The sequence below is a fragment of the Pinus tabuliformis genome, chromosome J (assembly GCF_031772625.1).
Source record: "Pinus tabuliformis cultivar Carrire ecotype Pingquan chromosome J, CPIR1, whole genome shotgun sequence".
Lineage (NCBI taxonomy): Eukaryota > Viridiplantae > Streptophyta > Pinopsida > Pinales > Pinaceae > Pinus > Pinus tabuliformis.
In genome coordinates, this window is record NC_142295.1 from 961,861,254 (window position 1) to 961,933,342 (window position 72,089).

At 36.3% G+C, this 72,089-nt stretch overlaps 1 protein-coding gene across 4 annotated transcripts; it reads left to right on the top strand.

The window, feature by feature from the left end:
* Positions 1–30,935: 30,935 nt before the first annotated feature.
* Positions 30,936–37,017, top strand: LOC149230018 (uncharacterized). 4 transcript variants are annotated; one of them, XM_089378822.1, is made up of 4 exons: positions 30,936–30,959; positions 34,055–34,571; positions 34,731–35,019; positions 36,616–37,017. In XM_089378822.1, exons 2-4 carry the CDS (start codon positions 34,083–34,085, stop codon positions 36,633–36,635), a joined length of 798 nt encoding a protein of 265 aa, XP_089234948.1. In that variant the 5' UTR covers positions 30,936–30,959; positions 34,055–34,082; the 3' UTR covers positions 36,636–37,017. The 4 variants fall into 4 exon arrangements, with proteins under 4 accessions (XP_089234948.1, XP_089234947.1, XP_089234946.1 ...); XM_089378821.1 differs by lacking the exon at positions 30,936–30,959 and adding an exon at positions 31,039–31,191; XM_089378820.1 differs by lacking the exon at positions 30,936–30,959 and adding an exon at positions 31,198–31,334.
* Positions 37,018–72,089: the final 35,072 nt, after the last annotated feature.

Below are 72,089 nucleotides of genomic sequence, written 5' to 3' on the forward strand. Positions count from 1 at the left end.
TTTTTTGTGATTAATATTGTTCAGTATTTGGTATTTTAATGGAAAATTTTTATATATATAATATTTATACTTAGCTCTAAGGGATAGTTTAGTTGGTCGAATTCATGTTGCTAATTACCTCGCCTATTGAGAGGTCACAGGGTCAAATCTCCTTAACGCCCTTGGGGTTAGACCTCGCTAGTTTGGCTGACAGGTAGATCCCAAGTGTCCTCAGACACATAATTCAATCCTAGCTCTGATACCACATAATGAAAAATGAGATTAACTCAAACATATTACAGAAAAACAAACATAAAAATCAGACACACAATAGTATTCTCTCTCATTCTCATTCATACCTCTTAAAAATAATTGAATATAATGTTACAAATAAATAGATGAGAGATAGTGTTCTGAAGATAGTGCGTGCTATCTTACACACTTTTGGTTGAGATAATTTCTCACCAGACACACACCAATATAGGAGTTACCTAAACTAACTCCTATCTTAGAGGAACAACCCAAGAGTTAGGCACAAATTCCTAACTTGGAATATTTAATTAATTTATTTATTTTTGGATTTATTATTGTTTTATGAGAGAGGCTAACACCCTTTGGGTTGATCTACCTGGATTTTCCCGTGGATGTAGCGGCTACACCCATGAACATTTATACCCAATTCCAAAATATATATATATAATTTTAGCTTTATATATATATATATATATATATATATATATATATAACATTAACAAAAAATCATTTGTATACCATATGTTAAAATTATGTCTATTGTCATCATTACATTTCATCTTTACAATGATGACTTTCATAGTGGAGTAGCCCTGGAGTTTTTGGTGGATTTTTGGCTAGAATCCAACGAAAAAATTTGTGGCCAAATCTTGATTTGTGTTGTTTAAACTGGTTTTTTCACTGCATATATGGATTTAGCACTCTCAAAAACCCTTGGGGCACTTCGATTGTGAAGAGTTCACCTATCAAACTTGTGATTTCAATGTATCCCTTTCGGATTTTAAACAAATTAGATCGGAAAATAAACCGATTTTTTTTTTCTAAAAAGTCGCATTTAAAGGCTACTCGCTTTCATAATAAGCTATAGTATATGCCTCTTGGCACAATGATCACTAATCAATGTGGCTTTAACTATAGCTACACATTGTTCTGATTATATTAAGAATATATACATAGGTTATTTTCTAGTTAGGTATAAAATTGGAATATCACAATTCCAATTTATTAAGTAGAAGGAAATCAATTTTCCCAACAAGTCCATCTTTGATTTCCATATTAGAAAAAAAAATTACATGGTCTTTTGGGATTTCTTTATCTTTGCATTTCTTATTAGAAAACATTTGCATCATCCTTTTATCTTTAAATAAGATTTGTGATAGTTCTCGGGGACAATTTAATTAGCAATGCTCACAAAAATGAAGTGTTATGTGCAAGAAGGTTCGAGGTTCAAATCCCCCCCGATTCACTTGTATCTGTGGAAGGGGCATACATAGACACTTAGAGGTTATAGTGGTAGTGGTTGGAATCGACCCTATGTCACGCGAGTACGAGACCAACCCAATTGTCGATTCCTCTAGATACAAAAGAAATAAAATTGTGATATTTATAGTTTCTTCTGAAATGTTTTTCTGACTTTCTTTTCTTTTTTCATCATTAATTATAAATTAACATAATTATAAATTAATATAATCATAATAATAAAATGGATATATATATATATATCTAGGTTTTTTTTTAACTCATAAAGTTAAATTTTACATTGGTTTTCCTAAAATACAACTTGCCTCACCGATATCGGGTTTATTGGCCAACAAATATAGACCTATATGCGTAGACAACAAAACATATACATGAGAGAAAAAAGGTTTATAGGCCATAAGTGCTAAAAGACATGCAAAACTAGAAAGACTCCCTTGGACATAGCTATTCAATAGAGTTTACTGGAGTTGGGTTATCGAGGCCTGACCCTGGAGATGGGGGAGGGTCAAAGTGAAAATGGACATGGCCCTCCATATGGTCCATCTGAGCAAACTTTCCACATTTTCAAGAATCTAACATTGTCCACAGCATAAGTCGTCCATACAATCATGTAATTTCCATTGATTTCTCTAGAGGTGATTGATAGCAGTAAGGAGAGTTGAATGCTCCTCCACACAAAGTTGATTATACTGATCCAGATTAGAAAGCACCAACATCAATTTTTCCTCTTGACCAACCTAAGGTTGAGAACCAGAATTGCATTTGCAAATTAACCATGTAAACGAACAGCTTGAGTATTGTCTCTTACCACTATAAGTTAAGTGAGGAGCAGGCCCCTTCGCCTTAGAATGGTGACAGCCTCGAGACGATGGTCGGGAAGCGGCCACCTTCACTAATGAGGAATGACTACAACCTCGAAGGGGACGATCCCTCCACATAGCCAAGAAAAATTCGAAACCTAAACAATAGCACCAACCACCATTTCAACCGCACACAGAACCACCATCTAAACTCCAAAGAAAACCAACACCCACAAAACTAACCAGGGAACCACCCACATGCCCACAACAAGAGGAAAGGAACCACGAGACAAGAATAAAAATAGACACACTTGTAACCAAAAACCACAAAGACTCAAAGAGCTAAGGCAATGAAACCCCCAACTAAAAAAAGACCAAAGGCCCTAGAATAGTCTACCATAGATGAATGAAGCGTCATCACACCTCAACCAGAGCCACCCACTACACAAAAGGACCACTAATAGGAAGAAAATACCAGCAATAAAAACACTTGACCATCCCTCACCAAATTTGACCAAAAAGATAAAATGAGACACAACAAAGAGGCGAAACAGAACAATGAGAAACCAATTAGCTTAAATATGACATGAATAATCCACATGCGAAGGAGAAAGGAACCCAAAGGCATAAGAGAGAAAATAGTACCTTGAATTATAATACTGGAGAGTATTTTTTGACATACCAACCAGATGGAAGGTCCATCTGAAGCTAGCAATGCAACAAAAATACTAGGGTCTCCCTCATGTAAAACAAAGGCAGCTCCGAAAACCATTAGGGGATTTTTGAGGTCTAAAATGGGCCTCCTAAGGAAAATGTACAACCAAAATAAACTTTATAAGAACCAATAGGATTCAAGATGATGATGTCAACCATGGGGGATGATTCACCATTTTTGGAGTACAAAGTAAAAATATTAAAAAATAATAAAATAATAAAACTACTTTTTCAACTTGTATTTTAAACTTATCTCCTTAAGGGTTTACTCAAATTTCGAGTGGGAGTACTCATTGGATGAAAAATTTAATTCCTCATCCAAGGAGCACACATGTTGTATACTTTTGATCGACCCTGCTACACAAAAAATGAGAAATACATGAAAAAAATGTGATTGCAATCACATTTTTCATGTATTTCTCATTTTTCGTGTAGCAGGGTTCATCGAAAGTATGCAACATGGGTACTCCTTGGATGAGGAATCAAATTATGCATCCAACGAGTGTTGCCGTTCAAAATTTGAGTAAACCAATAGGGAGATAAGTTGAAAATACGAGTTGAAAAAATATTTTTTCCTTTTTTCCCTCTAAAATTTGATGATGTAATCAAACCTTATTTTATTATTTCCACTATTATTTTATAATTTCCTCAGGAGGCCCATTTTAGACCTCAGAACTCCCCTAATGCATGGTCATTGTAGGATGCCAACGCACTCCCCTTCGTCTATTCACCCCGAGCCAACCCATGAGACTAAACAAACCCCAAGAATACCCTGCATCAAACAAAAAACCCCCTAAACAAATTACAAAATTATACAAGGAAATGACGTTGTAGTAGAGGTTTTTACGGAAGTCACTATAAAAATAGCCCAAAAATCCATTTCTAGTGAAGGTCACTAGCGTAGGTGGGCGGGCAGATGTTTTAGAGGATGTTTTTTTGACAGTGTGTCTACAATATACAAACACACCAGTGCATTACTATCCATATAAGAATCGGTGTCGAATAGAACATGGTGCACTATGGCAGATTTATTTTTATAAAATAATAAAACATGATGCGCTAAATAAAAAATGCATCGGTGCTTAACTAATCAATAGCACCAGAGAAAAGGTTAACTTTTAAAAGCTGTTGGTGTTATATACACCTAAAGCATCAGTGCCCTTCTTGTAGTAAAATGCCTCGATGCATACCTAGAAGGAACAACACTATAGATTTTAATTTTCAAAAAAATGCGGTGCTATATTTGAATGAAGCATTGGTGTTGTTATTGTATTAAAATGCCCAAGTGCATCTTCTAAACCACATCGCTAGGTTTTTTTTTTTTTTTTTTTTTTTTTAATGTGGTGCTATAGTCCGATAAATCACTAGTGTGGTACATATGTTAGAACACCCCAGGGAATCTTAACAAAAGCACTGCTATAGGTTTTTTAATTAAAAAAACAAACAAACAAAACCAGTGCTCTTGGATATCTAACACACTGATGCAATTATAATAACGCAACAGAGGAGGGTTAAATAAAAAAAACCTCCCAGTCATAAATTTCATTTTACCATTTACAATGTTGGAGAGATCTAAAGCATTGGCGCCACTCTTTCCTCATGCAAGCACCCTGACATCGGTGCTTCTCTTGCTCACCATCCTTTCATATCATGCTCAGTGCATGGCTTTCTAATTTTCTCAAATGATGGTGAAATTTGTTTTTATCAATTACATGTCAATAATGCCTCCCTAACGACCAAATGTCCAGGTAATGTTTATGTTTTTCTCTAATTTAATTTTTTAGTAGATTAGAATTGTAAATTAGCTCAAAATATCCATTATTTTTAAAGAAAGAAAAAAAAATCATATGCGGTGCGCTCGATATGTTCGGCTCGCACCGATAGTGGGGCACCCTGTAAATTTACAAGGTGCATTGCATTTTGGTGCATGAACCTAAAGCACCTCTATTATTGTGGTGTGTTTCATAAATAAATACGCACAGAGAAAAATTATAAATTATACATTGGTGCATACATTTTTAGGTTACGCCCAATGCATTTCTATTTACTAAGCGCACCTCCCCGATCGAGGTGTGAGTTGGACCCAATAGGTACGTCTTGGCCCACTGTCTAATGCAAATCCCTAAGAAATCTAAGGCCATCCTCCGCATGCATGCATCACTTGGAGAGGTGGCGATGCGCATGCGAGGGTTAAATGTCGACCCGTAAGGTGGTAGAGGCATTAAGCATGTCGTGAAGGTGAGTTCATCCTTTATTGTGTTTGGTAATTTTGTCGGTGTGCTCCGCTTGTTGTGGATCAGGTCTGGGTTGCTCGTCCTGGGGAATATGTCAACCTGGCTTCTTCCTATTCAAGGTCTCTTTCATGGGTCTGTCTCAACTCTTAATTCTCCCTGCATCTATGGATCTTCGTCTTTGTCTTTGGGTATCTGGGATGAATGGAATATTTTTAGTCAGACGTGATTGGAAATGGATTTCTTTGAATTGCGGCATGGTTGGGTCAATTCAGTGTGTTGAGTCTCTAGTCTTCTATGTTCTTGTGTCAATGGTCTATGAAATCGAGCTCTCGCACATGGGTTTACGCAGGGTTTGGCCTACGGGCTACTTCAGGTTTCGCTGCTCTCCCTGTCTTCGTTATGCTGGATTTGTTATGGTTTTGGTTTTTGGGAAATATTGTTTGGTTATTGAGGACCCTGATTATGTATGATTTTGGAATATGGCCAACCATGTTCGTAATCACTAGCCTTGTCTTAGTAGGCACAGGGTCATGGTCTGGTCTGAACTGTGGGTAGTGTCTTGTGTCAATTATGTCCCTATGGTAATGTTATATTTCATATGGTTCTGGTGCATGGTGGTGGGTGAGACCTGGTCTAGGGGCTACTCAAGGTTCTACTTCTCTTTCTTTCTCTAGCGTACAGGTCTTTTGCTTGAATCAATTATAGAGGGGATTCACCTAGGCCATTCTAGGGTTTTGCATGTGGATGCTTCAGTTTGTTAGTATAGGTCCCATTGTGGGCACTAGGGGAGCAACGGTAAATGCAGGACTGTAACTCTTTGTTGGTCACCTATAGACAACAAGATTTTGATCTGGCTCCTTATTTTGTTGGTTTCTTATGTAATTTGGTTGGCAGATGTTAAGGGCTGGAGCGACCCCCAACAGTGTCTTTCTCTTGAGCCTATATTTTTTTTGGTTCGACCTACAGATATCGAGACAACCAAATATTTGACTTACAAGAGCAGAACAATGATTCGTGCCTCTAGTAAGGGAAGGAATGGTCGGGGAGGTCGTGGCCATGGGAAATAGAGGAAAGCATCCCCTTCTCAAGCCATTCAACCCAGCTCATCCAGGGGGACAATGTGTGGGCGTAAATTGACATCTAGAATTATCTAGGACGTCGCCCAAGCGTATAATTCGGGCAATTCAACCTCGGTGAAACAACTCATAGCAGATTGGTAAGAGGAGATTACACAGACAGAGGAAAGTTTGGAAATTGATTTGGACGAGTGGAAAACACTGATTCCTAACCCTAGCCATACCCACAGAAGATCCACCCAATACAAGCAAATGGTCCACTTATGTAGGATGATGAAGAGCCTTTTGGCTAAGGCCTTGGAGCAATTCCCAACAAGCATGCATATCTCATCCCATGGGCACTCATATTATACCAAAGAGTTTCAAAATATCCAATTTCAATTGCAGTCACAAAATGGATGCCTCAGCCACATTGAGAAGCACATCCCATGTATTCCTCACACAGAGTTGTTGAGCTCTACTATGAAGGACCCTGCTCCTATGGATTCAGTTGATGATGAGTAGATAGATAGTGCACCTCTGGTTGTAGTTTTGTATGAAGCAGTTTCAATTTTTTAGGAATGTTATCAGTTATGTTTATAGGTATCTAGATAGTAGGAAGAGCAAAGACTCTCAGACATATATAGCGTGGCTAGTAAGACTTATTATTTTTTGTTTCTGGATGGCTTACCACGTTGTTTAGTGGCCAACAAACCCAGTTTCCCACTAGGCAGGTTGAGGCCACCTAATCTTCTGACATGTGGATGTAGCCTACTTTTTTGATAGAAAATTAATGGAAAGGACCTACCAAGCTTACAAAAAAAAATTACCAAGCGCATTGCAAAAATAATATTAAAAAATATAGCTCAGTGCCTTTGATAACTTGAACGTTCTGTATTGGTGCGAAAAGGTTATACGTGCACACCAGTGCATAAGTGAGACGCACCGCGATAAAAATTTAAATATGTGAACCAAACGTGGTGCATCAAACATATGTGCACACTAATTCTGGTGCGATTTTGTTTAAAAGTGTACTAGAGCCGGTGCATTACTATTTTTTGGGCACACCAGGGAATTTGTTTTTTAATTGAAAGTTATGTTTCCATATTTATAAATACATTTTTCATTTAATAAAAAATTGTATTTTATGTATCAGGTTGATGTATTTAATATGTCAATCATGTAGTAGAGACGTAATTAGAGGGAGCAGCAACAGGAGCAGGAGCAAATGGTAGACCAATACAATATGGTATAACCATGGGAACATAGAAAGAGGAAGAAGGATTTATACCCTTGTCCTATTAGCGCAACAACCCGAACGCTCTTAAGGAATGTAGGCATCCTCAAGTACTATGAGGAGGATACATCCTTGAAGGCACACTCTTTCTTGTTGGCGCATCTAATCTATTGATGGAGTGTCGGGGAGTAGGGTTTGCGTGTCGGTCCTGAGACGTGGTATAGGCCCTTTGAGGAGGATATATATTTTATCACTGGTCTATCTAGGAGGCAAGGATTTTCCCTGGTTCCCTAATTTCCCCCATGGGGTTGCAACAAAGAGTAAGCTTGACTACTCTCAGAGATATGTTGGGCCTCATGCAGCCCATCTAATATATTTTCAGGTGCGTGGTGGACATCTATGGATTTCTTCTTTTGATTCATAAGAGGTTAGGTGCCTTTCATTATTAGTCACCACCATTGAAAACATTACTAGTGACGGATAATGCATTAGTTTCCATCTTTTGTATTATGTCGATTCTTTGATTCATGCAGCACGATGTATTAGATGGTCTACCATTTTCAGGAGGTATTTTTGTATGGCTTTAAATAGATTTCGTGCAATGATACATGAGAGGGCGAGCTTCCCTTTTGCTTTAGAGCTTTTTTGTTTATTTTTGATAGGTTTCTAGAGACGAGGCCTAAATTTGACCGTCACCCTCCTAGGACAATGACTAAGGTCCATATGCACATGTGGGGCTAGATGATGCCCAAGAGGGGCCTGTCAAAGTATCTGGCAAGGATTTCCACCCAAGCACTGGAGGTAGTGGCCAATGAGTTTGACCATGTGTTTATCTTGTTCTCGTTTCCATACGCAGGGATTGATTGGAGACAATGTCCCAACATCCTCTTCACATCGACAAAACTTCCATATGATAGAGGTAATATTAGTATTTTCTTTAAATTAATCTAGTTTCATTTTATTGTTTTAATTAATTAGAATAAAATTTATTCTAGCGTGTCCTTTAACTTGTTTTATTAAATTGTTTAATGAAATTATCTAATTATTGTTGTGTACTATATATTTTGTAGGCATCGACACATTCCATGGGGACACACCTCCTCCCCCACTAGATGGAGAAGATGAGGAGATGAGTGAGGCCCAAGAGGGTGAGGCACATCCTCAGGGGGCGTGGGTGTTTAGGCCCATAGGGTTAGTATGAGATTTCAGATGGACTACTGTGACAGAATGTACTGAGTTTTAGTTGAGGAGGGATTCTGCCCTGTGAGAGCTTGAGACATCAATGCAGATCCTATGTCTATGGATCTTTATAGGGACTGTCTGTGTGAGATGATGTCTCTTATGCATCATATCATTAAATCTAATAGGCTATTGTCAGTGATGAGGGATGCAAGGCATGTAGCAAAAGATACATCAAATCATGATGATGATGGTGTTGATCATGATCATGATTATGAGGGTGGTAATCATGATGATTCTGGTAGTACTACCCCATGATATCATGGTCACCATGGTGTCGGTGATCCTTCTATTAGTACACCTCCTCCTTAGTCACCTAATGATCAAATGTCAGAGCTAGAGGATGTGCCTTATGCTTCTCCTAACAAAGCAGACCAGCCACCTCCTCCTCCACCTCAAATTTAACAAACATTGAGGCAGTAGTTGACCATCCATAATCTTCTGTTGCATATCATCCACCTCCTCCTCCACCTCAAAGTTTGATAGACGTTGAGGCAGTAATTTACCATCCATCGTCTTATGCTGCAGACCAGGATGACACTACTACATCTGTTGTATCGGATATTTGATTACAGTTATTAAATTTTTTGTATATATATATATATATATATATATAGTGCATTTTTTTGTTCATGTTTATGTACTTAATTTATATGTTAGTGTTGATGTGTATATTGTTAGGTCATGTTAGATATGTTCATTTAATGTGCTTCCGGATAGATGTGTATGTGATAACAATTATTTTACATGAGATGTATAATAATTTGAGGATGTATGTGGTGGTGATGTTACATTACAATGTTTTTGTTTTGTTAGATGTGATCACAATGATGATGCCTTGTTAGTTTATTAGATTTGTGTGCTAGCTAATGATGTTTATATCTGCTAGAGGTGTTTAAAATTAGATGATGGTAGTGAATTTGAATGTGTATCTTAGATGATGTTTATGTTTATTAGATGGTTATCATCGTGATGTTTATTTTTATGAAATAATATTTATTATAGATTATGTATTGGTGAAATTATATCAAACTTTTATATATGAAATTGCATGCAAAACAATTTACTTTAAAAAAAAATGCAAAGATATTTTTATAAATTACAAAGTTTAGTATGGTTGAAACTATGATTGTAAAATTACAATAAATATTTTTCTATTGCTTAAATAGTTCATTCATATTCATTCTAACTTAATTAATAAAATATTTTAATACTCACAAGGAAAAAATAATTAAGGGTAAAATAATTTAATTAGTTCTTAATAAGGCGAAAATGTGTAACTCATTCAATTTTTAATAAATTATTCAAAAATACAATTTAACCAATTCAATATTGGTTTCTAAAATTCAATCTATTGTTAAATTTAAAAAACTTAAGTCGGAATTTTTTATAATCAATTTAGATTTAATATATATATATATATATATATATATATATATATAATTTAATTTATTACTAAAGTTATGAGATTTTCAAGCAATTTAAATTAGAAATTTCTCTCTCTAAAAATGAGGATCAAGAAATGTAAAATAAGGTTTGTGAAGTTACTTGTAGTTGGGGATTTACTCAATTGGAAGTTCTCCTTTAAAAAGACAAGTGAATTTTTTTCTAGTAATAAAGATATAACATTTTGGTGCTATTTTGGTTCTTTATTTGCTATTGTACTAGTTTAAATTTAACTCTTTTTAATAATAAATATGAGTTAAATAATACAAAAATCATACTATATTATATTTAAACTTTTGACAAATGATAAATTTGATTATTTCTCAATGAACAACTCAAGAAATATTATTTTTTCCACATACTTATTATGGTATAGTCACTGAAATTCATGTTTTCACATTTCTCCTAGCTAATATTACATCATGTTCACAATGATAAAGACATGCCTACTTTAAATAAATTATTTATAAATACATAAAAATAGATATTTATTTTACATAATCTAAATAGGAAAGAAAAATGCATCACCAAGTATATTTGAAAGTCAATCAAATGCATCTTAATCACCATCACATTATTTATCATTTAATTCTTAGCCATAAAATATTTATTAATTCAACTTTTATTTATAATACCATTGAAAAGAAAAGTCAAAATTGTTCCATTATCCATGAAGAAAAATCAAAACCTCTCATGCATCCATTTGAGCCCATTTGTTTCTCTTATGGTCCATAAAAAGATGAAATCATCATTTTATACATGCATAAGACCTCCTTTTAGTTTACATAATGTCGCAAGAACTGTAATTTAAATATGGTAAACATGACTTTACCTCTCATGTCAATAATTTAATCTTATATATTAATACATAATTTTTTCATTGTTAAAGTCCTCATAGAGTTATCATTATATGATTTATATCGATTTTGAACTAAACAAGAAGAAAAAACACGTGAATTGATTAATAAACCAATAAATATCTAAATTGAGACTAAATCTTCAATGTTGTTTCTAAATTCAATATTTTCTGGTTTTGGTTATACTTTTCTCATTTTCCTATTTGAGAAAGATTGCGACCTTGAATCCTTATTATCATGGATATTGTACATAATTGGAAATACTTATTTTTGAGTGTAAAAATGTTTCCACTACAAAAAAATGTGTAAAAAAGTTTGTGAATCTTATCAATTATATAAAATGCCAACAAGACGAATAAAAAACCATATAATTAGCGAAATAAAGAAAATAAAAACATACGACAATAGTATAAATGATGAAATAACACAAGTATATATCACTTTATGTTATCATTGCCCTGATTATCTTCCTCACTTGGCATGATAACATGGTTATTCTCAAAAATATGTTTTGATCTAGGGTCGTGTCTTAATACGAACCACCAATCCCTATCCAACACATATGGGTAAAAAACACCACTAGATTGGTTAAACTCGACTTCCACTCCATATTCTTGTGTCATGCATCTATCATTGGCATCCTCCATGTGAAAATGATGTCCATATGCCCACATAGATGGGAATAAATGCACCTATAAAAAGTGAAAAAATCATAGTGTCATGTGCCTAATAACCTGGACAGAAATAATATATATATATATATGTGTGTGTGTGTGTGTGTTACAATTCAAAGGTGCAATATGAAGTTAAAAATATACAAAAAGAGATTATAATTACCGAGTTGTTGCACCCAATCCCTATGTTTAGCGCATCTTCTTCAGTACGCGAGTAATGACCAGATGCATCGTATTTCTCTCTAACTTGATCAACAACACAATTGTTACGGCATGCCATTGGCATATTTTCTTTTAAATGATCAGGACAAGGCACGCTTCTACCATTCAACCATTTGAATTATTTTTTTTCATTGTCTCATTTCCTCCTCTTCATTTCGTACAATGCAACCCACAGTTGTGTTGCTTTGTTAGGCCCCTATACTACTAGTGTAACCCCTTATTGTTATTAGTACAACCCTCTTATTATATTGATGTACCCATGTAGTGCCCATATTGTTACTATTGTGCCCCATAGAAGCCCACTATTGTTATTATTGTGCCCTTACATTATTATTGTTATGTCGGCTCTGATTATGTTATAACCCCTTGGACTCCTATATATAGAAAGGAGGTCTTTTCATTTGTATCATCAAAGAATTGTTCATTTATGTAATGTAAAGGAGGTTGCCCCCTCGAAGAGGCTGAATTCTAAGGCGTTGATCTATCTTTTCTATCTTTTCTTGAGCTGGTTTCATAACATTTTGTATCAGAGCTTTGGATTCTAGGGTTTCGCTGCTCCAAACAGGTCATCGTGGCATTTTCGCTATAACTTTTTTTCTGTGACGTTTCAGAAGTCGCAAAAAAAATCCATTTGAGAAGAAATTGCGCTGAACCTTGGTTCCGAATTTCAGAGCTTTTCGCGCAATATTTGCGGAAATATGATCGGATGAAGTTGGTCTTTTTGCAAACTCCTGAATTACATTCAAAACAGGTGACCTGGGGAAAATCGTCATAACTTTCTCTTTGGGGATCGGATTGAAATTTCGTAAGAAGGTATAGAAAGAGGACGGACTGTAGTTTCTTGTATGAATTTTTCAGATCCAAAGGTTGAAACAGTGACTCGTGGCATGTCATAAAAGTTCGCTCTACTGAACTAGTCTATAATCAAGTCACTGTGGGAGATTTCGCATAACTCTTCCTTGGAGAATCCAATTTGGGTCAAACTTGTGGCATTGGAAAGAGGACACAGAGGGCTACTACAGGTCACAATTTCAGAACTTAAAGATCCGAAAGTACAAAGTTAGAGTCATTTCAAGATCGAGCTCCTAAAATCAAGAAAAAACAAGATGAGGAAGTTTGATGGCAAGGATCCGGTAAATTGGATACTTCAGATGGAGCAATATTTTGATCTACATGGTGTACAATTGTTACAAAAGGTATGTATTGCATCTTCATATTTAGAACCAGATCAATTTTTATGGTATGAAGGGCTTTGTTCTCGTAAACAACTTGTTACGTGGTCAATTTTCATGGAGGAAATGATAGCACATTATGAGGATACAAAGAGCAACACCTTCTTTAGAGCAACACCACAACAATTGGAAAGAGTAAAAGGGCTTTGTGACATATTGGAAAGAAAAATTATGGAAACCAGGAAGCATATCCCTTACAACTATAAAGATGGAAGTGTTGTTTCTCCTAGCCTTCCACAACCTACAAGGGTTACACCACAACAATTGGAAGAAAAAAGAGCAAAAGGGCTTTGTTACAGTTGTGATAGCAAATACACTAAAGGTCATAAGTGTGCTGAGAAGAAATTATTCTACATAGATTGTGAAGAGGAAGAAGAAAAGGAGCAAGAAAGGTCAAAAGAAGAAGATATACGCCAGGACCCCACCCCAGAGAAAGAAGAAATGAATCAGACCATATCTTGTAAAGCATTGGCAAGAATTACCACTCCTCAAACTCTCAAGATAGAAGGACATATCAAGAAGAAAAAGGTGAAAGAAGTGAAAGATCACATCGATAAAGAAGAAATGAATCCAACCATATCTTGTAATTCATTGGTCGAAATTACCACTCCTCAAACTATCAAGATAGAAGGACATATCAAGAAGAAAAATGTTCAAGAAGTGAAAGATCACATCGAGCATCAAGAAATGAATCTGACCATATCTTGTAAAGGATTGGAAGAAATTACCACTCCTCAAACTCCAGAGATAGAAGGACATATCAAGAAGAAAAAGGTTCAAGCAGTGAAAGATCACATTGAGCATCAACAACAAGTTCTCCAAATTTTAAAGGATAATGCCACTTCGGTGCAAAATCAAACGAAACAACAAGTAGATCAACATAGTAGTGAAAAATGTTTTGATGTAGGTGATTGGGTATTTTTACTGCTACATCTCAAGCAAGTTATTTATGAGAAGGAAATGTTGGCAATACTACATGCACTTAAAAAATGGCGACCTTACCGAATGGGAAGACTCTTCAAGGATGAGGATGTGAAAGCATTGTTTTGTGCTATTTCTATTATCCAACCAGATTGGATAAATGAAGCAAGGGATGAATGGAAGAATGACAAAGAAGTATGGCCACTTATTCAAAAGTTCCAAAAGATCCCAATTCAAACAATATTGCTAGAAATTGAAGAGGAAGGAAAAATCATATTGGAACCTGGAGCAGTCACAGAAACAAGAACCCGACAGCTACAAAATCGATCAATTTCAGAGTATCTCATCAAGTGGAAGAACTTACCTGCTGAAGATTCCACATGCGAGGACAAGAATTTTATACAAAAGCATCAAGAACTACTCAAGCGTTGAGGACAACGCTTTTTGAAGGAGAGGGGCATGTTAGGCCCCTATACTACTAGTGTAACCCCTTATTGTTATTAGTACAACCCTCTTATTATATTGATGTACCCATGTAGTGCCCATATTGTTACTATTGTGCCCCATAGAAGCCCATTATTGTTATTATTGTGCCCTTACATTATTATTGTTATGTCGACTCTGATTATGTTATAACCCGTTGGACTCCTATATATAGAAAGGAGGTCTTTTCATTTGTATCATCGAAGAATTGTTCATTTATGTAATGTAAAGGAGGTTGCCCCCTCTAAGAGGCTGAATTCTAAGGCATTGATCTATCTTTTCTATCTTTTCTTGAGTTGGTTTCATAACATGCTTCCATATTGTAAAGAATGAATTTGTTAATGCCTTCAATTTCTCAATTCGTTGATGAAATCAAACCAATATATATATATATATATATATATATAGTATGTATGAGATCAAAATATGTGTTAATATGAAGTTTAGCTACTATGTAGAAATTTACAAATGATAAACCACTAACTCTTTATCATGCACCTCTTTCCATTTGTTTCGAGAAGCTCCCCTTCTCTTTTGTCTTCATCCCTTTCGTCATCCCAAATCACCACACTTGTTGTGTTGTCAATCTGCTTGATGTACTCACTGGCATAATAGACTCATACGATATATAACCCTCTGCCATAGATTCTTAAGGTTTTGCCCTTTTTTGCACAAAACCTTTAAATTTATTCATGTACCTCTCTAAGAAGAACATCCAATGACAAGAAACCACCCCAAGTAATTCAACCTCATCTACTAAGTGAATTAGAAGATAAACCTACAAGTCCATGAAACTCGTCAGCAGTTCCTTCTCAAACATACAAACAATCTCAACTGTCTCTTGATGCCACTGTGGAATGCTAGCCATATGAATATCCTTTGATGTGATGCAATGTACAAATGCAGATAATTTAGATATCGCATGTCGTAGGTCTTGGGGGAAGTCATGGTTCACACACCCACGCACGAGCAGAGGATAATGACAATGCACAGTAAATAGTACATTATACAAAAATTAATTGTAAAATATTCAATTGCATAAAAATAAAAATAATAATAATAAAAGTATGTTTTTGACATAAGTACCCTTAGAAGGTTCAAATAGTCATGTGATTTCAACCTCGATAAATGGTCTTCCATAATGAAGTAATGTCGTAGTGAAGACCCATGTAAAGAAGGCACCCTCACACTCATTCTAACTTCCTTTGCCAAAGAAATATCATTTTTCTTTAAAATCCATGGGACATCACCTTCTTTGAAAGACCAAGAGGGACTAGCCTCTCCTCTATTTCTCTTGTCTTTGCCAATGTTTCTTTTTAGTTTTTGAAGAAATAAGATATCTCCTAACAGCCAATCCGTCACTTTATTTCGATGATATGTGCCTCCATAAAGAAGATGAAACATTTTTAAATAGATGATTGGGATCTAGTAAGTGGTAAATCTTAAGATGCTCCCAATATGGGAGCTCATAAAATATAGATTTCCTTTTCATCCCAATGGGAAATTTCTCAACATAGGTATCGAAGAATTCTGGATCATCGAACATAGGCTCCCCATTTGAATCGAACATTTTTTCAAACTCCTTCTCCTTCTCTCTCTCATATGCTCTAAGCCATTTAGCTGGAGTCATTATTACGGGCCTTTTGGTTCTCTTTATTTTACCATTGAAAGTGGATGTTTCTCTTCTGTAAGGGTGTTCTTCTGGGAGGAATACCTTGGAGCATTCATACACTAGCTTTCATAGGTGGTCGGACCACCTATCCTTCAGAGAAGGTACAAAACATTTACATCCATGATACCCTTTTGTTACAAGACCTGCAAAATTATTATATACATGACAACACGTTCGTGACCATGAAGATCAGAACAATTGCAATGAATTAAATTAAATATATGTGAAACAATATTATTACATATATAAACAAATCAATAAAAATGTAATTTACCATAGCAAACTCCTAAGCCTGGATAATCATGTATGGTGTAAGCACATATGCCATACAACGTAAAACTCATCTCTGTTGTGATGGGCCTTAATACATCATACACATGTATCCCTTCCCATAATTCCTTTAATTCATCTACCAATGGTTATAAGTAGACATCCATATTCTTCACTTGTCTTCTACTAAGGACTATGAGAGCCAACATAAGATGTGCATTCTTCATAGACAACCATGGGGGGGCATTGTTATTGATCACTACTACATGCTAAACATAATAGTTGGTGTTTTGGAGGGAATATGGGTTGACGCCATCCATGGCTATGCTGAGTTGTAGACTTCGTACTTCATCGTTGAATTTTTCAAGCCATGTATCTTCTATATGCTTCATGTCTATTAAATTTTTTGGGATTCTCATAACTCCTGACTTGCTTTTGTGTGAGGCATGTCATCCCTGCAACATAACTAATTCTTTGCAATCAAAGAGCCTTTGAATCTTTGGGATTATAGGCATGTGCCTCAATATCTTATGAGGACGACCATGTGATTTACCCGTTTTTTTAATTATGGTACCTTTCATGCCCATATTTCAGACATATCTCTTTGTCTACAAATTCTCCTCTATATGGAATACAATCATTCAGACATGCATGATATGATATGTACTTAACACCCAACATTTCAATAACTGCTTTGCCTCTTCACAACTACCCAACAAGACATTATCACTTAGAAGAATATTATCTTTGAAGAACCGGCAGTTGGTGGGGAATATAATTGTACAATGTTAATATTTAACCTTCGTAAAATCAACCAGTTTTAATGTTGATTGTGTGACAACATTTCTCAAAATATAAGACTTGATCAATCATGCAGGTGAATTACCTCAATATTGTCGAGAAACATGCATTCAACATGCCAAACTTTTCTTTCAAGTTGTACAACAACATCGTTATCCCCGACTAAGTATACTTTGACTTACCACCAGGTCCAAAGAGAGGGGTGGTGGAATCATATTTCAGAAATTTTAATAAGATATCAATAATATGAACATCATCCCCCAACTCACTATTCTAGAATGCATCTAACATCATTGCCTTCATGGCAGTAGTATCCTGTAAGTAATCATCTATACCAACCTCTATTTGATTGCCTCCATTTCCAACTTGTGATGAAGAACTACTATTGTTGTAGTCATTCCTAATTGGTGAATATGGACGTAGTGGGAATTGAATAGGTGGTTGATTCAACCATTCTTTGTATGCCTCCTCTCTGATTCTTGCACTTAATGTAGTCTTCTCTTGAGTTGACGTTGTAGTGGGGTGAAACAGAAGATGGTAGGTGGGTTGCTCATCATCACTAGAATCCTAATTTCAAAAAATATTGAGCGTTATTAGTAAAATATCAATGATATTAGTAAGCATGTCAATGCAATTGGTTTGTTTAAATTACATTATACCAAACAATTATTACCATCATTGATCTAGGATTGTGGCTGGAAGATGCCATGTTCCAATTGGCAGGGTGAAGAGGTTGTCCATTTTCATCTACCAACTGCTTGCGATATGCTACTCCTGATAAGAGCTTCCAACGTTTTTGAAATGGAGGAATATTTTATGCATTTGAACTCAATTCTGAATCAGGATCCTACAAATTTGGATATATTTTTATTCAAATTGGCATGGATTAAAAAAAAAAAATCAATTAGATAATCGAAATATAAATAAAATCTAAACTTATTGGAGATGGAAAGGGAGAACTCCGTGAAGAACTTTGATGAGCAATATGGAACGAGCTGGAATTTGAAGAATTGGTCATTTGATATTATTGAGACTTTGTCCTTGCATTTGAGAAAAATCAGAAATAAAATTATGCGCATATCTAAAATCAATTTCGAGAAACACATACCCACAATTTGAATTTCAATATAGTTTTCAAACCATTTTTCAAGAATAAAGTAGCTTTAAGCAGAAAATGTATACTATGAACTATTGTAATTCATGTGGATGTGTCCTAAAGGATAATTTGGTATTAATATGCCATTTTATGTGAAAATAAAATTTCAGATAGTTTTTAAACCCTACATCCGTGCTTATCAAAACAAATTGCATTGATGTGTTTAAATCATCACAGCCCTCGGGCATTCAAATAATACCTGCACCCTTTTTCGGCTTCCAAAAAATACAAAATATGTTATCATATTGGTGCTCTTGTACAAAAATGCACCAATGTGTTTAAATAAAAACAACATTGGTACGCACCTATTTCCGGAATTTAGAAAATAAAAGTGAATTCTATCATCTTGATGATATTATAACAATTACAGCAACCACAAACCACACTATTGCATTAAAATATTAATCGCAACATTTCAGGATTTCAAAAAATAAAAAATAAAAATGTATCATGTCGATGCATTGAAAAAATTGGTCCCTCGACAATGTCGGTGTGCTTCTCTTATAAATGCACAATTAAACACCCATTGTGTTTAATGGAATAAACACATCAGTGCATTTATTCAAATAAACGCATCAATTAACAGAGTTTTTTTTCGCTAAAAATTATTTGATTTATGTATAAAATATATTCATTGGCTTATGTATTGAATGGTACAGGTTGTATATTGATAAAAAAATGTCTAAGAAGGTGTCAAGTAACAAAATACTGATTGAAAAAAGGATAACACATAAAAAAAAGGCAAGTTCTTTGTAAATTCTTTTCAAAATTAATATGTTTGAACTATATGTAAGTTTAACTAATATGCATTGGTTAGTGTGTGTCATGCAGAAATATAAAATGAAGAAGGTTGATAAGATTATTTCTAATCTAAGTGTAGAAGATCGTAAAAGCCTGATAGAAAAATTACAAAAGGATAAATCAAGTGAATGAAAAAATATTATTCAATATGAGTTTTGTTTTTTGAATTTTCATTAATAATATACTTAAGAATATTAGATAACATGTTTCAAACAATATATTAATTCATATATATTTAATGTTCTACAAGGAGCAACAACGAAGGAAAAGATCAATGTCATTCTAAGAAAAGAAAAATTATAGAACATGTAAATGACAATGAATTGGTCCTTAGCTCATCTGGAGTGGTGTTGGAGGTTAATGAAAGGAGGAATTTTTTTACAAAAATATGAGGGATCTAGTGGAACGAATGTATAGACGTACTTTCCACTTATAATACAAAAATCAATCCAATGATTCCAAGAACCAAATTATATCTAAACTACATGAAGCATTTCCAGAGCAATAGTCAATGAGACATGTGAGGCTTGTAATAGCAAAAACATACAACAACAAATAATCATTCAAAAGGTAATATTCCTAATTAAAATGATTTTCTAGAATTATATGTATATATTACTACAAACCATTCATTTACTAATATCAATTTTGTTATATTTAGTTTTCATATATCAATATAAAAATAGTTTATTACTTTTTTCAGGAAGATTATGAAAATCCCAAATGATCAACGAGCCGATATGCAAAACATGCCAATACAAATGTCCAAAAAAGAGTACACTGAGAGATGGTCAAACAAATGGACATAATCGCATCACAAGAGAAGCCATCTCAACAATAACATGCTTCAAATGTATGTAATCATGATTGACTTTGTACATATAAAAAAATTAATTTAGCATTAAATAATAATTTTCAAGTATTTTCTTGCAGAAAAGAAAACAAAATGGAACTCATTCAACACATTAAATAGGATGACAAGGAAGAAAAGGGTTGATATCAAATTTTGTGAGTAACTGTTAATATTTCCTTCTAACAACTCAAGGTTTCATTTTTGTATAGTGTAAGTTGTTTTACAACAACCATCCTTGAATGTCTTCAAATAGGTGCTAACATATAAAGAAGAGTCATCGAAAGAATTGATTGACATTGGGTTAAATATGGGTTGTGAGTATATGTTGGCATATCAAAAATTAATTGTGAAATTTGTAAGTATCTATGTTGTTTTACTTTTCTGATTTTATAACTAACAAAAAAAAATCCTTTATATTAAATCTATGATTTATAATGGGGTTTAAAACATACAGGAAACAAAGTATGGAAATACGTCAGCAGAAGACTTGTTGCAACAAGGAATGAGACTTGGTTTTGAAACCATGTGCATAGTTTATGAGTCACTTCTTGTTATGGTACATTGCTATTCGATTTACATTGATGTATATTATTTATTTCAATTTTCATTATTCTCACCAATGTAGATACACTCATTACACTTTATTTTTATGTTTGTAGATGGAAGAAGATAAAACAATCGATGCAACCAACAAAACATTTATCCAAATAACCCATCATGGAAGTAGCTCGAGCATTGACAACAGTTCCAGTAAAGAATGATGATCTATTTGGATATCAATGCAACTTGTTATATTTTTTGAAATATTGTCTATGAAAATTAGACTTTTTTGTTTAATGTAATGGACAGTGTCCCAATTGAAAGACAAGGGGCTATCAATAACAATCCCATTTTGTATGACAAAAAGCCTCTTACTGATATATAATCAAATAAATTTTAATTTATTCTATTGTTTTATCCAATGTCATTATGAAATGTTACACCATTGATTAAATATATGGATGATTAAATATTATAATGAAGAGATGTGAAATATGATAATATAACAAATTAATCCAAACATCATATATAAATGCACTAATCAAATTTTAATTTATATGAATATTGTTACAAGATATATGTCGATTTTTCGATGAATCACAGGTAGATGTTTCCAAAAAAGATAAAATCTCATACAAAAAATTGGTGTGTCCATAACATAAAAATGCATTGGCCCGTTATGCTATATAAAAGTACCATGACAACATCTTTTTTGCATGGTTGGTGCCTTTTTAGAAAACAAAAGCACCGGGGTGTTTATTTCTTCAAGCATTGGGGTGTTTATTTCTTCAAGCACCAATTTTGTTTGCAATTAATGCCCCAGTGCATTGTAATTCTTAACGCACTAGTGCTTTCGTAGAACTAACGCCCCGGTCCTACAAAATATCATTTCCATTCATGGTGCATTAATTATTAAAATTAACAACACAGATCCTTTTATATACCTAACACACCAATTCTTTTATGTAAACAATACACATCGACACTGCAAGTTTAAATAAAAGCACCAGGACTGCAATATTTTTTTGTGTGCCCCGGTGTCATTCCTTAAAAGAATGCCCCAAGGTGTTTTGTGATATATTATAAGCATCAAAGCCGTATACATTTCAGGCACCAGCGTTCTTTGGATTCAACGCCTTAGTGCTTTTAGTTATGTATTCAACTCAGTGCTTTTATATATTTAACACATTGGTGCTACTTGCTCCATGAAGCACACTGCAAAAAAATATCGCTAAAACCTTTGGCCACACATATTTTTTTAGTTGTGATGAAGTTCCGCTATAATCTCCGCTAAAACATCTGCTATCATTAACAGATGTTTTAGTGGATGCTTTTTTGACAATTTTTGCCACTTTTATAACACTTAAAACCTTCATTATAACCTCTACTAAAAGGTATTTTCCTTCTAGTGGAAACTCGTTCACCAACCTTCACCATGCTATTGATTAAAGAAAAGAATCGTCTGCATGGAAGTAAATGCCACCCCACGTGGGCCTCCCATATCACACTAGCATGCATGAAGGAACTCTGCCACTCCATCATAAACAAATCTCAATCGTGAGATCATAGGGGTGACATACCACCCCAATGTGCGCCAGATCTTGAGAATGGCACCTCCATTGGGGAAATAAATATAAAATTTAAATTAATTACATTTATATCTATTTATACAACAATTGATTGTAAATAATCTTTTTATGCACCAATAATGGAATGTGTGTGTTCTTATTACCATTTATTCTCACCTTCATTATTTTTATTTCGTCTTGTGCTCTTGGTATATTGTTAAAACTTTTATTCAGATTATAATATGAACTTCTCACTTCAATTTCTAATTATTTAGATACATTATAAGATACCAGTTTATATGCAATCAACATATCTTTTTTTAATGTGCAAATTCTTTTAATAGTGCATTCTTTCCATCAAGTTTTTCCATTCTAAAAGAAATTTTCATCACAAGAAATTTGATCCATTTTTTATATGGTGGATCTTGATTGTTCTTTATTTTCTTTAAAAGGTTTTAGAAAAGTTATTTGATTTGATTTGATTTGTTTTGTTTACACACACACACATATTTCAAGGAATTTTCTCTATTGATTGTCACCAATGTTATTGCCCATTTGGTAAGTTCTATGCCAACAAGTACTTGATTACAATTCACCTAGGTCAAGCACACTAACTTACACAATGGGTTTATTAAAGATGATATCCACCAATATTTGGTAACATTCCTTAAGTTTTCCCATAAGGTTTTCCTATAAAAACAGACATATATTTTCATGGAAAATCATCCATGCATATAACATGTACATTTGCACTTGTCTCTAGGTGATCCAATTGAATTCTACCTTATAACCTCTTTGACCAAAGTCGAATCATTAGAGCTATATGTATAAGTATTTTTTTACGACAACAAACATCATTATTTATTGGATAGAAATAATATTAGCAAAAATGAAAATTTACTTTATAATTTAAAAATTACATATATATAATCATCCTTATATGAATTATATTTATGACATTGAATTTAATATTAGATTATAGTATATGCTTCTTGACACAATAATCACTAATAAATAAAACTTTACCTATAACACATGGCTAGGGAATGCAGTAGTTGGCCCCCATAATGGCTTTGCTTATGACATCTACAAACAACACAGGGGAAATCCCCACTCCACCATTTGGTGTCTAGTACATGTCTTAGTTCATTCGTGATCATAAATTATTGATGGTCTCCAACAATTGTCAACAAATCCTTGCACCCGTTATCTGGTCATAGCCACCCTACATGATTGGGTCATTGTTGTGGTTCATTATGGAGGTTTTAATTGACTTTTCTATGGAGTTCATTTGCATTAAATCGCAATTCAATCAATACTCTACAAGATTACCTTTGGTCCTATAGTTCTTAGTCCGGGGCTATATTGCAGACATGAGGAATGAGGTAGCGTTTCCGGTCCTATGTTCATGGCAAGGGTATTATATTTATCCATTCTCAAAAGCGTCAGTTTTTTCGACAGAGGAAAGCGGAAGACTTCCTATTTCATGTCTCTATCTATTTAAGCCTTAATCTTGAGGTTCTAGGCTAGGGAAACTATCTTGAACTATTGTTTTCCTCTATTACTTAGGTCTCTTCCATCTCCAACTATTGGAAGGGTGTTTTTTAATATTCAGGGAGCACCTTGGGAAAGTGTTGCTCAACAGGTTTTTCTGTTAGTTGCTTATCTCTGTCGGAGTTGACTATCCTCTTATACTTTGCTTTAGTTCCCTTCTATTAAGGTTCACTACCTTTATTTCTTCTCTTGGCCTTAAGGTTATCTTTATATATTGTCTCCCTTTTGTTGGTTTCTCAGGTGATGGCATTGCTCTGGAAGGCTCAGTTTCTCATTCCTCTCCAACATCTAGGGTGTTGTGTTTCTTTGGGCACTCCTTCTAGCCTCCCCCATTGAGCAGGGCCACTCACAAGGCCACTATGGCACATCAACCTCTCTTCTCTTCTCTTTTCTATCCTACCCTTGAAAGAATTTTTGTTTCTCCTTGGAAAGGTTCCACTTTTTGTGCTAACGACATGCCTTGTTAGCACACCCATGTTCACCATGGGGATGCCTACTATCAAGAACATGGGGAACATGGGTGTACTAGAGCGCAAGTTCAAGTAGAGAGTATAGGGTATAGTTTTGGGAGCTCACTCCCCAACCAATCTAGGTAGAGATTGCTCAGGCGAAATGGGATATTTCTAATCAGAGGCACATTCTCTCAGACATGGAAGTTCTTGCAGATGTAGCAAATTGGGTTCCTGATGTCAAGCATGCATGTGGTTGGTATAACCAATATATGTTCACGATAAACATATATTAGTACATGAAGTTTCTACTTGGCAAAGTACTATTACACATACATGAAATCCACAAGGATATTCTCCTCTCCTTGGATCACATGCAATGTCAAATGTCAGCTCTGAATCATTGGTTGGGGTGCATTGAAAAGCATATAGGCTTTCGTCCAGACTCTGGCTGCTCTCCGGGAAACAACAAGGGACCTATACTTATAGAATCCATTGATTCAAATAATTCCTCTCAGCTAGTATTTTTATGTTTCAATTATCTGCTTAGTCTCTTCAAGGTATTGAAGACCTGATTTATAACATATGTATTTTGAATCTTGCCTCTCTTAGCAACCTTTTAGCTTCTACCTCTCTAAAATGACTCAATTTCTAAACATGATCGAGTTTCCAAGTGATCGACCTCTCTAAACTTCTTGTTTTGAGCTATATTATCAAATTTGAAAACAAAACAAACCATCAACTTTACTTAAAAACAAACATACATACCTATGTCCATTTATTATCCCAATTATATTAAGAAAACATAAATATATTATTTTGTATTCACTAAATTAACTATAGATCAAATCATCCCTGATGCGGGTGAATAGTCATGTTAGTGGTACAAAGGTGGCGTGGAGGGTGGGCGCGTGGCCACTCACAATCGCCAGATGGATTTGCAGGAGGACGGAGACATGGTTTCACACATACTTATTAATTGCAGTAACGCTGCCCTCCCTCGATTACGATTTATCTGCGATGGCACCTGGCCTGGACCTCATTCCTGCTTCTCTTCCGCGTGCCTTCAGGTTCAACGAGGAGCAGCTCCTTGTTGTTCCTTAAGCGTCAACCCCATCCCCTGCTCCCTTCAGCTCTGGTTCAAGGTGCTGACAATTATCAGCGCGCTCAGGCTCCATTACATCCGGTGTGCTTACTCCTCAGTCGCCTCCTTGCCATTCCCTCTCCGTTTGTTTGTCCTGCTCTCCTCAAAATGCCAAGAGAACGCACCAGGATGGGGTGCAGACGGGGCAGCTCCCATGGCCGAGCCTCCCGCCAGCCTTCCTCTACCACTTCGGACCACTTGTCTGAAGCTTCAAAGTTCTGCTGCAATAGATATCTTGCAACAAGAAGTGGCAGGGGCAAGGGAAGAGGGAAAGTCATAACAGAAGTATGTTCACATCATTCTCACTCGCATACAGCCCGATTCCGCATCCCCTCTTCTCTAGGAAACTCATCCTTCATTGTGTCAATTACCGTCGAGATGTGCAAGGATGCTGTGGGTTTGGTGGAGGTTAATCCTGGGGCTCCTCTGGAACCTCAGATGGCAGACCAGAACATCTCCCAGCGCAGAGATTTAGGCGGCTCGCCAATTCTGAATTCAAACGCAAACGTCGGCCCAAGCGCACCAGCAGGAGGTGACCCTTCAGGTTCTGAGGCCCATCCTTCTGAATTCAAAGACACAGACCAATTTGGGTGTCGAATTGTAGAAGAACAGCCAACAACCTTGGATGAAGATTGAACGAGTCCGCGCCTTTGGGTTTTGGTCAGTTGCTGAAGGAAGAAGCTCAATTCCCTCCAGATACATAGTTTTTCATGCTTTTAAGCTCCCAGAATCAAGTCTCTATCAACTCTATATGTCGGTTTCCACTATGAGGGTGGCATTCTCTTGTATGTTGGCGTCTATTTATGTTGGTATCTGTCTAAGAGCTAGCTGTTTACAGGTCAGTCTTGGTCATTGTATGGGTCAGTTTTTTGTCACTATCATGATTCTGAGTCTAATGTTTTCAGATGCTTCAAGTCCTGAAGTGAGTCAATATGCAGGTCCTCTAGTAAGTACTTCAAGTGTCTTTTGTAAGAATGCCAACTCCTTGGCTAGAACTCTCGAGGCATCAGCCTCTCTGTAATAACATTTTTGTATCAATATAGGAGTAGACCAATTAAGAAAAAAAACTATAGATCAAATCAAGATATCACAATCTTTACTTTTGAAATGGGAGAGAGCCAATTTGACTAAAAAATTATTCATCTTCATTTACTTTAAGACATTTAATAAGTTAAACATTATTTACATATTTATATTCTTTTAATATTTACATTATTTTTTACATTTACATGTTTTTAAGGCGTAGTCTAACTTATAGACGAAATAGCCTTTTTCACTGGAATCTGACAATAAAATCTCAAGCAAGATTGTGATATTTTGTTGCTTAAAATATATTTTTGAATGCATAAATAGATTCAACACCATGAAAGACCCTCGGGGCACTCGAATTCTTAAACAATTTAAACTATTTTTTTTAAATCTTTGCCATATTTTAATTAAAATTAACCAGAAAAATGTTCTGGGAAAAAATCATTTCATCTATAAATTAGATTACACCTATTTTTAATATTTAAATAAAATTTATAATTTATAAAATTTCTTCTAAAATGGTATTTTTAATAATTTTTTATACTTATATAAATTAACATAATTATAACATAAACTAAATTAATGTATTCAGATTTTTAAATTACCTTCAAATTCTAATTATTCGATGCATTATAAGATACCAATATATGCAAGTATAGTATATTCATTTTAACCTTTTATTTATAAGTGTTGAATATGATTCATCTCTAAATTAATGTATTCAGATTTTTAAATTACCTTCAAATTCTAATTATTCGATGCATTATAAGATACCAATATATGCAAGTATAGTATATTCATTTTAACCTTTTATTTATAAGTGTTGAATATGATTCATCTCTAAAGGTACAAATGTTTTTAATGGTGCATTCATTTTCTCAATTTTTTACATTCTAAAGTTGCTTTTCAATATTGTTTTTTATTTCATTTAAACGGTTTTGGAAAATTTTAAATTTCATTTCATTTGTTTATATATATATATTTCAAAGGAGTTCTGTTAATTGTTTTTTTAAGTAATAGTTAGATAATTTATATTATAAAATGATTGGAATTTGATTAGGTTTGTTACAAAATTTAGATTATTTTTCAAAAGCATTGTATTTAGTAATCTAAAATTTAGACAATTTATGACTATGACTCTTTTTACTAACTATTTGATACATAGGCTTACTATAGACTCTAAAAATGACTCATAGAATCCATTCAAATTTATAGAGCATAACTAAAACTAGAACTTAACAAACTCCTTCTAGGGAGTAAAGGAGGGGAGATGTCATGAAAGAGAACCCAGAGTACTATTATTGGGGTCACATTGGAAGGTCCCTCTACTAGAGCTTCAACTAATTAGTCAGGGGCATGATCTTCATTCTCATGCTCCTGATCCAATGTACGTTTGATCAATTTTCGCTCTGGCTCCTCGTTAGACTCAGTGTCTGTGAATTTATCCTGATTCCCATTAAAAAGTTTATCTTTCAATGCAGTCCAACGTATCTCCAAAGTAGGGCCCAATTTTGTCTTAAATTCTAGCTCCATTTTTTTCAAACTTCCCTTCGAACAAAATATGCTTTGTTTCCATTAATTACACATTGGTTTGCGTCCCCTGTTCTTCCATGTCGATCCTCCTCGTCGCTACTTGCATCAATCCTTGAATCGTTGTCGACAATCGATCTAGGAGCGTGTTCAACTTCTCATGCATTTGATTATGAAACTCAACATCATTCCCAACCATTGTTATTCATTAGCACGATAGTGCACTTTGTTGAAAAAATGTAGCAAGAAAGGCTCAATTTGACTTTAGCCTTAGCCAAATTGAGTAAATCAAATTTCCACATCAGCAGGACAACTTGGAGGCGGTTAACTAGAGTGACATGACTCTTGTCATTTAGTTAGCTCAGTCAATTTGAGTTAGAGGGCTTGGAGTTCAGTTATCACGTGTGATTGCTACATTTTAGTAATCTAGTTCATTTTTTTCCAGTTGTATTAAGTTAACTGACCTCTAACTATTGATAGAGTCAATTGTGCAGTGAGACAACAATGTAACTCAGAGATTTGTTAGTTAACAGATCAATTAACCCAAAATAGCTAATGCATGCAAGGTATTAGAATTCCTCAGTTGAAGTGGAGATGATATGGCAGTGTACATCAGTTGTAGACTAGTTTTGAGTGTACAAGTGTTGCATGCAATCAGTGATTAATGCTTGGGAATTGCGCAATCAATTTGGAGGAAATTCCTAAATAATAGGGGCTAATTTTCTTAGATGATCTGAGGTTAGGTGATGTGATATTTGGCTAAGTGTTGACCAGAGTTGTTCATTCAACAGAGAGAACATTTATTCTTTTGCATGTTGTGCTTAGAGCTAGAGCAAGAAATTGTAATAGTTTCTCTATTCAACTAATTAATGCAAAGAGGCTTGAGGGGTTTTTCCCAGTTGGGTTCCCCTAGAAATCATTGTATTTGTGATTTTTCTTGTTGCATGTCTATGCATGTTATTCTAAATTATGATTTACATTCTGCAAATTAGTAGAGTAGAATTGTGTATCTTGGTTTTTAGTTTGAAATCTTGAGCAGTTGCATTTTATATCAAATTTCTACACACTTCGTGAGACTCTAGTTCTATCCTACTCCCTGCTATGCTCTCACCGTCAAGAATTTTTTTGGCTCCATTGGAGAGCAATTACGTAAATTATAAAGCTACTGCCACCCTTGTAGCGTCATTCCAATGCAATAATTTTCTCAACTTATTATCAATTTGTTTTTTGACATTTGGCTAGTTCCATGACATCATATGCTTGATTTTAATTTCATTAGGTCAAACACACTATCTTACATTAATGAGTTTATTAAAGATGACAACCACTAATGTAAAACAACATCTCTTAAGTTTGCCCACAAAATTTTCCTTGAAATATATATATATATATATATATATATATAAATGAAAAAAATCTAATACTTATAATAAGTGCATCTAACTCCAAGAAATCCATATAAACTCTACCTTATAATCTCTTTAACTAAAATCAAATCAATAGAAATATATATATATAAATAATCAAATATCATATTTATAAATTAAAAATAATATTAACAACAAAAAATTCACCTCATAATTCATAATAATATATATGTCTTTACATTCAACTTGAATGAGCATGTCTTTCCCTACTAGGTTATGATAAGTCTTATACTATAATAATCACTAATTAACTTTAGCACACTTATAGTTCCAATTATACTAAGGATATATATGTTAGTTTTTAGTCTTTAAATTAATAAATATGAAATATCACAAATTACGTGGGAGAAAAGCAATTTGGCCAAAAATTTTATCAATAATTTTCATTCCAATTAAATTAAGGATATATATGTTAGTTTTTAGTCACTAAATTAATAAAACATAAATATGAAATACCACAAATTAAGTAGGAAAAAGGCAATTTGGCCAAAAAAAAAATATTATCTATATTTTTCTTATTAAAAAAAATTAGATAATCTTTTTGACACTTTTAATTTTTTAAACAAAGTCTTTAGGTAGAAATTACATGAGAGAATTTTTTGGCCAACAACCAACAAGTGTACAAGTGTGGTTGTGTTTTTCTAATTAAAGACATTTGGATTATCTTTTTATATTCAAATAAGATGTGTAATTTTTTAATAATATTTACATCATCTTTTTTATTTTCCAATAAAATTTGTTATTTTTATAATTTCTTATAAAATATTTCTTCTCATTTTCTTTCCATTTTTCATTTTTTATATAAAATAACATAAACATCATAATAATTTAAATTTTAAGTTCTTTTATATATATTTAATAAATTTAAATGTTAGATATTATTTATACAATAATTAATTATAAATAACTATATTAAATACACAAATTACTTTGGATAAAAACAAGCTATGAAAAAATTTAAAATTTTAATCTGGTCTTTCATAATTCCAAATATTTGTACAAACTTATTATGACATTGCCATCTTATGTTTAATTTTTAAGCCTTGATAAGCCAAACATAAATTCCAATGTTTAAGATAACAACTCCCCATAATTAGCTTCACAACTTTTCAAAGCAGTAACTTCCTTTCCAAAACTAATGGTGGGAAAATAATTGTGCTGAGTATGGTGGGCCTAATCATTTGCTTAAAAGCTGCCATTTCCTATCTGTCATTGTCCTTTAAAACAACCTTTTTGGAGAAAATTTCTCCTGTAACTCTCTTTCAATTTCCCAAATGACATGAACAGTAAGTGGAAAACTTTCTCTTTCCACGAAACCAAGTGAGGGACTTATCGTCCACACATTGATTCTAAAGTCTCAATCGACCTAACCGGCATAGCCGGCCTTGTGCAGCTAATCTTTTGATGAGAGAGCGGATAACTTCAATTTGAAGATTCCAAACGTGGAAGAACACGCCACATGAACAAAAAATTGTAGAGATAAGCAAGCCCTTTCAATAGGCATTGGATACGCTATTTAAAGTAGTTTCACAGGCTTTCAGAATCTTCGAGACGGTGAAGGTATGTCTTAAAATATTGACCTGTGCAGGATATTCTACCCCAAAAAAGCTATCCAGTTTGGACAATTTTTATCCTCATTGTCACGTGGACAATTCAAACTGACAATGTCTCTTTAGCTTCATCTTCTCTTTGCGTGTAATGGTACTGGACACGGGGCTTACGCGTACACGTTGTCTGCTCGATCGTTTGGCCCACTTGATCGATTGGTAGCTTCCTCGATATAAATCGATTGGTAGTTTCTTCGATATAAATACTACACATACCCATTATTTTATTTTAACTGAATTTATTGGTATCGAGTTTCATCTCCTTCTGTGCTCCAAACATATTGGGGATCTTCTGCTTTCCGTCATTCCTCTTTGAATTCTTCAACAAGTAAGTGCATTCCACTGGAAAAAAATAGATGTAGTGAATTCATTGATTTATGTGTGTTGGTACTGGACATGTTCCGGGGATTACATAGCTGGGAAATTAGCGTCTCCCACTTTTGAATTTTACCAGGGAAAATATACAGAAAATATCGATTAAACCCAGCTCCTGGATTTTCTGCATCAACCGATAATGGAAGAGTTTCACACTGTTGTTATTTTCTTTCTTGTTTGTTTGAGAAGGGTGACCTGATAGTGTTGGTTGGATTCGTTTCTCTTCTTCTTTTGGGGTGATTTTTTTAATTGGGAAGGGTTCTTGATCAAAACCCTAATGTCATGAAGGCATGTTTTTAAACCCTTACATCTATATAAAAAGCTATGAAATTGAAATTTCTTTGTATAGAGAAAGTTGGAAGTGAATCTAAGGAGAATGATACTGAGAACAGTTTCCTATTTGATATAAGTTCCTGTTCTTAGTTAACCTGGTTGTCGTTGACATGGGGTTTGTATCACACGTGCTTTAGATGGCTAGCAAGGGATTCAACGGATGACTATTGCTGAACATTTTGGAAAGTCTTTGCGCCATAAAAATGGTTTACAAGGTTCATTGTAAATCCTACGATTATTCTATTTGTAATATTTTTCAGGGGCATCTTTTATATACACGTAAATGACCATTTGCCCTTTCGTATCGTTGTCCTGCCTTTTTCTTTAGGAAATTTTTCAGACATTTGGAGGTCATTAAAGGCACTCAAACATGCCTGGGAAGGTTTATCCGAGAAAATTGAGTAGTACCGTGCTGTAACTTGTAAGTAATCAGAAAACTAGAGGAGCTTATACAATTAAAATTTTAAAGTTTCCGAGCCAGAGGAGAAAATTGGATATGCGGCAAGAATGTAGAAGCGAGGATAAAGAACAAACTTAGCCTATTCCTCTTGTTACAACAAAAATTCCTGAGATTACTACATTAGTGAGAGTCGCATTCATCATTTTCAACAAAGCCACCAACAAAAGGAGGTTCTACCATTCAAATCCTCTCCTAGCCTATCATGTCTTTTCCATAGGAACCTTACAAAAGAGGGGTGATCTAGAATGGATCATTATATAATCTTTTGTCTTTTTTGGTGCTTTTTAGGCAGAAATTGAAGTGATTGGCTTGTAGGCCCGCTTTAGGGGTAGGTTCTCCTTTGGTGATTTGGGGTCTTGAACCTTCCAGAGCTTGTGTAAGGTCCCAAATGATCTTTTTTGGAGTCAAAACTTTGCAAAATAAGTTCACAGCTTCTCAACACTATTCTACACTTCAAAAGCTTTATAATGGTGTGGATATCACCTCAATTGGAGTTTGTAAATGGAAGTTACACCTCTCCCAAGGTACCCTGCCCCCTTGACCACCATGATACTAAGGGGATGCCACATCATCTCACATTACTCACAATGTGCAGGTAGTCAAATGTGGACTTTCAAGAAGATTCCAGAGGATCAAAAATCCTAACTTTGATGGGGGTTGAAGCATGCAAAAACCCTAAACCTATCCCTAGATTATTTTTAGGCCATGTTAAATATTGGGCCACTAGGATAGGAAGGGGTTTCATTCTTATTGTATTAAGTATTGTTCCATAAGAGAGCAGAGCATTCATAATAGGATATTGAAGTAGAACAAAGGAAGTAGAAGATTTCATAGCAACCATGCTAGCCACAATGTCCATGGCAACTCCATTGTGAGTGCCCCTTTCTTTGTATTTGCATTTCATAATTGAGAAGAAAAGATCAGAGCATAAGCCTCTCCTTCTAGCTGGGTTTTTCTCTTATAGGGTTCACCAAGGTACATTGTGTTATTTGTTCGTCTCTATCATTTCAGTTTCGATCTATTTAGTGTTTAACACATTAAGCTAGTAACATTAAATCTGGAATCTAAGTGAAACACAATACAATAAGAGATTTCAAAATTTTGCAAGATATGTTGTAATGAACTGTTCCAGTGGAATATCCATGGAAGTTTACAAATTAACGAGATATGAGTGTGCTTGGTTGAGTGGAGGACTTTTACAACCACTGTTTACTTGTCCAGGATATTCCTCCCTGACTCAAGCAATTTCATATTTTTATTACCACTGTATTCAAGCATTTTGTGAGCCTGTTGGCAAGGATTTTTAATATGATCTCATAGCTGACATTGCAGAGCAAAATAGCACTCCAGTTGTCCAGTCTACCAGTCACGTCTCCTTTAGGAACTATAACTATGAAAGTTCAATTGCTGGGTTAAGAAATACTGTCTTTTCCACTCCAAGAATCATATTTTGAGGAAATGAATTATTTTATCTAAATTAATCCTATAAAAGTTAATTGGAAACCATTTGGCCCTGGAGATTTTCCACTAATATATGTTGGTATTACAGCTTTGATTTCTTCACTGGTGGGAACTTGTCCCAATACATTATTAAGATAATCCGTGTCATTCTGAACAGAGGGTGAAACCGTGGGTTGAGTCTGGAGGCAAAGCTCCCTGTTTCACAAAGAATGTTTTGATAGGATTGGAGGGTCTGAAACTTTAACTGCATGTGTTCACATTTTTAAATCTTGTATAATTTTCCTCAAATTTTTGTGAAATTGTTTTACTTCTTTCTGGAATCTGAATTCTTCAGGAGTCAGGTTTTTTTTGTTTCTATCTGTCCATAGTTTCGTAAACCATGTTCTATTCTGAATCCTGTTCTCTGCTGATTTTTACAGAATCTTAACTGTTGGTTAGTGAGTAGTCATGGAATTTTTTGAGAAGGCAATGTCAGTACGACTTAGAAGCCATCATGACAAATATCTTTGGGCGGATGAGGATGAGGAGACAGTTACTCAGGATAGAGATGGTGCAAAACTAAATGCAAGATGGAAAGTTGAATTTATTGAAGGTGATTCTGTGATAAGATTGAAAAGCTGCTATAACAAATACTTGACAGCAACAGAGATACCATTTCTTCTGGGGATGACAGGGAAGAAGGTCCTGCAGACTGTACCACCAAAGTTGGATTCATCTACTGAGTGGGAACCCATCAGGGATGGCTTTCATGTTAAACTTAAAACCCGATATGGGAATTTTTTGCGTGCAAATGGTGGCCCTCCCCCATGGAGGAACAGAGTAACCCATGACATCCCACACAGAACAGCTACTCAAGATTGGGTACTTTGGGAAGTTGATGTGATGGAAATATTTGTTCCACCCTCTCCTAGTCGACCTACTCCTGTTGACTTGGAGGTAATTTCTAAGTTGTATTTTACTTATAGTTTTCTACTTCCCTGAAGGCATATCATTTCCTTTTTTCGTTTTAATAGTGTGGACAAAGAAATAGATTACGACTTTATTATGCTTTCAAAGCTACAATCTGAAGTTGCTTCAGGGTTTGCGTGGTTGCAGTCTTCTCCACCTCTGCCAGAATCACCGCCCAAGCCTGATGGTCGAATTATCTACTATGCAATCAGTGATGATAAGGGTGACGTTAAGGATGGTTATGAGTGGCCTTCGTTCCTGTTTAAGGGAAATAACTTACAAGAGCTAACCAAAAAATTGGAGGAAGAAACTGGTCTTCATGACATCATTGTCTGTACAAATCATCCTTTGACTGGAAAATTGTACCCATTGCGTTTGCAGCTTCCTCCTAACCATTCATCCATGCATATAGTTCTGGTCCAAGGAACGTCCAAAGGTATGTGCATGAATCTCTATCAATATCCTTGCTTTTTATTTATATGATGACTATATAGTTTTTGAGTAAATAGGAAATATATTGTGTAGCAGCATTAATTATAACCGGTTTTTTGTTCCGTGAGACGGGACTATCATTTATTTATTTTTTGTGATTTTCATGTTTGCATTCATTGTTTTTTATTTGTATGAGGTTGTATTCATGCTTGTGGGGTTCACTCACATCTTAGAAACAATTTGTGCTAATATCCATGTAGACCATTGAAATTTAATCTATAAAGATACACACTCTCCATTTAAATCACAACAGACAAATACTATAATTCAGTTTTAGAGTAGAGCTCAGATTAGCAATGTTTAAAGACTGTCATCAACCACCTTACTATAGAGCTTATTAAGTACATTTAACTGAACTTGTGCAGCTATGGTTCCAATAAAGAGCTTTACTGCTTGCAACATTCTTTATTGAAGTCATTTGATTCATCCTTTGGTATACAAATCAAAGCAAATAAATCCCTGTAGATTATGCAGATGAGGGTCTTTTTTGAAATAATGTAGATTAAACTCGGAGCCCCTCATCTAGGGTCCTGCTTGAATGGTCTTACCTTTGCTATAAGGCATTATGCTTTTCCCTGCTCAGGTAAGGCATAACGCTTTGCTCTGCTCTGGTAAAGGATAATTTCTGCTTAGAGTGAAGTTAAGGTATCCCTTGCTGGAGCAGAGCGAAGAGTTATATTTTACAATGGTTACATGAGCATAACGATGATAAGGTAATATACTTGATGGCCGGGTTGTGATCGATGAACAAAGAACTTAACTACAGTAATGGAGGGGACAGTGTTGGAAAATAGAGTGAAGGAATGATTATTGAGAAATAGTCTTGAGTCATGGTGACCTGCCTCAGTCTATGCCGTATGTTGTACCCTTTTAGGTCAAATCGGTGTTCTAACCTCCTTTTTGGTATGCTTGAACACTTAAAGCATTCATATACAAGTGAAAGATATCTATAGATAAACTTCATGTTTTCATTGGAACTGGGCCACCTGATCCAGTTGTTTAGATTTTCTCACTAATTAGCCCCTCATCAAATGTACTTTAACCTATTTAGTCTGTTACTTGCTAGACAGCTCTGCTAAACACTATCTGGATGCTACTGTATGGCAAATAAACTAAATGCTGGCTTGCAAAAGGTTGTCACAAGATCAACTATCAATGGAATCATTGTGTGCACTCACAATAGAGACTGCAATCCCTTTAGATCAATTTTCCTTTGGAGATTAGCTTATTATGGATCCTATTATTGCTGTTATCCATCATTGTTATATCGTATCAGTGGTTGCAAAATAATGTAAACCTTAAATGAGGGATATTGAAAGCAAACTTTTGAATTCTGTTTTTGTGTGCAGACTTGTATTTGCTAATTTTGTAGTTTTTCACCATAGTATTTGAAGAATGTATTCTGTATATTAGTTTGGAAGGGTTTTTTTGGGTTACAACTTTAGAAAGTCTATAATTTTTTGTCAGTGCGGGACCTTTCTTGATTAAATATGAATGCCATTCTGGATTGTAACATTTCTACTCTGTATGTTCTGTACAGTGGCCAAAAGCTTTGTATAACATATTTGCATCTTTTGCTGCTACTCGATGGTGGAGATAAATGAGAGAGTGCATTTCTGGTACTAGATATATGGGCGTGTACACTAGTATAACGGTTTCAAATGGTTCTTGAATTGCATTGTTGTATACAACTGCAAGATTAAATTGCAATACCAGTGGCGAAACACATTTGAAGGTTAGATTTTGGTGACCTATTTGTCATTTGGATGTATGACAATTTGTATCCTTTAACATACTGCTCATGTTTTCTTTTTGCCCTTTTTGGGTAAAAACTACTTGTGTTTTACCTATATTCCAAGCAGTTTTTTATCCTTGAATTTATAAGGTGATTGTGCCGTCATAGTATATGATTTATCCAAAAATTTCAATGTTGTTTAGAAAATCCTCTTTAATGCTGCTTCTACTATGAAGGCTGATGTTGAAGTTCATTTATCCTAAATGGCTGTAAAGATAGTATATATGATTTATCCATAAATTTCAATGTTGTTGAGAAAATCCTCTTTAATGCTGCTTCTACTATGAAGGCTGATGTTGGAATTCATTTATCCTAAATGGCTGTGAATATAGTATATATGATTTATCCATAAATTTCAATGTTGTTGAGACAATCCTCTTTAATGCTGCTTCTACTATGAAGGCTGATGGTGGAGTTCATTTATCCTAAATGGCTGTGAATATAGTATATATGATTTATCCATAAATTTCAATGTTGTTGAGAAAATCCTCTTTAATGCTGCTTCTACTATGAAGGCTGATGTTGGAATTCATTTATCCTAAATGGCTGTGAATATAGTATATATGATTTATCCATAAATTTCAATGTTGTTCAGAAAATCCTCTTTAATGTTGCTTCTACTATGAAGGCTGATGTTGGAGTTCATTTATCCTAAATGGCTGTGAATATAGTATTTGTGAAAGTTCACTATACTGCAGGGTGCCCCTTCAGGTTTTATAGGTTTGTAAACTCAGGTAATATCTAACACAAGCATAAGATGCAAAAAATCATATATGGAGATGACAAAACTATTGGCTTCTGTGAGCAGTAATAAATTATTGGAATTTATAGTTCAAAGTACCTATTAAGGCCTTCAGTCAGAGGTACTTTAAAGGTCTAAAATGTGCTTTTGTTCTCTTTTACCAGTTGAAGACTAAGAGTAAGCACCAATGAATGATAATTGAAGAGCTTATTTGGTTGTATGGATGTTTTCGAGCTTTTAGATGATATCCTAACGAAAAGGAATAAAGCTCTTTTTGGTAGTGGTAAATAATTTTGAATGGTCATATCTTGGGAACTCCATGGCCCCGACATGTAACTCAAAGCGCCTTATAGGACCGTGATCTCCTTTTTTTTCTTTTCAAAAACAAGTAATCAATAATACATGGTTAGCTGTCAGCGTTGTTGATTTCCATGATCTTCTACTCATATCTGTGTAATTTGCTCTTATTATGTTAGACTTTCTACATTGGCTCTATTTTTGGCTATGATTTTGCATTATTTTTGGTTGATAAATTTTCTTCGCTCTTGTTGATATAATAAACTTAGACAATCAAGCAATTTTCTTGTTTATATTATATATGAAGCTATAAATTTTCTTGGCTTTTGCTGATATAATAAACTTCGAGTCAATCAATCAACTTCTCTGGTTTATATATATGAAGCTATCAAAATTATTAATCCATAATGGATTAAGATATGAAATTTTTGGAAACTACCTTCAGAAATTACTAGATGCATTTAATGTTGCTTTTAAAAAAAATTAAATTAATAGTTATATCACACTTTTTTGTTGTGTTATTTCTTTCCTTCTTTCATATATATAACAAAAAGGTGGTATGATGAGTAACTAAGTTTTTTTTTGTATATTAATATTTTTTGGTCAAATATCACAAAAAGTATTAGAATCTCAAATTTGAACTTTAAAAAAATTGAATCTATTTATTCATTCAACAATACAATTTATGTATCTAAAATTTACAATCTCATCAATAATTATAAAAGATAAGAGCATTTAACAATTAGACTACTTTATTTAATAAATAAGATATACTTTTTGGAATAAATTGATAAATAAATAAACTTAAATCTTTTTAATTCATTATTTTTCCTCTCTCTTTTTTCCTCTTTCTTTTTCTCAAACAAAGTTCAACCTCATTTTTCTTTTCCAAAGTTTTGATGATTTAAATAATCTTAAAAAAGCCAGAAGCTTTTTTTCCTCTTTCTTTTTCTCAAACAAAGTTCAGCCTCATTTTTCTTTTTTCAAAATTTTGATGATTTAAATAATCTTGAAAAAGCCAAAAGCTATAAAGATCAAGTTTCAAGGTCAAAGTTTTGATCAATCAATTTGAATTATAAATTCCAACAAAATTTCTCACTAAAACAGAAAAAAATGAATTTATACACTAATTAACTTATTCTATATTTTTTTTAGTATGATTAATTAATGCTATCATATTAATTGCTGCCATTAAATTTAAAAAGTTAACAAAAAATTAACCCTTAAAACATTTTACTTAAATAAATATCATAAACATCATTTATATAGATAAACAAACTCCCACTCATTCAACATTATATCATAATTCAATTAATAACATAATATTTAACACTATAAATATAATAAAAATGTACATATATATCTCAAATGATGTAATAAAACTGAAAAAATAATTATAAATATATAAATACCTTAAACTAATTAAAATCCATTAAATAATCCAAACTCGCGACTCCTAACTACATTTTTCGTTTTCCATTTATACTTGTTGAGCCCTTGAAAAAATAATACATAACACCTTGCTATGAAATAATAAAAAGAGGCCTTATACTTTGAGATCTGCTGAAAACAACACATAATAGCTTGTCTTAAGTAAAAAAAAGTGGCTTTATAGTCATATGGTGAATGACCAACTCTATCATAACAATACAGTTCTAAGATGCACAAAATTTCTTTATTTCAAACTTAGTAAAGAAATAACTAGAGATTGCCCCTAAAGGTGCGAAGGTACATTGAAGAAATAGAAGATTTGGGAAGATCATCTCACCACAAATAGAGCCCATTGTTGAATGCATGCCCGTGAAACTCTCCAATTGCAAATGCCACAAGGCAAGCCCACTGCTCACACCCTATGCATGAGCACAAAGTGTTGAGAGACCTTGCCCCAAGTGTATCGCAATCGACTATCTATGTTTTGTCTGCCACACAGTGCTGCCAATCCCAAATTTTCCACTAGAGCGCGAGATCGATCTTCGTAGACATCCTAGAGCCCAATGACTCATTCCCCAAGCTGCACAATGTGTCTCAGGCAATGACTACTAAGATCATCTTGATTGCCAACTATGGTACTTTGAAAACTTCAACGTTTTGATTTACAATTAAATGCATATGCCCAAGGAGAGTAGAGTGGGAGGAACTTAGTAATAAGATGCTAACATAAATGATGATGACAATGGTATTGATTTGTGCTTTCCTCGTGGTGTTTGGTAGGGAGAAAAATACACAAATTTTATCTCAAGAACTTTTATCAATTTTGTATGGGAACTTTATTACAAGCACTTTCCCAACTTTCAACTACTTTGAGTCATCTATCTACATATAGAAACAAGTGATAAAATTAGTACAACATTTTCATTTAAACACCATCAGATAAGAATAATGGCACCACTTTTAATATCAAAAATTTATTTGAATCCAATTGTTTTTACTCACTCTTGTCTTTCTATAATGCAAGTAACTAAGCTTGCATTGTATCATTTGTTATGCAAGTAACTGAGCTTGCATTGTATCTTTTGTTATGCAAGTAATTGAAATTCCATTCTATAATCTATCAAGCTATTGGAAGAGTCAAATTGGAAAAAAAAATTGTTTCATTTTCTTTAAAGACAAAACCCATGGGGACTTTTTCACATTTTGTGTATGTTACCTCACATAGACTTGTCGACACTGCTTACAGATAGTGACCTAGTAAAGACAACCAATGCATGGAACAAAAGCACTAAACCAACTCAAAACCTAATAGTTTATTATTAACTTTTGATGCATAAGTGCTCTTTGTTTCCACGTCTATATTGTTTGAAAACAATAAGTCAACTTAGGGTTTTGGTTTTTGTACTACATTTCCATTGAGAAAGCCCTATTCTTGGCCACCTTGGCCTTATGACAATTGTATATAGTAAAACCAATTATTCAAAGGACCCGTTGTGAACTCATACTCATTTAGCACGTTTATTATGATTCATTACGCATTCGTTAATTTGCAATTTCATACCCAATAGAATTGCAAACAGATGAGATAATGAGCTTTGTAGGAACACAAGTGATATCTTATTGAACTAGTAGTTAATAGTTACTAAGATTTGGATTCAAAATACTTGGTCAAAGTAAGACCTATAAATTTTGACAAAGGAAAATAATATCATGATGAATTGACAACTCATTTAGGACAACAAGGATTGAAAGAACCAAATGCACAATGATTAGAAGATCTCGATACTCACAAAGAAGGCCATTAAGAAAGTAAAGGCAAACTTCCCTTGACAGAAAAGTGAGGAGGATGAGAATATAAAAGAGCCTCCAATATTAGATATGGGTAGGGTAGCACCATCCTCACCAAAGAAAAATTGTAGTTAGGAAAATGGAACATGAACAACATCTCATTGAGCATGATATTGCGATGAATTTGATGGGTAGAGTTAAATTTCAAATTCTAACTATGACTGAATGTCGAAGGTTGGCTATGCCTTAAACTTCCGAGAATTTTCTGTCTGTTGACTTTAGGGAATTTAGAGTACACTTTTATATACTCTCACCTTGGAATATTGACTAATGGAGATTTGAAAAATCAATAGTACAGTGACCCCGGTGTGCACGTCCATCCTTTTACCACTTTTAGCATAGTTTCGTTGTTTTTTATTTTGAAATGGTTGTGTGCATCGAATTTATAGTTTTTCTTTAATTGCGGCCTCTGTTGATTTTCAAATATCCAAACTTCAGACATGTCGTTCTCACCACAACAGTCATGACATTATAAATCCAATGGCTTCTCCATCCGCACAAATACGTCCCTTGTAAATCCTATCATTGGATGTGCATGCTTCATTCAAAGAACAACAAAATCACCCATCGTTGTAAATTTACATATACTTTCCATAGAGCCAACTAAAAATGTGAACTGGGATTTTAAGGTAAAGAGATCAATGTATGACATAAAACCACAAGAATGTACTAAGCGATTCCTTGCAAAAGTAGTGCACCTTTCATCGTTGACAATGTTTAAAACCCATAAGGAAGACTCTCCTTAGTTTGATGACTGGAAGGAGTATGACACTAATCCCTACCATCCAACAAACAACCATTCTGGATACTTGTTGAAGCAACGACAAAGGCTTCTTGGTAGATACCATTTTTTCTTGAATGTCAGAGGAACCGAAACCCTGTGGCAGGGAAGGGTTACCGACAATGGTGTTTTGTGCTTTCGCAACTTTCTGTGCATTCTTCACAACAGTAGCAACAAAAGGGTGTGCCCATTTCACATGCTTTGCACTTGCATTGCAAGGGGCTCGAATACGAGACCTATTAGCAATGGTTCTAAAATAGAAGAGTCCCATGGCCACAAAAAAGAATGCCAAACTTTTGGAAATATCTTAGGCAGTGACCCTGCCATGACAGAGGACTCCCTCTACTTGTTCTATTCAAATCAAGGTTGTTTTTTTCCTGGGACAACCCGAGACAACAGACGAAATAGAAGACTAAAATGGGAGCTCGAGGATGAAATCCAGAAGTCATGAGATCCAAACACATGGTAAAAAATAATTCGATGGAGGAGGACAAAAATTGAAGGATCTAATTGCCCAAATATGCCTAGGCAAAGCGCATAGAGGAACACCTTCTGTGTAATTAAAATAAAACAACCTTCAAGAACAAACAAATGAAGACTCATTGTAACGGCCTCGGGTTAAAAGTGCATGTAATAAGGTTAAAAAAAGCAAAATAAGACCAAGGTCATGGAACACATATTCCAAGTTGAATGTTGGACAAAACATCATGGTGGGCATCAATCGTTGTTTATTATGGCTAAAGGAAATTAGCAAAGGCATTGAAAAGGCAAAGAGGCATTAATTGGCATTTATTTATGAAAATAAAGGAAATATGAGAAAAGGAAGGTGAAAGGTCACAAATTTGCATTTAGAGGAAATTGAGGGGAAAATAGAGGAAAATAAAGAAAATATAGGCCTCAATAATAAAAAGGCTTCTGAGGATCAGTTCACAACTTTTTTGGTTTAGCTTTTTGTTAGTTCATTTTGGAGCTCTATCTAATCTCTCATATTATTCTGCACTTAGAGCATTCTTGGAGCACTCTAGCATTGGAGAAAGAAAAGCAAGGAAAGATAAGAAAAACCAAGGAAGGACAAGGGAAGAAAAGCACAAGCAAGGAAGGTTGGATCAAGCAACTTCAACAGGAGGATTTGCAGGTAACAGGTTGCATGTGTGATTTCCTAGTTGATTTGTGAATGAATCATACACGCATTTGTGTATTTCGTTCTTTTGTTTTCATTGGCATGGATTTTTCTTGATGTGAAAGTGGTTTCAAACTTGCCTTGCCATTTCTTGGATAGCCATGGTGTGATGGGATTATTTTCTTAGTTGAGCTTTGGATTGCTAAAAGATTTTGGAACCAGGTGAGGTGATCTCAGGAAAATTCCTAAAGTTTGGAGGTGGAGGTGGAGGTGGTTTAATCTCTGGGAAGCCCTCAATGAATGGGTGGAGATAGGAAAATTCCTCAAGGTAATGGTGAAGAAATTATGAGGCATCCAAGTTTGTTTGGGCTTAGTAATCCCTTGATTAGTTTTGGCGGGATTGCAGTAGCCTCAGGATGGATGTGGTTTAATCTCCGAGAAGCCCTGGTTGTTTATGTTCTTGTTTTGGATTTGTGATCTCTTGATTGGTTTTGGCGAGATTGTGGTAGCCTTGGGGTGGAGGTGGTTTAATCTTTGAGAAGCCCTGGTTGTTTATGTGCTTGTTTTGGCTTTGTGATCTCTTGACCAGTTTTGGCGAGATTGCGGTAGCCTGAGGGTGGAGGTGGTTTAATCTCCGAGAATCCCTAGTTGTTTATGTCTTGAAATCCCACATTTATGCTTGGAATATGGCATGGGGGTGATTAGCTGAAAGAAAGATTTGGTTTTTCCCAATCTATGATCGAGTGATACGTGGAAGTCCCTGACTTGGTTGGCTTTTGTATTAGTTAATAAGAGTTATTTTCCTATGGTAATCTGTGAACACTTGTACTTGTTAATATGGTGGTTGATGGTTGTTCTGTCAATGGTTAATATTATGGTTATTTGCTAGTTATAAGCATGGATCTATTATGTGCTCTACCTATGGCTTGTTCATGAATTGGTAAGTATTTGATGGTTTATGAATGCATGGGATAACAAGTGTTATTGTAGCTATTATGAGAGGGAATTAGACCTTCTTGATGATGCTCAAGTAAGTTTCAAACCCCTATGTTTAGATATGCATTCATGACATGTAGATTACATGTTTACCATGTGTTTGATGAAATGACTGTCATGGTTAGGCCTAGTTAGGTCAGGTTCTTTTTCAAGTTTTGTGAGAATGGCTTTGTCCTGATGTTATTTATCATTGTAGTAAGTCTCATCAAGTTATGGGTAGTGGTCTAGAGGCTAGCCTAAAATGGTGGCTCAGAATCTGGGACTGCACTCTTTGAACTATAAGTTTTTGTCTATAATCGCACCCTTGCAGGATTTTGCATGCAGTTGTAGGGTCATAATCGCACCCCTGCAGGCTTGCACATGTAGTTGTGGGCCCAAGTCACTAAAAAACCAATCCATCTCAGGGTTTGGGCACCTGGAGGGATTTTTTAGCTCGTGGGTGTCCTATAGCTCTTGAGGAATGTCAATAAAGTTTCAGTTTGTCGACTCCACTTCCTTAACTGGACGTAGGAGGTCGGGTCATGTCATAGTGGCGCTCCGCTTCACATTTACTCAAAGGGCTTGTAAAAGCGGGAAATGTGGGGTGGCGTGTCACAGATTGGTATGAGAGCATGGTTCAAATACTTGGAATGGATGGGTTAGATGCATGTTGGTATACATGCATTGTCATGGTTTGGATTATCATGCATGAGGTCATTGTGTGCAGTTAGTGTTATCATGCATGATGTAGGTATATTGATATGATTATGTGTATATATGTATCATGTTAATCTGGACTAATTTTGCAGATGAGATAGCCTCCCATTAACTTCAATGAGCTACGTTGATTACGTTTATATTTGGTTATCTGACATGGTATGTTTGCAGGAGATAGAAGATCAGATATGACTAGCAAAATGGTGGATTACAATTCACAAGAATATCCTTATAGATAAATGAGTAGCCAAGAGATGAATACTCCCCTGACATCATAGATAGCTTGAGAATTCTAAAGGCAAAAATCAGAAGTTGCAAGGAAAATAATGACGGGATCATTCAATCACAGGAAAGACTTGCCATGGCACGGGAAAAGAAAGCAGAGTTTAATGCAGTTATCCTTCAGATCTTATCATATTTGCAGAGACAGGGACAACCACAAATTAGTTATGAGTAGGAGGATATGACTAATGGGGGATATGGTAGCAGGTCTCATGGAAGGCACAAGTTTGACAGGGATGACACAGTGAAAGGTAGGTTCTTGGATACACCTTACAAGAGAGGCAGTGGCTACGTCTTCTATTATGGTTTTGGTTCAAGCAGGTATCATGGTCATCATCACCATCATCCTTACAGAGGAGTGAGAGGGGATATTTTCCTTATGAGTTCAAGAAAGCCAAACCACCTACATTCAGTGGACGGTTGAAGAAACTGGAGGATGCAAAGGCATGGTTTCTTGGAATGAAGAATTTCTTCGAGTTGCATGACAATACAGATAACATGAAGGCTAGGATAGTTATTTTCAGTCTCAAAGGGAAAGCGGACATTTGGTGGGAATATGTGAAGTGTGTCAAAGACATCAGGATAGAGAACTTGAGTTGGCATGAATTCAAGAGACTCTTTAGAAAGAAATACTTATCTACGAGGTACTATGACGGAAAGGCCAAGGAATTTTATGAATTGAAGATGGGATATATGACAGGCAAGGAGTACATGACTAAATTCCTAGAGTTATTGAGGTATGTGCCTTATCTTAAGGATGAGAAGACAAAAGTTCAAAGGTTCATCAGTGGACTACCATTACCATTCAAGGATCATATTGAGTATGATGAGCCTCGGTTACTGGAAGAAGGCATCAGGAAATTAAGGCACTAATGTCAACAATCGAAGCGTAAGTCTAAGTCTAAGCGAGATTGGAAAGGGAATGACAAGACTAAAGGAAAGTGGCCACCGAAGCGAGCAAGACCTCACAATTTAGGGGAGAAGGAAAATGTTGCTCCTTACAAAAAGTTTAATGTGGTGGTGAAGGGACATGGACCTCAGCCTAGAGAGCAACATAATAGAGGTGATGGTAGGGGACAGTTTGAGTGCAGGATTTGTGGCAAATATCATCACAAGAAGGATTTTCCATTGTATCAAGGTGGCAGACCTCAGATCTACAACGCACATGAGGAACAGACAGTTGGGGATGTTGGGCAGAGCATTCCTCGTATCTATGTAGCATTTGATAACAAGCAGACAGATTACCTAGCATCCATTATCGAGATGGAAGGTAAGCTTGGTGATCGAGTTATTTCCATTTTGATTGACCCTGGATCTAATTATAGTTATTTTAATCCTAAACGGGCAGATAAGTGTGGTTTGAGAAAAGAAGTGCATGCATTGTCTTGGGTGGTGCAATTGGCTACATGTACTAAGAAAAGAGTTCATCATCGGGTAAGAGTTTGTGCATTAGAGTTGAATGGTATCCCTACATCAGCACATTTAAATGTGCTTCCGTTGGGATCATACAATATACTTCTAGGTATGGATTGGTTATTCATAGAAGCAAGGTAGATTGTTACGAGAAGGCTATTGAGTGCTTAGATGATGATGGAGAGAGGAGAATCTTGCAAGGAAAGAAGAAGCCTACATCAGTGAGAATGGTTACAGTTATGTAAGAAAAGCATAGTTGCGGGAAAGGGTGTGTATTGTTTGTAGTGCATGTTTCCAATGACAAAGGTAAGGATGTTGATGATGCAGAAGTCTTGAAGAGGTATTCGGTTTCACAACAGTTTCAAGATGTATTTCCAACAGAGATTTCATAGTTATCGCCTCATAGGGAAGTGGATTTCTCTATTGAGTTGATACCAGGAGAAACACCAACATCAAAGGAACCTTACAGGATGAGCACTCTAGAGCTAGTGGAATTGAAGTTGCAGTTGAAGGAAATGCTTGAAAATGGATATAGAAGTCCAAGTGTATCGCCTTGGGGTGCACCAGTGTTATTTTTAAAGAAGAGGAATGGTACTCTTAGGTTATGCATGGATTACATGTAGCTAAACAAGGTGACCATCAAGAACAGGTATCCATTGCAAATGATCGATCACTTGTTTGATTAGATGAAGGGAGTAACAGTGTTCTCAAATATTGACTTGAGATCAAGATATCATCAGGTATGCATCAAAGAATATGACATCTATAAGGCTGCATTTCGTACCAGGTATGGGCATTATGACTTTGTTGTGGTTCTTTTTGGTTTGACTAATGCTTCAACTACTATTATGTTCTTGATGAATAGTGTGTTGTGTCCTTATTTGGACAAGTTTGTGATAGTGTTCATTGATGATATATTGAGATGTCCTAAGAATGAGGAAGTGTGTCGAACACCTAGTAGCACTGTTAAGACTATTGAGAGAGCATCAGTTGTATGCCAAACTTAGTAAGTATTTATTTCAGATAGAATTTCATTACTTGGGACATGTTTTCTCCAAGGAAGGCATAGCAGTGGATCTGGAAAAGATCAGAGTTATCGTGGAATGGGAAGCTCCTAGGAATGTGGATGAGGAGAGATCATTCATGGCACTAGCAGGTTACTACAGGAGGCTCATCGGGAAATTTTCACGGATTTCTTATCATATTACATTAAGGAAAGGAAAGAAATTTGAATGGACATAGTAATGTGTAGCTAGTTTTGATCAATTAAAGTTGTTGCTTATAAATGCTCCAATTCTAAAGATTGTAGATCCAGATAAAGAGTTTGTGGTGTGCACTGATGCTTGCAAGAGAGGACATGGTGGAGTCCTGATGCAGGAGGGACATGTGGTTTTCTATGAGTCAAGGAAATTTAATGACCACAAGAAAAATTATGTGACAACGTCATTCATGCATTAAAGATGTGGAAGAATTATCTTCTTGGCAGGAGATTCGTTCTAATGAGTGATCATAGTGGGCTGAGATACTTGCTTAACCAACCTAATCTAAATGCCAGGCAAGCTATATGGTTGGTTATACTTGGTGAGTTTGACTTCGAGATCAAACACATTAAGGAAAAGGAGAATAGGGTTTCGGATGCTCTTAGCAAAAGAGTGCATGTAAATCACATAGTAGTTATGAATTCATATGGGACAGATTTACAAGATCTAGTCTTATAGGCAAGACAGTAGGATGACAGGTACCAACATCTTAAGCACAGGTTACAGCAACAAGGTACATGTGATTAAGAGGTGGATTATCATCTCACAGAATATGGTTTGATGAGATTTAGGGACAAGATCTATGCCTAAGACAATAGTGAACTCAAGAAGCTTATCTTGAGGGAATTACATGTTAAGTCGTATCAGATCATATGAGATTTCCATGATTACACTTGTCATGTCAATGATGTCTATCACCCTTAATTCATCAGCTGATTTTTCATTAAGGAGTTTGATTAATCTCTCAAAAATGCTAGCCTTTTTAGCATTCTCCTCTTTGGATGACAAGACAAATAACTCGATGGTTTTTACTGCAGCCTTCTGTTCTGCAACCAATTTTAGATGTTCCCAGAGTTTCTTCATTTCTGAGATTATGTCCTCCCATATTATTTGTCTAGCTTCAACAAGGGTCATATTTCCCTTCAATTTGTTCTTTAGTGCTTTGATATCATCTTGCACTGCCTAATACTTGTTTTTTATTTGACCTACACATACCTGGGTGGAGTGGAGTTATTTCTCCTTATTTTCCAACATGTGTTTGGTGTTGTCCAAGTTGATTTGAACCCTTTTTAGCTCACTCTCTGACAACTGTAATTTTGCAAGAGCCCTAGTTAATTGTTAAGTGGGATTTTGTGGGTTGTCTAGCACAACCACGACATAAATATGGGATTCTATTTGTTGTTGCAGCTCTGTCACCCGCATTTTGAGGGCTACTACCTCATCATTCCTCTCAATTAGCTCCCTGGCCAAAATTTTCTTCTCATTTTCAACCTAAGCCAACTCCTTGATCTGCACATGCTACGCAGCAGGAATTTTAAGTTGTTGCCTCAGTGACTGTATTTCTAATTGCGATCCCTTGATAATGGCCTCCACGGTGGCCTTATCATTGGGATCCACCACTAGCTTGATGTTCAGTTCTTTGTAGCCTTGATTTTGGAGATGGAAGGCTCTTGAGTTTGCTTTTTCATATTTTACCTTAGTAGTTGCTTTCTCTTGCAGCTTCTCGGCTTTGTTTATGGTCAAGACTCCCTTTCTTAACTCATTATATATCATCTCCCCTGCTTGCTTGTGTAAATTAATTTTGTCCTACAAAGGGACATTGGTCATGTCTAGAGACAAATCCGTCATTCTAAACTATGGTTCAAAGGGGAGGGACTGCACAAAGGGATGATATAGGGAGAGCTTCATCTAGCTTCTTTCCAAGTCCATAACAGCAAAGAGCTTAGTATGATACGACACTAAGTGGGATGTTAGTTGTGACAATATGTCGTCCCTAAATTTCTTGTTTCTTTCCTTGTTAGCTGCCCTTCCTCCCATTTAGGGCCTATTGTTGATGCACTTCCAACCGAACCCTAGATTTCCACCTTAGTTGAACTGGATGTATTATCTTGTTGGGGATCCACTAATTGTACTTGGAAGTCGAGGTGATCCAGGCTCTTTTCAGTCAATCTTACCTCAATTTCCTCTTCAACCTTCTCCTAAACCTTCACTTTCTTAGTCGAGGATGCATTCTCCATCTCAGTGTGCATGCCTCATCAATGCTACTTTTTTTAGCATTTTCTTTTGTGCTTGGTGTCTCAATCTCCATCATCTCTTTGTTAACGAGCCACGAATCAAGATTAGACTTCCATTCTAATTTTGGCCTAGATTCATGTTCATAAGCAGAATCATTGATGTCTTTCCTCCTACTATAAATAACACCATGAGGATCATAATGCCATACTTCTCCTAACTCAAAGTTCATCTCCTTTAACATGAGTTCCACCTGTTGGAAAGCATGTCTAGAGTTTACACCAAAGGGTTCTGCCATCATGGGATAATATGGGAAACTGGTAGGGGGGGGAATTTAGACCCATATACTTGAATTTCGGCATAATTTTCAAATGAATACTAGTCACCCACCCTAGTGACCTTGTTGAGCTGAAGGATCCTCCTCTATTGGGGTAAGATTCTAGGAGGGGAGACTTTGTTGATAATTTTGTAAGCAGTGGCCATGAAAGTAGAGATAAAATGAGTAAACCCCTCATTATCAGGCTTCTTCTTCAAAGAATTGTCCCAATCCACCACAAATTTCCTTTGTTATGGGAGTCTATAATGCTGAGGCCTAGGTACTTGAATTCTTCCATATGAGTGTAAAGGAACAAGTAAACAAATATAGAGTAACAACTGAAGGAGGAAGCTCGATGGAATTTTTCACACTAGAACTTGATGGCTTCGGCCAAGAAAGAAGGAATATCAAGGACACTATATGACTTCATCATTTTATGTAAAATACCTAAGGCTTCTTTGCATACATTCGTTGTCTCACCATCCCTGAATAGCCATAAGATAATGGAGAGGATGGGTTGCACAAATTCTAAAAATAGGGAAATGGGAAGGGTTTCTGAGCTGGCAGGAAATTAGGCATCTAGGGCAAGGATTTGTTGATGAAAGACTTGTTTCTCTCCATCCGAGAGCTCGAAGTAATCACATAAGATTGTAATATCTGTAAACTTCTCCAAATTTAGGGTTTTCGAGTAAAGGAAGACTTTTTGTATCAATTCAGGGGCGATCTCTAGAATTTTCTCCCTGATGGAGGAAACACAACAATCTTTATCTTTAATGAATGTGGCCATGAGCCAGGATTTGAATTCTGGGAAATGGTACGTCGTCGAGATGACTAGGTTGTATAGTCCTAACTCGACACAGAAGGGATCTTCCTTGTTCAAATAGTGGCCATAATAGTGAAAACGAAGGTCTGAGAGGTTTAGAGGGCAGAAAGGGTCATGAATTTCCCCCTCAGTGCCCATGAGGGGTTCAGTGTGGCCTAAGGGTTTTGGTTGTTGTTGCTTGGGGGTTTTTGATGGGCCCTTTTTTAATTTGAGCATGGTGGCCAATTATATAGCGACAAGGGAACTAGGAATTACTTGGTGAGCAAAGGACTTGGAAGCTAATGGTGTTGAGGAGTCTGTCGGATGTAGCTCGCGAATACAGGTGCTAACATATGGAATGGCCTATGCACGAGATACTTTAAAATATAAAAGTTTTAAACTGTAATGATCGATGTGTTAGGTGTAACAGTCAGTTCACGAGGATTTTAAGCAGGAAAATGAGGAGATTACGTGGGGGAGACACGTTGCAGAGATGGGTTGGGTGGAGAACAAGGGAGGAAGGAGCTATATCAACATATTTTTGCACTCACTTGCCACGTTCGCTTGATAACGGTCCCAATGGAAGACGTGGTCGCCGCACTGGTCTTATAGGTGGTGGGTCCTTCTTATCTCCCCGGCGGGGTGCCTGGGAGGAGTTGTAGGTAAGGCTCACCCATCCCCATAATCAATTGCAACCATTGATTTTCAAATATTTCTTTGTTGACTCTGACTTTCTGGGGGCCAACGCTGGCTTAACCACTGTGCTTGTTCACTTGTTGAGCTCCTTTCAAGTGAGGTTGCATTGAGATGGGTGATGATCCTCTCCATAAGTAGCTACCCCTTAATGGTTTATATCTAAGACATGTGGAAGGTTCACTGCCACTTGGCGACTCCTCCATGCTGAGAACTATACTAGTTGTTGCTGAGATGGAACACGGATGCTCTAGCGCCCTATCCTTCGATGCCCAAAAGCATGGTTCCCTTTTTAAAATGTAATTAGAAATTGTTACAAGGATCTTGACCTTCTAGGGTATATCGTCAGGATGATGTCATGTCGACATCAAAAAGCCACGTGTCAGCGTGTGATTGATCCATATGTTATCTATATTTGGGCCCTTTGGGTACCTAAAAACTCCAAAACTGCCTACCACATGTCCACCTCCTAGTGAGCAATTACTGACATCATCTTTGCGCAATGACACATTGCCACATGTCGAATTGAAAAAGAGAGAAAGGCCCCCAGCTCTTTGCTGCGTGCAACTTCTCTGTAAATGATCTAATCCCGGACCCTTCAAGAATTGATTTAGAAAAAAATTATGGGGATTTGGGGTTGCGGGGTGTGGGCCTTGAATTTCTATTAAGAGAATTTTTCAATAGACGACCCCGACTCTGACAACTGATGGATTTCTGGTCTCTAGTCCCCGGAGCTTCTCAAAATTGATTTATAATGAAGAGCAGGATTCTGGGGTTTTGACTCTTGCAGGCTCCACTTCGACTATCTTCATCTCTTGGTCCAGGTGACCGATTTGAGACTTCTTTATATCGTTGGAGAGCTCTTGCAAATCACTCTTTGATTGAGTGGGTTCAATATGGCCTTTGAGATCACTTGTTTCCCTGAGAACGGCTCCAAACTCTATTATGCTTTGCACCCTAATCCTCCATTATGAAAAAATTAAGAAAAACAAAAAGGAGAGTACAACATTGGCTCCAATTGGGGACAGTGTCTTGTGGAAAAGGCACTAAGAACCTACACACTAGTAGCCCTTTGTTGGGCATGGAGTCAAAAATTTGCATTCAAAACTGAAAATGAAGCAAACACCCTAGTATTCACAATGACTCACCGATATTTACAATGGAATTGGGCACATGATTTCAATCCTGAAAGTAGTGCTTGAGGTATTTCCCATTGACAGGTAGCTCAAGCACTTCACCATCCATATTTTCCAGCAAGAATGTATTGTTGCCTTTGGTTTCAACTACTTTGAACGGTCCAAACCACAAGGGCTCAAATTTTCCATTCTTACCTTTGTCTTCCCTCCTAACATCCCACCTAAGCACAAGGTCCCTTGGTTGGAAAACTCTGTATTTGGCCTTTCAATCAAACAGGGCCTTCATTTTATCCTAGTATTTGAGCAGATTCTGACGCACTTGCTCCCTGTTCTCCTGCAATTCAACCAATTGGTTTATCCTCTGGGTCAGTGGATTTGGCTCCCCTCTGCATCCTAAATTAATTTAGCCACTTGCATAGAAAATTGAATAGGGAACAGTGCAGCAGTACCGTATACTAGCTCAAATGGTGACTTCCAAGTGGATCTCTTTGTTGTGACTCTGTTTTCCCACATAGCAAATTTAAGCTAGGAATCCCATTTTTTCTTGTTTTTTGCAAAAAAATTATTTAATTTTTTTACTAATGTCTTGTTTGATGACTCATCCAACCCATTTCCCTATGGATAATACGTGGTAGAGTGACCAAGTATGATGTTGTACTTCTGACAGAAATCAATGAGTCTTGCGGACTTAAACACCTGGGCATTATCAGTCACTATCTTCTTTGGACTCCAAACCCAACAAAAATATTTTCTTCAAGGAACTTCATGACCACTGAATTAGTTGCAACCTGGGTAGGGAGGGCTTCGACCCACTTTGTGAAGTAGTTAGTGGCTGTCAGGATCCATTTATGTTTCCCACTCAAATGGGGGTGAACCTCTCCTATAAATTCCAATCCCCGTTGCCTAAAAGGTTCTTCCACAAAAATTGGAATCAAAGGAAATAGAGCTGACTTTTTCTTCTCAACAAACATTTGACATTCCCTGCAACCTCTCACCAGCTTGTAGACATCAAAAAACAAGGTAGGCCAGTAGAAACCAACCTTTAGGATTTTATGAGTTGTAACCTTCCAACTATAATGGCCTCCACAAGCACAACCATGGTATTCATTAATAATCACAGGAATTTCATATTTAGTTAAGCACAACAGCAGTATACCAACAGGGTCCTTCCAATATAGTTGACCATATGTGATTACATACTTCTGGGATTTCGTCCTCATAGCCCTATATTTCACTTTGTCCAAAATAGTTGGGCAGCTAAGAAACAATAGATAGTGGACAATGTTTTTGTACATATTTGAACAAAGGTATTTATAAGTGATTCTATTACCTTGCTCACTATCTTGGTTCTCAACACTTACTCTATTTGGACCCGAAGTCTTGGCCAACAAATTTACCCCCGTCGCTTGATAGTTTTCCTTTGATAAAATCTTGGGCAAACCATGCCCCTTTATCAATTTGGTTGGCTGGAAATCCATATCATATTCCTAGATTTTAGCTATCCACTTGCCCTTTTTTCCTTCATTGTCTCCTTGCATAAGAAAGTCTTTCAAATTTGTCATAGGGACATAGGCAATAATTTTTTATTATGTAAAATAGGTCCTGAAAGCTTTCAAGGCCTTGACCAAAGCATAAGCTTGTTTTTCCAAGATATCATACTTCAATTCTGCATCCCTCAGTAATTGGTTGAAAAATGGCATTGGTTGTTCCTTCTCTTCTTCAATCTTTTGCAGTAAGACAGTTGTAACAACGTTGGGAGATGCAAAAGAAAATATTAGAAATGGCTTCTCGTAATCAAGATTGTCCAAGACCGAAGCTTCTCCAAAGGCCATCTTAACTCTAGAAAAATATTCTCTTGCCTCTGCAGTCCACTTAACCTCTCTATCCTTTCTCAACATTTCTATAATCTCCTTTACATTCTCAACATCATTGGGCACAAACCTCCTCTGGAAGTTTATCCTCCCTAGGAAGACCTGTATCTCCTTTTTGTTCCTTGGCAATGGGATGGTATTGATTGCTTCTACCATCTTGGGGTCAATTCTCACTTCTTATTTTGAGACTATATGTCCCAAGAGCTTTCCTTCTTTGAGAGAAAATTTTGACTTTTTTGGATTCAAGGAAAATCAATATTTCCTACATCTCTCAAAGTTATGTTGTAAACACTGCAAATACTCTTCATTAAAATTTGGGAACACAATTATTTCATCTAAGTAAATCACCGTAAATTTATCCTTCTACCCCACAAATGTTATATATGTCGTTCTTTGAAAGATAGCTCCAGCATTTATGAGACCTAAAGGCATTTGAGCATACATGAATGTTCCCTAAGGAATGGTGAAGGTTGTTTTCTTCTGATCTTCAGGATGTACAACAATTTGGTTGAACCCTGAGAACCCATCAATCATGGATAGTCTTGATGACCTCACTACCTTCTGCAAAATATAATCCATCTTGGGTAGTGGGTAGTTATTCGTTAGGGAGGCCCTGTTCAAATTTCTAAAATCCACATGCAATCTAATCTCTCCATTCTTCTTTCTAACCGGGACCAGATTAGCCACCCAAACTGAATATCTCAAGGATACAATAATTTTATCCTAGAGCATTTTCCTGATTTCATTCTCTATTAAGGGGAGAAGTGGGGGATTTATCTGTCTCAGCTTCTGTTTGTGGGGTTTAATCTCAGACTTCAGGGGAATCTTGTGTTGAATAATATTGATATCATAATTTTTCATGTCGTCATAAGACCAAGAAAAACATCAACATACCTTCTGAAAAGGTCAAGGTACTTCTCTTGTATTTCCATGGAATTCCCTTAGCAAACTTAATTAGCTTGAGCTACTAATCAGTGCCAATATTATAGTCCTCTATATCCTCTCGAGACTCCTTCTTGGCTGGTTTGACAATGACATCATTAATATCGAACAATCTTTCCAACGGAACTAACCCCTTGAATTATGTTTCCCTTCAACTGGAGAATTTTCTTCCCGGCCGCAAATTCTTCCCAAGGCACTTGTTGTTCATTTTCTTCCATTTCCTCGATGCCTTCACCCTCTTTGTCTATCACAACGTTAGAAAACTCACCGATCAGCTCAATAAACATTTTAATCTAATCTTCATATTTGAAAACCTGCTAGTATTTAATATTGTAAGGCATTGACGACCTATGCCTAACTTCCACTTCGTACCTTAGCAGGGGATTTTGTGGGGGTTTGAAAGTGTTGGAGACTATAGCCAAGGAGTCTACCATTTTGTTTTGATCCCTGGGCAAAAATTGAATATTGAATGCCAGAAATAAGTTTTCAACTAGATCCCACACTTCATTTTTGTAGGATTTCAACCTAGCATGCTTAGTTTGGCACTGGTTCTTGATTTGTTTCACAGTTAGTTCCAAATCTACAAAAATTGTTAAACATTCAATATTCAAATCTCTAGTAGCTAGTAGGCCCAACACCAATGCCTCATACTCAACAATTTTGTTTGTAGCGTTGAATTCCAACTTGTATGCAAGAGGAATGATATTTTTCTCAGGGGATTTTAGCAATACTCCTGCTCTATTTCCTTTCTTCGAGTAGGCTCCATCAAAGTACAACTTCCACACACTGCTAGATTTTGTTTGTTGCAAATTGACCTGTGAGGGAATCTCCACTTGGGTATCCTCCATAACTTAATCATCCATTTCTAGCATAAAGCATGAAAGACATTTTTCCAGACCATACACTAAAGAGTTGTTGGAATTATCTTCTCTTGTGACAGTTTTTACAAACCTAGATTCTCTATATAGTTTGCGCTCTTCTCCACCAAACACTGGAATAGTGGCATATGTAAGGTCTAATTTGATAGACCCTCCAAGCTTCATTCCCCAGGATCTAGAGAGGAGCATACCAAATCTCGCAGGAATGTCTACAACCACAATATCCATCACCACACTCTTCGTAAGAATTTGAGCCAAATTGACAACCAGGTCTTTGATCATTCCTAGGCACTTGACTCTTTTGGATTCAAATGAATACAAGTCCTTATATGGTTTAGTTATTTTCAAGCCTAGTTGTTCCATAATAGAAAAAAGGCATAAGATTATGAGATGCTCCTAAATCAAGCATGAAATTATGAAACAATAAACCATGGATCACTAAGGAGACATAGAATGGAGGAGTGGAAGGGTCCTTCTCCTCCACATGGGGGCTAAACATAACTACGAGCCTTTCTTCCCGCAGATTTAGACTATCTTGAGACGAGACAATATGAGATACATCCATGAACTCATAAACTTGTTTTTTATAACTAGGCCATTTCAATAAATCAGTCAAAGGAATATATATCCTGACCTTCTCTAACTCTTTTTGAAAACTAAAAATAGAGGGATTCCTATCCACTTTAACTGGCTCAATTGGTTCTTTATTTTCTTGATGTATTAGCTTTTTTTCATTAGTGTTTGTTCTGCATTTGTTGTTTAGGACTTGGAATTGGTGGGGTGGGAGACTTCTCCCCTAGTTGGTGGATCAAGGTTGATAGGTTTTTTCCCTTTATCAACTAGTTTTGGGGGAGCAGGTTGGGCAGTTTCTTCATTTTGATCCTGCGTCCGGGATCTTTTCCTAGATCTCAAATCATACTTCCTATGCAACTGGGCTTGCATGAAATAAAAAAACTACCTACAATAAGCATCTATTTCTTCTTCATCCAAAGAGATGTTATGATCATCCTCCTCTCCTTCTTGTGCTTCTATTCCATTTTCTTCTTTTGAGAGAGTAGAGTATTGGTTCTCCTGAACTTTAATAACATCTTCAATATTTTCTTCAGGGTCATCTTCTAAATACAAGGGAGGTTGTATTTAGTCTTTTTGGTCCTTTCTTTCTCTTTTAAAAGGAGGCCTCCTATATTAGGGATTGAAGTGTTTGTTAGGACCTTATTGGATCTATTGAGGAGGATTTTTGTTCTCCAACTCTAGCTTCACCAGTTTATTTGAAAGGCTCCTAATCAACTTATTCATTTCATATAGCTTCTTCTCTTGGGCATCCCTTCTTTGGCCAGAGGAGACAGCTTCTTCTTTCCCCCTTCTCATATCACCATGCTCTATCTTTCCTTTCCACCTACCTAGAGATGCAAAATTTGCTTCAACTTCTAAAGCATCAGCCTGGATCTGGTCCAGTGTGCGAGATTTCCTCTCTCTGAGGATAAGCCTAAAATTTGACTTAAAATCTCTAGTCGCACACCACCTTCGCTGCTTCTCGTGGAGGTTTAATCTCAGCAGGCAGGATGTTATATAGCTTATTAAATATTTTTATGAACTTTGTGACATCCTCATTGTGTCTTTTCTTTATTGCATTAAACTCAGTCAGGAAATACCCATGGTCTTTCTTCTCTCCCTATTTTTGCATAAAAGTGTTCTCCAATTCCTCCCAAGTGTTGATTAAGTTATTTTGGTAAGGTATTATACCATTTTCTAGCCTCCCCATCTAAGGATTGCACAAATAGTCTCAGGACTACATCAAAGTGCTCTACATTCAACTTTTCAGCAAATGCATAGAAGACTTCGATGTGTTTTTCGGCTGTGATATCATCTTTCCGAGTGAATATGGGCAAGAGCTTAAGATGGTCTTGAGGCATTCCATTCAAATTCTACTACTGATTGAGTGGGGCATTTCTATAAAGTAGAAAACTAGGGACAACCATAATTTGCAATGGAGGTTGAATAAGATTTGCCACATGACCTAGTTGAGAAGTTGGGTGAACCACACTGGATAAGCTTTGGTGTGAGACAATAATGTGGATTTGAGATGGACTAGTAATGAGAATATCTTTGATTTCTTCAACTTCTGGAAAGGTATGATGTGCAAAAGGGTAAGAGCTGATAGAGGTTTCTTCAGACTTAGGTTTCGAGAAGTAGGAGCCAGGTGGAGAAAAACGTTCTTCTAAAACTCTAACTCTGTATGAAGTTTTAGGATATTTTATCTTATCTATCTAAGAGCTAGAAGTCAAGGCCTTTAAGGTAAACACAAAAGGATCTAAATTTTTTGGGGTTCTTTCCCTCCAAACTCTTGGAGATGATTCTTTCTGGGTGAAAGACAAAAGGATTTTTCTGCTGTGAGGTATCTGAGTGGGTATGAGGCCCTAGGATTATCGTTTGAGGACTTTGCTTGGTGAGAGATCTCAACCCGAACCTCATTTTCTCACCATACAAAAGGAATGTTCAAAAATCATACCCAGGGAAATGTATTATAATTCGTTCCCCGACAACAGCGCCAAAAGATGTTGTCGCTCCTTGAGACAACCCCCCAGATTAAGGGGAAGAGTCACGGTCTATGACATATTAGAGTCTCTTATAGGTAATTCATTGTTTCTCAAGAGTTAAAATTATAAAAGGATTTGTATCTATTTCAATAATTATACACAATGAGATCATTTTGTTATAAACCTACACAAACAATGAAGCTACTTTAGATGTTGTAGTATAGGTGAGGGAAGATATAAAGGAGGAAATATTGTGCAAAGGGCTAGATAGAATCATGTGCAATAAACTTCAGTAGAATAATGTGTAGACAAATGAAATGAAGTTAGATATTGTGGAGCGCATTTTAAGGCTTTCAATCTTACATTTACATGTAACATTTAACATGACCTGACATAGATAAATCTTACATACAAGATTGAGTTCCAACATCTAAAATTACAAGATTTCTAAGGGGAAAGAAACACATATGAAAATGATACACAGAGACAAGAACACATACTTCACATATTAATGCTTGGAATCACCAAAAACTTCTTCATTAGTCTTTCAGAACAACATACATGTCATTAAGCGTCAAAACTTGCAAACTTGCAGAATATTACAACCTCTAAAATAGAAAATTGAACCTCTACAAATGAGTTCATCTTCCCTCTTATAAGGAGAGTCCTAACAAAAAACAGTGACAAAAATATCCTCTCTTGCAGCAGCTGACTAAACTAATCAGTTGTGTCAGCGTGTCAAATGCCTAACTGCTCTAATAATTACATAACAACTTGATTCTTTCCTGAAAATAAAATATATACAAATTTTTCGAAATGGAAAAGACATCATATGATTACATATCAGGTAGGATCTTCAATGTTGGCTCACTTGATCCTTAGAGGTGATCCTGGGCTCCACCACCCAGATTCGCGGTGGCTTGATTAGCTGGTCACACCTTTCATAAAACTGGGTCCGGTATGGGAGTGTGAACAAGGGTATTGTACGCCATCATCGGGTTTGTGAGCTCCATGTAGTTCAGGTTACCAATGAACAGGGTATTCATTAACCACAATAGTTGGAAGTCCCTTTGCAAATAGTTTACTATGGTCCTCTACTTGAGAATGACAGTCTTCTCATGTGATGAGTCCACCTTATTCTTGACGTCAACTAATAATTGTTCATACAACTCCCAGGGTAGTAGTTTCCCTTGGAAATCCCAACCACTGGGTAATCCTGCTCTGGTCCTCTAGTCAAAAATAGAATTGAAGGTTGCAACCACCCTTGCCTACTCACTCATGCATGATTCATCCCTATCCCTCACTTCTTTCTTTTAAATCACTTTGGCGACTTCCATGATTAAACTAGTCCTGTCAATGATGTCTATCGCACTTAATTCATCAACAGATTTTTCATTAAGGAGTTTGATAAATCTCTCAGAAATTGTAGCCTTCTTAACATTCTCCTCTTTGGCTAACAGGGAAGAGAACTCAATGGTTTTTACCACAACCTTTTGTTTTTCAACCAATTTCAGATGTTCCCAAAGTTTCTTCATTTCTGAGATGATGTCCTCCCATATTATCTATCTAGCTTCAACAAGGGCAATATTTCCCTTCAATTTGTTCTTTAGCGCTTCGATCTCATCTTGTGCTTCATGATACTTGTAGTTGATTTGATATGCACTTACCTGGGTGGAATGGATTTGTTTCTCCTTATTTTCCAACGTGTGTTTGGCATTGTCCAAGTCGATTTAAACCCTTTTTAGCTCACTCTCTGACAGATGCAATTCTGTGAGAGTCCTAGTTAACTACTATGTGGGATTTTGCGAGTTGTCTGGCATAACCACGACACAGATATGGGATTCTATCTATTGTTGCAACTCTGTGACCTGTATTTTGAGGGCTACTACCTCATCATTCCTCTTTGTTAGCTCCCTGGCTAGAATTTCCCTCTCATTTTCAACCTGAGCCAGCTCCTTGGTCTGCACATGCTCTGCAACAAGAATTTATAGTTGTTGCCTCAATGATTGTATTTCTGATTGCTAGCCCTTGATAATGGCCTCCCCGTTGGCCTTATCATTGGGATCCACCCCCAGCTTGATGATCAGTTATTTGTAGCCTTGTTTTTGGAGACGGAGGGCTCTTGAGTTTTCTTTTTCTTGTTTTACCTTATTAGTTTCTTTCTCCAATAGCTTCTCGGCTTTGTTGATGGTCAAGGCTCCCTTGATGAACTCGTTATATATCATCTCCACTGCCTGCTTGTGTAAATTAATTTTGTCTTGAAATGGGACATTGGTCATGTTTAGAGACAAATCCATTGTTCTGAACTGTGGTACAAAGGGGAGGGACTACACTAAGGGATGATATAGGGAGAGCTTCATTTGGCTTCTTTCCAAGTCCATAGCAGCCAAGAGCTTGGTATGATATGGAACTGAGTGGGATATCAGTTGTGACGAGATTTCATCCCTAAATTTCTTATTTTTTTCCTCTGTCAGCTTCCCTTCCTCCCATTTAGGGCCTACTACAGATGCACTTCCAAATGAATCCAGGATTGCCACCTCTGTTGAACTATAGGTAGTAGTTTGTTCGAGGTCCTCTAATTTTACTTGGAAGTTGGGTTGATCCAGGCTCTTTTTTCAGTCAATCTTACCTCAATTTCCTCTTCAGCCTGCTCCTAGACCTTCACTTTCTTAGTCAAGGATGCATCCTCCATCTCGATGTCCTATGCCTCATCAATGTTCCTTTTCTTAGACTGTTCTTTTGTGTTTGGTGTCTCAATCTCCATTTTTGTGTTAAACGGCCACGAAATCAAGATTAGTGTTGAGCCTCCATTTTGTCTAGATTTTCATACTTTTTGCTAAATAACTCTTATGCATGCACCTGGTGTTTATAGTCATTATTATCCTTTTTATGCACTGTTGGGCTATTATAGAGGCATTCAGAGGTAATGTGTTATTGTTATATGAATTCTCTTTGTTTTGATTATTTGAAGGGATTTTATGTGAAATTAGGACTAATAATAAGTTATCCTTGTGGCAGGTGCATAATTCCTGTTCTAACAACAGTTCTTGTTCCAACAGTACAAATCATGTTCTCACCTCCATGATTTTCATATATCGAGCTGTCATGATGGAAAACAATCATATGGGTTTTGAAGAGAATAGGTTCAAGATGGTGATATGTTCCCTTAATCGCACCCAGGTCTTCAAAGCAGTGCGTAGAGCTAAGGTCAAAGCATGCGGTCAAACTATTTCTAGAAGCCACAGAGGTTGTTAAAAGCGTCATACTCTCATGACTGTTATGACGAAGATCTCATGACTCGGCACTGGTCGTTGTGATTATATGGAAACTCCAGATCAATACGAATCCAGTTGATAGTCAAGTCTCTTATTTTTATACAGGAGTTGGTTTTAAACTCTAAAATTATAGCTGCTAATAACCTTCAATCCGAGTAACTCAGAGGCATCACTGTTATAAATATGAAGGCCGTGAAATATACAAAGGGGATAGTTGTATTATGTAAATTTTATTTTGAGAGATAGAGGTCGATTTCATTAGGCAAGGAAGGGAGGAGCATGGGTGACCAGTGGGATGATCCCTGGGGGGGGCACTGGAGCCAAGCTCTGCATTGTTCAATGCTTATGTAACAAGATTTCAATATTAATATAATCTGGCATTCGATTTTGTGTTTTCATTTCTTCTGAATCTTTTGGGATTGTGATTTAGCCTTTACAAGGGCAACAAGTTGGGTGGTTTGGGCCCACCAGCCAGTCCATTGCCCCATACCTCTTAGGATTTTTTCTGCATTCTATTTTGACAAATGCATAGTGTGTAAGTGTGAATAACTCTTCTTTATGCTTTGATCATTTGAGATTTGTAATTTCATTCCACAGTTCTTTTTCATTTCTCTGATCATTTGAGTTTGATTAATGATGTCATTGTTTTCTTGGAATGTATTTCTATGAAGACTAAGACAGAGTATAGGTAATGAATGTTTTCTTACTGCATCTCTCATTTTTATTACAAGTTAAGTGTGATACTTGCCCTGATCTCATTTGCTGCATAACAAGGATACAATGGCTTATTAAGAGTTCTGGTTGATTTAACTCATCGTGTAGCATTCATGACTGCCTTAAAACCATTATTTTAGATATGAAACTGATCCTCGCACTCACTCCTAAAATCTTAATAATAAAATGCTAAGATTAGCATGAGGAGAGATTGTAATCTTGTTTTATTGGCAAAGTGAAGTGCTCACATAATTCTTAGAATGTCTTAAGGTTAAAAGTTGTGATTGATATTCCTTCATGCTGCTTTAAGCAATACACATATCTTGTAGAATATTTTTGTGTTGAAGAGAAAGTACTTAATGATTTTATAATATCAGGGTGAGCTTGAAAGCAGTAGGAAATGTATTTATCTTATTTGTTCCTATTGCACACTTTCCTTACAGTTGAGTACTGAATTATCTCTAGAGAAGCAGTGTATATATAGTCTAGATTTCTCTTAAAGCATTCAATGGTTTTCTCATATCAGTTGGAATGAAGTTGCTTTATGCTTCCTAGTTTTATTTCATGCTTTCCATTTTTGCAACTTAGCAGGTAATCCTTTGAGAGGTTTTGAAAACTGAATCACATTCTTTATTTCCTGAATGGTTTGTCAGTTTGAGTGGAATCTACATTCCCTTGTCCCCTGGACAACTGAGGTAGAATTTTTGTAGGAATCACTCAACCCAGAAGAGGAGCCAGAAGTAGATTCACAATGTGTTTACTTTTCTTTAAAGAATCTTGTTCCTTTTTCTGAATGATGCCTTTAAATTGTTTTCAAGAGCTTGATTTTTATTCCGCAGATCCTTGAGGTCTTCTTCTGGCATATATTGTGCTACGCCTCTAAGTTTACCAAACTGAATTGACAATTTAAATGTTGGTGTAAATATTGCATTTATACCACTCGACAATTAGGCTTCCATCCTAATTCCAGCCTAGATTCATATTCATAAGCATAATCATTTATGTCTTTCCTCCTACTAGAAATAACACCATGAGTATCATCATGGCATACTTCTCCTAACTCAAAATCCAGCTCCTTTAACATGAATTCCACCTACTGGAAAGCCTGACTATAGTTTACAACAAAGGGTCCTGTCATCATGGGAAGCTTAAACATGAAGCCCTTTTTGGTTGGAAAAAATGGATTTGGTCTTCCTTTAAGCTCTGCCTAATGAATTCCAAGGAAAAAATCCCCATGGGCATAAATATGGGCAACTAGTAGGGGGCAATTCAGACCCATATTTCGGTGTAATATTCAAACAAATACTAGTCACCCACCCTGGTGTCCTTACTGAGTTGAAGGATACTCCTATGTTGGGGTAAGATTCTTGGAGGGGAGACTTTGTTGATAATTTTGTAAGAATGGCCATGAAAGTAGAGATAAAATGTGTAAACCCCTCATTATTAGGCTTATTCTTCAAAGAGTTGCCCTAGTCCACCACAGATTTCCTTTTCTTATGGGATTCTATTACGTTGAGGCCTAGGTACTTTAATTATTCCATATGAGTGTAGAGGAACAGGTAAACAAATATAGAATAATAATTGAAGGAGGAAGCTAGATGGAATTGTTTGCACTGGAACTTGATGGCTTCGACCAGGAAAGAAGGAATGTCAAGGACAATATCTGACTTCATCATTTTATGTAAAATCCCTAAGGATAATTTGTAGACATTTTTTGTCTCATCGTCCCCGAATAGCCATAGGATAATGAAGAGAATGGGTTGCAGATATTATGAAAATTGGGAAATGGGAAGGGTTTCTAAGCTCACGGACAACTGGGCATCTGGGACCAGGATTAGTTGATGAAAGACTTGTTTCTCTCCAGCCGAGAGCCTTCCGTAATAATATAAGAGTGTAGTCTCTGTAAACTTCTCCAAATTTTTGGTTTTTGGGTAAAGGAAAGCGTTGTGTATCAATTCAGGGGTGACCTCCAGAATTTTCTCTTGAGTGGAGGAAACACAATAATTTTTCTCTTTAATAAATGTGACCATGAGTGAGGATATGAATTCTAGAAAATGGTACATTATAGGGGTGACTAAGTGGTGCAGTCTTGACTCGACAACACGGAAGGGATCGTCCTTGTTCAAGTAGTAGCCATAAAAGCCGAAACGAAGGTCGGAGAGGTTTAGAGGGCATAAAGATCATGAATTTCCCCCTCGATGTCCATGACGGGTTCAATGTGGCTTGAGGGCTTTGGTTGTTGTTGTTTAGGGTTTTTTTACGAGGCATTTTTTTATCTGAGCATGGTAGCCAATTATACAGGGACAAGGGAACTACAAATTACCTCGCAAGAAGAGGAACTTGGAAGCTGATGGTGCTAAGGAATCCTTACCTGTGGGCCATCAGTCGGAGGTAGCTCACGAATACAGGTGCTAACGGATGGAATGGTTTATGCATAAGATAGCTTTAAATATAAAAAATTTAAACTAAAACGATCGGTGTGTTAGCCGTAACAGTCAGTGCATGGGGAATTTAGCTGTAAAAATGAGGAGATGACGTGGGGGAGTCATGTGGCAGAGCTAGGTTGGGTGGAGAACAAGGGAGGAAGAAGATATATCAACTTATTTCCACAATCGCTTGATAACGGTCCTAGGGATGGATGCAATCACCATGATAGTTTGATATGTGGTATGTCCTTCTTATCTCCCTGTCAGGTTTCCTATGGAGAGTTGGAGGTAAGGATCACCCCTCCCCGCTTGGAATCAATCGCAAGTTTTGATCTACAAATATTGCTTTGTTGACTTTGACTTTTCAGGGGTTAGCGTTGGCTTAACTGTCGCACGTGTTCACTTGTCAGAGCTCCTTTCGGTTGAGGTTGCTTTGATATGAGCGGTGATCCTCTCCATAGGAGGTTGCCCCTTAATGGTTTATATCTGAGACATGTGGAAGGTTCACTTCCACTTGGCAACTTCTCCATACTAAGAATGATACTAATTATTGTTGAGATGGAAATTGGATGCTCTGGCGCCCTGACCCCTGGTGTTCGGAAGCCTGGTTCCCTTTTTAAAATGCAATTAGAATTTGTTACAGGGCTCTTGACCATCTAGGGTATATTGTCAGGATGACATCATGCTGACATCAACTGAGCCACGTGTCATCATGTGATTGATCCATATTTCATCTATATATGGGCCCTTCGAGCACCTGAAAACTCCAAATCTTCCTACCATGTGTCCATCTCCCAGCGAGTAGTTATTGACGTCATCGTTGCCCAATGACATGTTTCCACTTATTGAGTTGAAAGAGAGAGAAAGGCCCTTGGCTCTTTGTTGTGTGTAACTCCTCTGTAAATGGTCTAATCCTCGATCCTCCAAGAAATGATTTAGCAAAATGTCACGTAGATCTGGGGTTGGGGGGTTTGGGCCTCCAATTTCTGTTATGGGATTCTGTCAGTAGACGCCCCTGGCTCTGATAGCTGACGGATTTCTAGTCTATGGTCCCCAGAGCTTCTCAAAATTGATTTTTTATCGAATTGTGGGATTCCAGGATTTTGACTCTTGCGAGCTCCACTTCGACTATCTTCATCTATTGGTCCAAGCGACCAATTTGAGACTTCTTTATACTATTAGAGAGCTCTTGCAAAGCATTTTCTGATTGAGTGGGTATGATATGGCCTTTTAGATCACCTGTTGTCATGAGAATGTCTCCAAAATATGCTATGATTTTCACTCCAATCCTCCAGCATGCAAAACTTAATAAAAACATAAAGGAGAGTAAAACAGGTTCATAAGTGGACTACCATTAGCATTCAAGGATAGGATTGAGTATGACGAGCCTTGATCACTGGGGGAAGTCATCGAGAAATTGAAGCACTGTTATGAACAATCAAAGCGTAAGTCCAAGTCTAAGCGAGATTGGAAAGGGAATGATAAGACTAAAGGAAAGTGGCCACCGAAGCAAGCAAGACCTTAGGATTCATGTGAGAAGGAAAATGTTGCTCCTTACAAAGAGTTTAATGTGGTGGAGAAGGGACATGGACCTCAACCTGGAGATTAGTATAATAGAGGTGATGGTAGGGGATAGTTGCAATGTTGGATTTGTGGCAAAGATCATGGCAAGAAGGATTGTTCGTTGTATCAGGGTGGCAGACCTCAGATATACAATGCAAAGGAAGTGCAAACAATTGGGGATGTTAGGCAGAGCATTCCTCAAATATATGTAATTTTTGACAACAAGCAGGCAGATCACCAGGCATCTATTATTAAGATGGAAGGTAAGCTCTGTGTTCCAGTTATTTCCATTTTGATTGACCCTGGATATAACTATTGTTATGTTAATCCTAACCTGGTGGATAAGTGTGGTCTGAGAAAATAAGTGCATGTGGAGTCTTGGTTGGTGCAGTTGGCTACAGTTACTAAGAAAAGAATTCATCATTGGGTAAGAGCTTGTGCTTGACCTGGATGGTATGCTTGCATCAGCGCATCTAAATGTGTTTCTGTTGGGATCATACAATATGCTTCTGGGTATGGACTGGTTGTATCTTCATAGGACCAAGGTATATCCTTACGAGAAGGCTATTGAGTGATTGGATGACGATAAAGAGAGGAGAATATTGCAGGGAAAGAAGAAGCGTACATCGGTAGGAAAGGTTATAGTTATGCAGGCAAAGCGCAATTGCAGGAAAGGGTGTGTATTGTTCACTGTGCATGTTTCTAGTGACAAAGGTAAGGATGTTGTGGATGCCAAAGTATTGAAGAGGTATCCAGTTTTGCAGCATTTCAGGATGTATTTCCAGCGAATATTTCAGAGTTACCACCTCATAAGGAAGTGGATTTCTCTATTAAGTTGTTACCATGCGTGACACTAGCATGAAAGGCACCTTACAAGCTTAGCAGTATAGGGCTAATGGAATTGAAATTGTAGTTCAAGGAACTACCTGGCAAGGTATATATAAGGCCAAGTGTATCGCCTTAGGGTGCACCAATATTATATTTAAAGAAGAAGGATGGTACTCTCAGGCTATGCATTGATTACAGACAGCTAAACAAGATGACCATCGAGAATAGGTATCCATTTCCAAGGATCGATGACTTGTTTGATCAGTTGAAGGGAGCAACAATGTTCTCAAAGATTGACTTGAGATCAAGATATCATCATGTACACATCGAAGAAGAGGGCATCTATAAGAATGCATTTTGTACCAGGTATAGGCATTATGATTTTGATGTGGTTCCTTTTGGTTTAACTAATGCTCTAGCTAATTTTATGTTCTTGATGAATAATGTCTTAAGTCCTTATTTAGACAAGTTTGTGATAGTGTTCATTGATGATATGTTGATATATTCTAAGAATGGGGAAGAGTATGCAGAACACCTAGCAATAGTGTTAAGAATGTTGAGAGAACATCAATTGTATGCCAAGCTTAGTATGTGAAGTTTCTTTCAGAAAAAAATTTCATTACTTAGGACATGTTTTCTCCAAGGAAGGCGTAACAGTGGACCTAGAAAAGATCAGAGCTATCATGGAATGGGTAGCTCCTTAGAATGTGGATGAGGTGAGATAATTCATGGGACTAGCCAGTTACTACAGGAGGTTCATCAAGAAATTTTCAGGAATTGCCTATCCTATTACAGCATTGCAGAGGAAAGGAAAGAAATTTGAATGGGCATATGAATGTACAGTTAGTTTTGAGCAGTTAAAGTAGTTTCTTACAAACGCTCCAGTTCTAAAGATTGCAGATCCATATAAAGACTTTATGGTGTGTATCGATGCTTATAAGAGGTAACTTGGTGGAGTCTTGATGCAGGAGGGACGGGTGGTTTTCTATGAGAAAACTAAATGGGCATGAGCATAATTATGTGACTCATGATCTTGAGTTGGTAGCAATCATTCGTGCATTAAAGATGTGGAGGCACTATAATCTTCTTAGCAGAAGATTCATTCGGATGAGTGATCACAGTGGGCTGAGATACATGTTTGACCAACCTAACTTGAATGTTAGGCAAGTTAGATGGTTGGCTATGCTTAGTGAGTTTGACTTCAAGATTAGGTAAATTAAGGGAAATGAGAATAGGGTTACATATGCTCTTAGTAGAAGAGTGCAAGTAAATCACCTAGCAGCTATGAGTTCATATGGTAAATATTTATAGGATTGGATCTTACTGGTAGGACAACAGGATTACAGGTACCAGTAGCTTAAGCATAGGTTACAACAACAGGGTACATGTGCTCTGGATGTGCATTATCATCTCATGATAGATGGTTTGTTGAGATTTAGGGACAAGATCTATGTGTCAGACAACAATGAACTCAAGACATGTTAAGCCATATTCAGGTCATCCGGGATATCAAAAGACTCTAACAGTTGTGAATAAGTTCTAATATTGGCCGAATTTGAAGAAATATGTTGGGTGTGGAGCTTGATTATCTTTTGTATTAAAAGGTCTCAGCTGGATATATACCCCAGGAAGATTGTACACCCCTCTATGCGGGGGGGTGCGGGGGCCAACAATCCCCTGGCGGGGGTTCGGGGGTAGCACCCCCGAAGCTAAAAACAAATGTAAAATTGCCTTGTAAAAGTCTAGTAATTTCTAGTCAATCTGGGCCGTTCATTAGGCGGATGATCTGACGGTAGAAGTTATGCTTAATTTAGGGTGTTTTGCCCTAGAAGGCAACCCCTCACTATATATGAGGGAATTGTATTACGTCTATGTATCTCTGTATTCTGAGTGAGGAAGAGAGAGGAGATTGAGAGCGAAGAGGGTGTTACAGCGGATCTGTTGTAGGTTGTATCTCTTTAAAGTTTGCTGGATAATATAAAAGGAAGGACTGGTTATTTCTCCGTGAACGTAGCCCAAATTGGGTGAACCACGTATATCTATGTCTCTCTTGTTTTATGTGTTTTCTGTGTTTACATTTCTGCAATATTTTATGTGTTCCATTGCTCCGTAATATATTATAATATTCTAACAACTAGTATCAGATCCGAAGGTCTATTTGGCTGATAAACTCGCAGGAGAGAAGGGTTTTTGGTTCGAGTGGGAGTAATGGCAGAAGATGGTAAGTTTAGGGTCGAAAAACTCAACGGCCAAAACTATCAGCTGTGGAAGATGCAGATGGAAGATTATCTGTATCAGAGAGATCTGTACCTACCATTGAGCAGAAAGACAAAGAAGTCGATGAGTATGACAGACACAGAATGGGATATTCTCGACAGAAAAGCACTTGGAACAATACGGTTGTGCCTAGCGGCGTCAGTAGCGTTTAATATTTCAAAGGAAATGACAAAAGAGGGTTTAATTTCAACATTGGCCAAACTATATGAAAAACCCTCAGCCTCAAATAAGGTATTTCTTATGAAGCGTTTATTTAATATGAAGATGTCAGAAGGTGGATCTATTGCTGATCATTTAAATGATTTTAATACAGTTACAAGTCAGTTAAGTTTTGTAGGGGTAAATTTTGATGATGAAGTTAGGGCTCTATTATTTCTATGCTCATTGCCAGAAAGTTGGAATGGTTTAGTTATGGCCATTAATAACTCTATCCCTGGATCTAGTACTTTAAAGTTTGATGATGTTGTCGATGCAATCCTTAGCAAGGAAATGCAATGGAAAAGCTCCGATGAGACATTAGGTAATGCTTTAACTACAGAGACTAGGGGGAGAAAAATGGAAAGAGGAAAGAGCCCAGGATATCGCAGTAAGTCAAGAAAAGGAAAATCCAAGTCCAGATCGGGGATAGTGTGTTGGAAATGCGGGAAGAAAGGACACTTGAATAAAGACTGCAAGTCTCGGAAGGGAAAAGAAGGAGACACCCAACAAGAAACTAATCATGAAGTGAATGTAACAGGTGATGTGTTGCAAGATTCTTTGATTCTTTCTTTAGAAAATATTATTGATGCCTAGGTGATAGATTCAGGGCCTCATTCCATGCCACACCTGATAAGAAACATTTTCATGATTATGTTCAAGGAGATTTTGGACAGGCTCGATTGGGTGGTGATAAACCCTATAAAATCATTGGAATGGGTATAGTTTTCATAAAACAACAAAATGGAAATTAGTGGCTATTGAAGGAGGTAAGGCATGTTCCATATCTGAAGAAAAATCTGATTTCAACAGGGCAGTTGGGAGGTGAAGGTTGCGTAACTACTTTCACAGATAAAACCTGGAAGGTCAGTAAAGGATCCCTGGTAATAGCGAAAGGAGGAAACATTGGTACATTATATTTATGCAATGGTCTAATTCTGTTAATGCTTTAACCTCTACATGAGAAGATACGGCATTGTGGCATCATAAGCTCGGGCACATGAGTGAGAAGGGGATGCAGATTCTTCACTCAAGAAATTTGTTGCCAGGTTTGAAGCATGTTGATTTAAAATTCTGTGATAATTGTGTTTATGGAAAACAGAAGAGAGTCAGATTCCTTAGAGTTGGGAAAGAAAAGAAGAGCGAAAAATTAGAGCTTGTGCATACAGATGTAAGGGACCTGCTCAGGTATCATCTCTTGGTGGCTGTCGTTATTATGTTACTTTTATTGATGATGCAACCAGAAAAACTTGGATTTATTGTATTCGAAATAAATCTGATGTATTTGATACTTTCAATAAATGGAAAGCTTTGGTTGAAAATGAGACAGGAAAAAGGTTGAAGTGTCTCAGATCAGACAATGGAGGTGAATATTGTAGCAAAGATTTTGACAGGTATTGTTCAAATAATGGAATTCGTAGAGAAAAGACAGTTCCATGAACACCACAAGAAATGGCGTGTCAGAAAGGATGAACAGGACAATCATGGAGCGTGCAAGGTGTATGAGATTGCATGCAGGATTACCTTTACAATTTTGGGCAGATGCTATAGATACTATTGTTTATCTAATAAACAGAGGGCCTTCAAGTTCCTTGGATGGTGGTATTCCAGAGGAGGCATGGACAGGTAAAAAGGCAAACTACTCTTTTTTAAAGACTTTTGGTTGTGAAGCCTTTGTCCACATTAACAAAGAAAATAGAACAAAGCTTGAGGCAAAATCAAAGAAATGTACATTTATTGGATATGGTGTTAATGATTTTGGTTATCGTTTATATGATTATGAAAATCACAAAATCATTAGGAGCAGAGATGTAATATTCAATGAAAAGGTTTTGTATAAGGATCAGCTGTAGGAAAAGAAACAGGAAAAAGAAAACAGAGAATACAC

Bases quoted from the DNA above. Each gene is read 5' to 3' on its own strand.
- LOC149230018 (XM_089378822.1), top strand. From the start codon at position 34,083: ATGGAATTTTTTGAGAAGGCAATGTCAGTACGACTTAGAAGCCATCAT. The intron at 34,572-34,730 runs GTAATTTCTAAG...GCGTGGTTGCAG, and splicing joins CTACTCCTGTTGACTTGGAG to TCTTCTCCACCTCTGCCAGA. The intron at 35,020-36,615 runs GTATGTGCATGA...TGTTCTGTACAG, and splicing joins GGTCCAAGGAACGTCCAAAG to TGGCCAAAAGCTTTGTATAA.